The sequence below is a fragment of the Engystomops pustulosus genome, chromosome 6 (assembly GCF_040894005.1).
Source record: "Engystomops pustulosus chromosome 6, aEngPut4.maternal, whole genome shotgun sequence".
Lineage (NCBI taxonomy): Eukaryota > Metazoa > Chordata > Amphibia > Anura > Leptodactylidae > Engystomops > Engystomops pustulosus.
The window spans coordinates 71,562,987-71,617,835 of record NC_092416.1 but is presented as its reverse complement, the minus strand read 5'-3'; the positions used below and the strand labels follow the sequence as shown (position 1 = coordinate 71,617,835).

At 42.6% G+C, this 54,849-nt stretch overlaps 1 protein-coding gene across 2 annotated transcripts; it reads left to right on the top strand.

Annotated features, from left to right (window-relative positions):
* Window positions 1–821: 821 nt before the first annotated feature.
* On the top strand, window positions 822–54,512 carry UBE4B (ubiquitination factor E4B). 2 transcript variants are annotated; one of them, XM_072156493.1, is made up of 29 exons: window positions 822–1,205; window positions 9,046–9,232; window positions 19,653–19,788; window positions 21,021–21,108; window positions 21,472–21,616; window positions 21,713–21,938; window positions 22,961–23,311; window positions 25,665–25,778; window positions 29,011–29,137; window positions 29,280–29,380; window positions 30,325–30,439; window positions 30,524–30,607; window positions 30,884–30,940; window positions 32,250–32,366; window positions 32,498–32,596; window positions 33,633–33,746; window positions 33,818–34,016; window positions 34,146–34,284; window positions 35,641–35,740; window positions 35,926–36,053; window positions 44,522–44,620; window positions 44,731–44,966; window positions 46,226–46,352; window positions 49,131–49,275; window positions 49,415–49,549; window positions 49,641–49,832; window positions 50,767–50,941; window positions 51,269–51,415; window positions 53,337–54,512. In XM_072156493.1, exons 1-29 carry the CDS (start codon window positions 1,182–1,184, stop codon window positions 53,396–53,398), a joined length of 3,969 nt encoding a protein of 1,322 aa, XP_072012594.1. In that variant the 5' UTR covers window positions 822–1,181; the 3' UTR covers window positions 53,399–54,512. The 2 variants fall into 2 exon arrangements, with proteins under 2 accessions (XP_072012594.1, XP_072012595.1); XM_072156494.1 differs by lacking the exons at window positions 22,961–23,311; window positions 25,665–25,778 and having other exon boundaries at window positions 825–1,205.
* Window positions 54,513–54,849: the final 337 nt, after the last annotated feature.

Sequence of the window (54,849 nt, the reverse complement as noted above, 5' to 3'; positions counted from 1 at the left end):
TGGATCGTCTGGCGATGGGCCCCCAGTTTTGTCGCATGGAAGCCAGAATCCAATTGCGTGCGCCAAAATCCCAGCGCAAACCCCTGTTAAATACGAGTCAAAGCTCTACAAATCCTGAAAACAGTCCACACAAATCCGTGAACAGTCTGACGAAAGTGCGACCCACGACCCTTAGTAAATAAGCCCCACTCAGCGGTGTAGTTTCTATAATTTACAGGGTTTAACTACTACATAGGCCTCTCTAAGTCACTTAGTGTATAACCTCCTATGACACAGGGCAGATGTAAAAAAAATCAGGCTTGGTCCTAAAGTGGCTTAGACCAGAAGGGGTTAAAATGTAAATAATCTCCCCTCCCCCATTATGTAAATAAAAACAAAGAAACCTAAACATGGCCGGGATGTCCTCCCCCCAAAAGGCGAAACTATCACCACATCAAAGGACTGTCCTACACTGCAAGGACACAATGGAAAATACACCACATGTCCAAATAGTACACAATGTTGTACAGTCCCCAACACAAGCTCCAGCAGAAAAATCATCTACCCCTTACTTCACGGCTACATTACACCCCATAAGGAAGATGTACATACACCAGGCCTGCGCATGAGCAATGTAATATAACTGGCCCGATGACTAGTCTATAGAAGAACATGGCTGCTGTCCTCCATTACTGCACAGAGGCCTTGCACAGGGGGACTAGGCCTGGTCGCCATGGTCACCAGACTCTCCCCCTGTTACCAGGCGGCCCCCCTTTCTCTGCCCTATCTGCTGCCTTTCAGTAGCCCCGCCCCAAGCATCAGGTTCCCCGCCTGCCTAGCGCGCTAATTGGCCTAGTCTCTCGTTCAGTAGGTGGTCCCTTCCTGATGTCACATGAGCACTCTCGCAAGATGGCCGCCCGGTTGTTTTGATGAATAATCCTGTGTGAAGCGGTGGCAGCCCCCGGTGTCCAGGCCTTCCTCCTCCGTGTCCCCGCTCCCCCCGTCTCGTTACTTTACAGCGTCCTAGCTGAAGCCGTGGGCTGTGCGGCGGAGCAGAGCTTTCTCGTCCTCCACTACCAAAATTCTCTCCGGGCTCTACCGTAGACAATGCAGCCCTGAAGCCGGAGGCCCCCGGCTCTTCCTCCCCCTCCTCCTGCCCCTCACACGGACCCCGAGCTTCTGTCACCATTAAAAGAAAAATCATGGAGGAGCTGAGCGCTGACGAGGTGAGAGGACTGATACTATAGTGTAACGTCATTATACACTGGGATCATTTCTTATAAGGAGCCCCATTACACATGGTCTATCTATCTATCTACCCCTCCGGCTTTCTAGCTCAATCATATCTTTCTGCATTGTGTGGATCTTGCTTCCTGTGGCTTTTATACTTGGTGCCTCTCATGACGTCATCAGTTACTCTCTATATTAGTTCTGTATAAGTGTTATTATTATAGGGGGTTCTATAAGTTCTAGGTGTTGTTTCACTGTGACCCGCTGGTTTTCTAACAAATCACAGAGCTTCAAGGTAACCTGTCCAGGGCCCAAAACTTGTTGTAGCTGTGCCCAGGAGATCCCTCATTTTCAGACATTATTGGGCCCCTTTCCCAAAATGTAACCCTTTATTATTAATATCCATCATGGGAAAACCCTTGGAAGTAATTATTGAAATCCCTGTGGAATGTTGGGGTTTTTAGTGGCATTCGGCAACTATAATTTACATGCTACAGGTTTTTAATCCCTCAAATACTACCCACAATACTGTATATGTACATTTTTGTAAATTACCTTTTGTCCTGGGTCCAGTTATCAGCATTGTGTAGTTCATCACTTTCCGTGATTACTGCACCTACCAAGGTTGTGTGCCAATGCCTTTAAAGCATACGATATATGCACTGGCGCTGTGAGAGGCCTTTATAAAATGGACTGTAATTTTATATTCAAAAGTGTATGTTATGGATGGGTGAGCGTATGGGAATGAACAGAAGATCTCATGGTTCCCATGGACGATAGGGGTTATTATTGTTATGCCTCCCTAATTCAGAAAAAAAATAAATGTAAGGTTCTATGGAACCTGCAAAGTTGGATAAATTGTTTTTTTGTGCAGCTTTTCTAGAAACTGAAATGGCATAATACAATTTAGAAGTATGTGATAGGATAACAGGTCATCTGTTCAGTAGACTTAAAGGGAACCTGTCATCAGAAATTGACCTAATAGTTTGTTATTCAGAAGATTTACACCTTCCAAATCATGCTTCTTTCATGGCCTAGCTAGTTTCCATTATCTAGAAAATCAGCTTTGAAGTGGTAAATTGGTTGTATAAAGTCAAGGAGGCAGAGAGTTTAAAGAGGACCTGTCACCCAAATGTTCGGCACTAGGAGCTGCTTACTAGAATAAGCAGCTCCTGGTGCTTGAACAATTGCCGCAGTGTTAGAGTGATAGCGTTACCGGAAACCTCCGGTAACGCTAGCAAACACTGCGGTGGGGTACAGTGTAATCATCGGTCCGCTCGCAAAGTGGGGGGTGGTCTGAGGCACTGCCTCTTCCCTGTACCACCTCACTCACTCCATAGGGCAGCAGTCACCGCCTCAAGCCACGCCCCAACCCCCCCTCCATGAATACGCCGGCTAGCTTTGCGAGCTGTCCGACAATTACACTGTACCCCGCCGCGGTGTTAGGTATCGTTTCTGGTAACGCTATCAGTCTAACACTGCGACATTTGCTCAAGCACTAGGCCACAAAAAGATCCTGCTGTATCTTTCAGCGTGTGTGTGGCCCTGAGCCGCTGTTTTCTATGGAGGGTGGAGGGGTCACCACCTCCTCCTCCTTTCCAGCACACGGCGGTTTGCCCACACGGCGGGCATACCGCGTGTATATGTACCCGAAGCCTGTAGGAAAGGTGAAAGCCACCTTCACACATTTAAATGGTTGTCTCTTGACTCTCGCAGGGCAGAAGACATCAGGAAAAAGAATAAATGTAATAGAATTTGGATAAGTAGATGCCCAATACAATGGGGCCTAAATCCAATATGGATTTAGGCCGGCGGCACACGTGCCGTTTTGAACCCGTTTTTAAGCAGTCCATTAAAAACCGCATGCGTTTTTTTAAAACGCATCTGTTTTTGACAGTTTTAATTAAGATAATTGGTAAAACCTGTTAAACAAATGCGTTTTCAAAACGGACTGCATAAAAACGGGTTCAAAACGCCTTGTGTGCCACCGCCCTATCTGAATAGAACACAATCCATTGCCACAGGCTACATCCCTGCATTATTTTGTGTTCTTTCAGGTTATACAATGATTTTGCTATTTTTTTCTTGAGTGAATTGCTGTACTGCTCAGAATAACCATTGGTGTAAATGGCCAATTGGTCTCTTACATGTATGATGACCAATAATCAAAGTCATTGGCAGGCGAGGGTTGTATTAGAACCTGTAAAAATGTGAATTGGCAGAAAATAAGACCATTCTAGCATATACTATTTATAGTCTATAAATATTGTTGAAAGGGAAATCCATGTAGGCTATTTTCATATCACATTCTTAGCCCTCTGTAAGAATATGTTAGGATTACAACACAGGGCTACAATGTATCCTTTGTTCATACTATGGGATATATCATTTGGTTTGGCTTACACCCTCTGAATGTGGGGTGTCTCCCGAGTGACGTAGCCCTCATGTTACATTATTGGGGAAACACAAAGACTGTTCACTCAGTGGAGGCTGGGGATGGATGCCATACAGTTTCATTCATCTCCTGTGGCCTCTGCTGAGCGTATACTGCTCCTTGCAGCAGAAAGCAGGATGTTTACCAGATTATTTCAGTCTGCTGCCAGTGTTTGCTGATTGTACCATATACTGTACACTTTAAGGGTGCATTCACAAGTGACGTTAACGCATGCGTTTTGAAACCATGTTAATCAATGTGTTAACACACACGTGCATAAATTTTACGTGGACGCATATGTTTTGTAAATGCAATGTTGACAGCAATGTAACTGCAAATCTCCTCTCAGCTATTGTGATGAGTTTCCTAACGCATGATTTACTGCTACGTGTGAATGCACCCTCAGTGTATGGACATGTTTACCGTGTACATTTTGAGCTTTCCTGGCTTACAAGCTATGTGTGTCCAAAAATGTGATATAATATTTTTTAAAATTAGTTGAACTGTTTACAACAATGTAAGAAAAAGTGAGAAAATCCATATACTTTTAACCTATTTTTGCCTCACACCTGAGCCCTTAATTTTCTTATCTTCATTAATGTGTACCTATGATGGTATGGCTATTGGGTCTGAACAGCTGGCATCATTGGCATACGTCTCATCTGGCATTAAAGGAGTTGTCCGAGTTTTCAAAAAAAAAACTATATGTGGCCGGGAGCGGGCTGACTAAAACAATAAAGATGTACTTACCTCCCGGTGTCCTCCCGTATCCAGCGCTGCTGTCGCTCCAGTCCGGGCGCCATGTAAACAAACATGGCCGCCGGAGCAGCGCTGGACTCAGTTCCGGCCGGACCCGACAACCTTCTGGCCCCCATACACAATGCTGTGTATAGGGACGGATAGGCGTACCCGGCCACGGCCGGCCGGAAGCTGAGTCCAGCGCTGGATACCGGAGGTAAGTACATCTTTATTATTTTAGGCAGCCTGCTCCCGGCCACATATATATATTTTTTTTTTTAAACTCGGACAACCCCTTTAAGGACTTATGGCATCAAGCCTCCTACCATAAGAATGTATATTGCAGACATTGCATGCATCATGCGTGTGATGCGGATGTTATAATGGGTATTACTGGGATGAGGGAACTTGTCGGTCAGTATATGTTTACTTGTCTACAAGGATAGATTGCAGTAAGATGCTGTTCAGTACATTGATTTGCTGTAAAGTTAAGGGATTTAGGTTCCTTGGCTGCTGAGGCTGGCTTTTCCAACAGCACTAAAAAGAACATGAATTCTTTATTTATGGATGGATCTTGTGCCGTTAATGTGATTAAATGACTTTTATGTTTCAGTAGTAACCAGCTGCTTTGTCATTAGATGGGTGTCTCGTGCTTGTTTCCAGGTGCAGTGTGTTTTCCCATCGTTGTATGTGTCACACAGGAGAACTATTGTATCGGTGCTGACTCTATATAGTAGACTGTGAGTCACTCCATTGAATGGGCTCATACTGTTAATTACCGTGAATTCCAGGGCCAGCAGGTAAAGCACGAGTCTCCCTGTTTCCTGAGGATTCTAAAACATGACCTACTTTTGAGTCTTACCTGTCACCTACACACAGACTAGGAAATATTTATTTCACTTTATAATTCTGGCGCAGTGTTACGGATGTTTAGAAACCACACTTAAACGCAAGAATTAACAGGTTTGGAATTTTGCTTTCAATAGGTTATGAGCCCTGATTGTCTGACGCTACAGGAAAAAAGCTAATTATTGGTCTATCTGTGATGTCAAGACAGTTGTCACAGTCCTTATGGAAAATAAATTCAATAACTATAGCAAAAGAGTTTGTTAGGGATCAGAGGTTTTGCAGAGATGCAATGTTGACAGCCATGCATCTGCTACTGCAGGAGTTAAGGGTAATGGCACACGTGGCGTTTTGAATGTTTTTGGGCCGTTTTTAAGCAGTCCATCAAAAACCGCATCCGTTTTTGACCAGTCTGAATTGGTCAAACCTGTCAAAAATGGACACTTTTTCAAAAAACGCATGTGTTTTTTTTTTTACAGACTGCTTAAAACGGGCCAAAAATCGCGTTAAAAATGCCACCTGTGCCATCACCCTAAAGGCTGTAACATGGCATCACCACATCATAGCATGACATATTATTGCTATCCCTGTAGGAATATATGGTATGTTTGTTGCAGAAATTACTTTTTTTTTCTCTTCCAACTATTGCAGGCGGGTTTGTAATTTTACATTTTGCAGAAGGGAATGTATATAAAAAAACTACAGTACACGGGTGGAAATAAATACTTGATATTTCTTACCAGGAAGTTTCCAGGAAGAAATCTGGTCTATAAAACAGCCCTGTTCCTTTTCCCACCTTGTCATCTGCCCTCTGATTTTCATATCTGTTCATCTCTAGCTGTGACCCACATGCTGTGATTCTGTGAATCCTCAGTCACATGTCTTCTGCAGAACTCTGAAACCCTATATCAGATGGGAGTGTTGTGCAATGCAGAGGTCATGCTGCTGGTCGCATGCGCTCTGACCCCCAGAATGGTCAGCAATGTGGCAAGTGACAGTGTAGTCTGCTTATAGATGGCTTGGGTCATGCACAAATCATTAACTCCCTGACCTCTTGTGTAGTTTAGTTGGTTCATTTAGCAAATATTGAAGCTCTCACACTGGACTAGTGTTGTAGTCTTCCACTGTGAATTACTCTGCTATATGGTGAGTGGCAAGGCTGAAGAATCCACATGAACGGCGCGTCATCACTTGGAAGGCTCTTTATTGTTATTATTGGTAAAAGGAACTACGCGTTTCGGCGCTGTACTAGCGCCTTCATCAGGTTCAAAACAATAAAAACATAGAGTGACATAGTATAGAACATTTATGATGTTATATAGAGGATTAGGGAGACTCGTTCCCGGCTAGGGGAAGTGCGTGAAAGCAGTATACCGACTTGATAGGACATTACTGCTGCCTGTCAGGCTGCAGCACGGTCTATCAGTCTGCTCCCTGAGTTCCAATAATTACATTAAAAAATAAATAAAACATTGCTAAAAATAAGTTATTCACATGCAGGTATTCTTCTTTTTAGCAATGTTTTATTTATTTATCTAGCCGGGAACGAGTCTCCCTAATCCTCTATATAACATCATAAATGTTCTATACTATGTCACTCTATGTTTTTATTGTTTTGAACCTGACGAAGGCACTAGTACAGCGCCGAAACGCGCAGTTCCTTTTACCAACAATAACAGTAAAGAGCCTTCCAAGTGATGACGCGCCGTTGATGTGGATTCTTCAGCCTTGCCACTCACCTGTTTCAGCCGCGGGATAGAACATCGGACGCCTAATCCTCGTGGACCCACAGGCAGCGCATCACATCAATATACTATATGCTAGGCTACAAGGTAGCCGCAAGGTGCGCACCACATAACAGTCTTTTATACCACTGTTATTCTAATACTACACCTGAGTCGCGCACTTTGGTTCTCTCCTTCTTTTCTCTGATTCAGTGAATCGGTCCACCCTCTGTCTGCTATATGGTGTCTTTATGCAATGCCTTGAATATTACAGTACAAAACTATATGCGTTTTAGGCCATCTTCAGTGTTTTAGACTCCAGCCTTGCTTTGCTCCATATGCTGTTCGTTATCGGGCTAGTCATGAACGGGACATTTGGGTTTTCTTCTCATCGTTGTTCCATATTTTCCTACCAATAATCAGGAATATGAACAATAGGGGACAGGATTGCCTTTGGTGGAATACATTTTCCGTTATCCATACTGAAGCTTTCAGGTTATGCTCACACATAATTGTTTTGGTAGTCACAACAATATTATTACAATTGTACATTTTGCAGCTTTATTTTAGCCAATAGAACCTTGACCATCCATGTGTGAGTTGTGAATGTTTCCATTATAAACTATGTAAACATGACCACCTTACCAAATAAAAAATAATACATGCAGTCCCTGAGTTACAAACAAGATTGTAAGGTGTTTCTAAGGAGGACATTTATTAGGTCGTATTTCAATTCAAACACAATGGGGAGGAGGCTAGACCTGATCTAATAAGTATTTCCACTGAAGTCTGTGCTTTTATAGTAAGCACCACATGTTTTTCATTGTTTACATGCAAAAAAAGTGATCCCTGTATTTGATCAGGCCAAGTCCCTTCCTTTAGCATTTGAATTGTGTTTAATGCGCAATTGACACGCAATGTGTGAATGCAGCCTCAGTAAGCAAACATCCTGCAACATTTTATCAACTGTTGTAGGAGCTTGGCTGCCCATCAGATTTATCATAGTGGATTGGGCTTTTGATCTGTATTGGCCTGTTGTGTGCTTGAAACTTTTAAAGAAAAAGTTTCAGTTTAACCACTTCCTTTCTTCTGTATGCCTATGTATGTCATGCAGCACTAAGGGCTGTATGGAGAGGTCTCGCAGACCCTGCCAATATCTTCCATAGTCAGTGCTGGCATTGATCGCAACAGTTAACCTTTTGGGTGCTACAGTCTGTTTCCACCGCGGCTCCTTTCAAGTCTGCTTTTGGGTGCCACCATGTTTTCATGCTGGTTGCCACCCACCATGACGACATTGGAGGGTGCTGATCCGTTTCAAGATGGCGACCCCATAATCATGGATAATAAGTCACAAAGAAAATATGATGGCATATTCCCTTAGAAATTTGTGAAGCAGCAGATTTGTTTTCACGTTTTATAAAATGCAATTTGATTGGTCTGTTGTAATGAAAACAATCAAAACTGTGGAATTGAAGTTTGTTAAATGTAATGGAGGATTTACATTCTTGGAGGTAGGTATCACCCCTTCAGATCATATTCACAGTGACACTGTATACACTTTTTAAAGATGGGGTTGTTCTGTGTTGTTCATTTAAACTCAAAAATAAATATGGGAGGAATTTGGCAAAAAATAAAAAATGAAACCACTCTGCCCAGCAGAGACTGAACTATAATAGGTGACTTCCTACCAAGCATCGGATACCCTGCAATATGTAGGTACTTACTGTGATGGCTCCGTTATTGCATCATGTTTTTGGCTCACAATAACTAATGTAAAATACTGATGATAAAATTACTACTGATTAGACAATCTTTAAAATGCGTTAACTTATGCTTTTTAGAAAAAAATAATTTTTTGGTGTAAATTATGACGTAAACAGTTGATAAACATGCCCTCTTTCTAAACATTTACATGGACAAGCTGTTCAAACAGAAACCTAGCACTAATGGTAATGACTAGGTAGTCATGGGAAAGCCCACCCTACTTTTCCTCAAAGTTCCTGTCCTGATGTCCTTTGTAATTTGGTATTGGTTTGATGTATTCTATATTTTGTGTACCAATGTATTAACTTTTTTTATTTTAATTTTCTACAGATTAGACGTAGGCGCCTGGCTCGGCTTGCTGGTGGGCCTTCTTCACAGCCCACAACTCCACTCACTTCTCCTCAAAGAGAGAACCCACCTGGACCACCAGTAGCAGGACCAGCCCCAAGTGTGTCCCATCAGCTTGGCCTAAATGTTCAGGGTATAACCCCAGCTACCTCACCCATAGGAGCATCAGGTACATGCTATGTGCAAATGGCTAAACTGCTTGTATTAATTGTGATTTGTGATAGCTGCAACCACATTTGCAAAATCTCATTTGGTTCAAAAGATCTAAAAAACAAAAGATGTGCACAGAGATTCTCTATAGATTCTAATGTGGGCTCATAATGATTGGGTTCAGCAGAGGGAACATTCCACATTTGTTGCAACTTTTTATGATTACCTTTAACCCCTTAACGCTCTGCGCCGTAGCTCTACGGCGCAGAGGTATAAGGGAAGTATGAAGAGGGCTCACGGGCTGAGTCCTCTTCATACAGAGGTGGGGGTTTTTGCATTTTGCACAAAACCCCCACCGCTAATAACCGCGGTCGGTGCTTGCACCGATCGCGGCTATTAACCCTCTAAACGCCGCCCGCAAAGTCGCGGGCGGCGTTTAAAAGACGGCGGCGCGCGGGCGCCGCCATCTTTTTTTCGATCGCCACGCCCCCGAACGTCATCGGGGGGCGGCGATCGGTTACCATGGTAGCCTCGGGTCTTCTCTTGACACGAGGCTACATGGTTTATGCAGGTTCCTTACAATGAGCCAGTGGCTCATTGTAATGTAAGACCTGCAAAAACGCCATATATTGCAATACTGTAGTATTGCAGTATATGGTAGGAGCGATCTGATCATCTAGGGTTATTGTACCCTAGATGGTCTAAAAAATAGTGAAAAAAAAAAAGAAAAAAAAAAAGTTTAAAAAATAAAAAAAATTAATAAAATATTAAAAGTTCAAATCACCCCCCTTTCCCTAGAACGGATATAAAACATAACAAACAGTAAAAATCACAGACATATTAGGTATCACCGCGTCCCAAAATGCCCGATCTATCAAAATATAAAAACGGTTACGGCCGGCGGTGACCTCCGAGGCGGGAAATGGCGCCCAAATGTCCGAAATGCGACTTTTACACCTTTTTACATAACATAAAAAATGAAATAAAAAATGATCAAAATGTCGCACAGACCTCAAAATGGTAGCAATGAAAACGTCGCCTCATTTCGCAAAAAATGACCCCTCACACATTTCCGTGCGCCAAAGTATGAAAAAGTTATTAGCGTCAGAAGATGGCAAAAAAATTTTTTTCTTTTTTGTACACATTCGTTTAATTTTTGAAAATGTATTAAAACACAATAAAACCTATATAAATTTGGTATCACCGCGATCGCACCGAACCAAAGAATAAAGTAGGTGTGTTATTTGGAGCGAAGAGTGAAAGTCGTAAAAACTGAGCCCACAAGAACGTGACGCACGTGCGGTTTTTTTTCAATTTTTCCACATTTGGAATTTTTTTTCAGCTTCGCAGTACACGGCATGTTAAAATAAATAACATTACGGGAAAGTAAAATTTGTTACGCACAAAATAAGCCCTCACACAGGTCTGTACACGGAAAAATGAAAAAGTTATGGATTTTTGAAGTTGGAGAGCGAGAAATGAGCCGGAAAACCCTCCGTCCTTAAGGGGTTAAACAACAATCTTTCATATCTAGAGCCTTTATGTACAGGGTGCTCCATGCACTTGTACCAGTTCAATGTACTTTTGTGTCTGTTGCTGTACAATTAATTTTTTTTAAGTCTTTAAAGTTCATACTAATGGGTGTGAGTGAGAACTAGATGAAGCAAGAAATCCCTTAATATGGTAAAAGGTACAAATGCAACCTCAGAAGTATGAAATTGTGCTGACAGTTTTGTGTCTTATACTCTTTCTCTTGGTAAGCTATGTGAACATTTTATATAATGGACCATACACTATAAATAAATAACAAGAGATATTGAATATTTTACTCATCGATTTCAACGACAATTCTGGTCGTATTTGAAATGCTACATAACTACCTTCTCATTGGAAAACTTGCTCTTGATCCAATGTGATGGTTTTCAAGATGGCAGCCATGTACTTGACAGCCTCCTTCACCTGCTCTTCAGATATTTCATTTTCTATTTTGCTTCTATTTTGTTTTTGTTTTTTTTGATCAGAACATTTTTTTTATTAATGCAGAGAAAAGCAGAGACTTAAATTTTTTCATTTTAGAATAAACGCAGTAAAAACAAAAAAGAAATGAAGAATAATGAGAGCAGGAATATTCAATATATCAGCAATTTCCTGGACTTCAAGCCTTCCTCTTTATACTGTATTTTTTGGACTATAAGGCGCACAAAAAATCTTTAGATTTTCTCAAAAATCAAAGGTGCGCCTTATAGTCCAGTGTGCCTTATATATGACCATACTTACAGACAACAGCTGCCTTGAACTGTGCACAGGTCTGCCACCTGCTGGTCATTCATCCTCATAATCAGGTGCGCCTTATAATCCGGTGCGCCTTATATATGAACCTAGACATTTTAGCAGGCATTTATTGATGGTGCACCTTATAGTCCGAAAAATACAGTAAGTTCTTTCTGTCTATTTTGTTTCTTAAATAAAAGGCTGTCCTAGGATTTTTAACTTGCCCTGTAGAAAAGCATAACGTATAAAATACTAAAGGTGAACAGACAGTCTTCTCCCTCTCTTAATCTCCAGTGCCCCATAGAATTTTTTAAACTGAACAGTAGCCCACATTATATTTGCTGTCAAGTATGATTCAAAGGCATGGAAGGGAAAATACTGATGTGATCTGGACCTTCTTGATAGATCAATAGGTTATATTGATAATGTCTCTGTGGGAGATTGGCGACATGATGAAAGCCTGCCCATCCAGTGTCGCCAGATGGAGCCCTCTGAAGTATTGGGCGAACAGCTGCGCTGGTGTAGGAATGTGACATTCAGACTTTGTCACTCCGCCACTGGCTGTGCCCTCATCATGTCCCTAAATGCCAGCTTGAAGTGGTGCAAAGAGTAAAATAATCACAAGCAGAGGTCGCTTTAACATTTTTCCAGAAGGGTAATAATACTCCTCTCACCATTTTTGAGTATTTTTATCCGAGGAAGAGTATGGAATTTTCAGTAATACAAATATATAACTCCTAGTCTTATACATTGTTAATAGCCAGCCCCAAACCCCCTACCTCCCCACACTGAGCAGGCTGGGGCTGCGCCACTAAATTTATTTAATATTTATTTTTGGGGTGTTGAGTTTATTTTTTACTAAAGTGTATCGGGCAATAGTCCTTCCCAAAAACATAAGCCTTCTGAACAATGCACTTGCGTTCAATAACTAGCAAGATGTATTTGGCCGCAATAAAGTTGCTACTTACTGAGCACAAGTGTTTTGGTTCGGGGAGGATTTTGTTCAATGGAATGAGTTTCAATACAAAGTGAACACAGCCTTAGGGTCTTTCGGGGTATTTATTTTATACCTTACTTGAAACGCCTGATTCATTGTAGAAGCACTGTCATCTCCTGTGTCCCCTCCTCCTTCTCATAGACTGTAAGCTCTGGGGACCATTGTACAAGCACTGTCCCCTTCTGTGTCCCCCTCCTCATAGATTGTAAGCTCCTGTAACCATTGTACAAGCACTGTCCCCTCCTGTGTCCCATGCAGTCCACCCATGCATTGAACCTCAATCATAACTATTTTGTACTTTATTGAATACATCTTATGTCAGGCTTAGGTAACCACTATTAATTAATTGAACTCCCTGGGAATACAATAGGTCAGTCACACAAACCTGTGGGACCACCACAGCAGGCACAGGACCACCACAGCAGGCACAGGACCCCCACAGATGATAACAAACACCTTTGGAATCAAACACTTTTCCACTCTCCTTCTTTCTCGCTCTGGTAAGTCTGCTAGTGCGCATGTGCAGCTGTATCTATTAGAACTAGAGACGGGTCAGGAGGGGAGGAGGAGCAGAGACCCCAGTAGTGGTCACATGTCCTGTCCTCCTGCCTGTGCCTTGCCCTCAGTGTAATGTGATTCCCCTGCTGCTCCCTATATGCTAGTGACACTGGACACAGAGCAGCAGGGAGAAGACAGTGACTGCTCCGTGCTGAGGGGGGCGTGGCCTGAGCTCCTCTTCTGCGGGGGAGGAGCAGATACATCTGCAGTGTAGTGGGACAGTGTGCAGTGCACGTGACTGCTCTCTCTCTGTGAGCTCCGCTGTCCGCTCTGTCCCTTACACACTAGCAGGCGGGAGCTGCACATCACTACTGCTGACAGCCAGACAGCGACTACACAATTACACTCACCGGCCACTTTATTAGGTAACCTCTCCAACTGCTCGTTAACACTTAGTTTCTAATCAGCCAATCACATGGCGGCAACTCGGTGCATTTAGGCATGTAGACATGGTCAAGACAATCTCCTTCAGTTCAAACCGAGCATCAGTATGGGGAAGAAAGGTGATTTGAGGGCCTTTGAACGTGGCATGGTTGTTGGTGCCGGAAGGGCTGGTCTGAGTATTTCAGAAACTGCTGATCTACTGGGATTTTCACGCACAACCATCTCTAGGGTTTACAAAGAATGGTCCGAAAAAGAAAAAACATCCAGTGAGCGGCAGTTCTGTGGGTGGAAATGCCTTGTTGATGCCAGAGGTCAGAAGAGAATGGGCAGACTGGATTGAGCTGATAGAAAGGCAACAGTGTCTCAAATCGCCACCCGTTACAACGAAGGTAGGCAGAAGAGCATCTCTGAACGTCGAACTTTGAGGCAGTTCAGGCTACAGCAGCAGAAGACCACACCGGGTGCCACTCCTTTCAGCTAAGAACAGGAAACTGAGGCTACAATTTGCACAAGCTCATCGAAATTGGACAGTAGAAGATTGGAAAAACGTTGCCTGGTCTGATGAGTCTCGATTTCTGCTGCGACATTCGGATGGTAGGGTCAGAATTTGGCGTCAACAACATGAAAGCATGGATCCATCCTGCCTTGTATCAACGGTTCAGGCTGGTGGTTGTGGTGTCATGGTGTGGGGAATATTTTCTTGGCACTCTTTGGGCCCCTTGGTACCAATTGAGCATCGTTGCAACGCCACAGCCTACCTGAGTATTGTTGCTGACCATGTCCATCCCTTTATGACTACAATGTACCCAACATCTGATGGCTACTTTCAGCAGGATAATGCGCCATGTCATAAAGCTGGAATCATCTCAGACTGGTTTCTTGAACATGACAACGAGTTCACTGTACTCAAATGGCCTCCACAGTCACCAGATCTCAATCCAATAGAGCATCTTTGGGATGTGGTGGAACGGGAGATTCGCATCATGGATGTGCAGCCGACAAATCTGCGGCAACTGTGTGATGCCATCATGTCAATATGGACCCAAATCTCTGAGGAATGCTTCCAGCACCTTGTTGAATCTATGCCATGAAGAATTGTGGCAGTTCTGAAGGCAAAAGGGGGTCCAACCCGTTACTAGCATGGTGTACCTAATAAAGTGGCCGGTGAGTGTACATCACCAAGCGTATTTATACGCTTGGTGGTTTTTTTGGAGAGTAAATCAGCCTCTGCATGCGTCATAGACGCTTGTAGAGGCGTTATTGCGATCTCTGATCACAAGATTTTCACATCACTTGCAAATCGGTGAGCTTAATACCTTCTATTTTTCATCATTCCATTGAAACCTATGTTTGAAACCCTAACCACTAAGTGCTTCCATTTTTTCAAATGACCATTGCCTTTAATGAAGGAGTTTCACACATGACTGTGTGAAACTGTGATATTTAGGTTGCTGCAACTTTTATTTTACCTCTTGTGTGCTGAGAGAGTAAGAAGAAAGGAGCTCCGTATGGTGCCTGACAAATGGAGAAAGTGTGTAGTGGATGGAGTCATGAGTGGTGACTTGGTTTTACCATCAACAAGGATCCTGTTCTATATTTTAAAAAAAAAAAAAAAATGTTTATATATGGCCCAAAAATTCCAGGTAAGGAAATCTGTTGCTCCCTAAATTCCACTGAGGTTACCTCTGAGAAGCGTTCCATTTCTTTGTTCAGTGTGTACGGGGCTTTGTTCTACCAGTTTTCTCTGCTTGTGTTTATTCACTAGACTAGAGTATCTTGCCTCTATTAAATGGAAACTAAATACAATAAGCATTTTGACCAAACTTCATATGGTGGAATGAAGTTGTCTTGTAATTGCTTTGTGCATGAGTAATGACATTACAAACTGTTTGGCACCGGTGAAGATTTATCACCAGTCTTGATTCCCCTGTATGTGAGTGTTGACATGATGCTCTGTGGCAGCATAAGAGCTAAAGTTCCTGGAATCGGGCAGGCGCTTTGCCTTGTAGTATATGAAATATAAAGGAACAGACAGCCCACCTTTGTCGCCGGTTTTATTTTTTAACCAATGATAACATGCAAGTACCTTGGTTACATAAATGTGATGTGTGCAGCTTCTAGAGAAAGACCAAGTATAGTAATGGATGTTCCTGAGTCGTGTAAACAGAACATCTTGTCTCCAGCGGAGAGGCCTGCTGTGTATTATACAGACTCGTGGTCTGGGGCCTTCTCTAGCACACAAAACGCTATAAAAGCAAAAACACAGGTCTGGAAATGTTAACTCCGGTCATCTTACTGCAGCTTGTTTTCCACACTTCAGAAGGCATTTCAGCCATGGTAGATTTGTGTGCTTGACTAGTGACTCTGTTTACACGTTAGAACTGAATGATGAGTATATCTGCATTATTGCACCCACACAAAGCTGCCAAAACAAAGTAACTGGATTTCAGCTGTCTTTAATTTTCTTGGTCACAGGACAGGTAGGTAGGTAGGTAGGTTCATTGATTAAATTCAGGACAGACTGGGACTATAATTCACACAGCATGTAAGTGTGCTTAGTTTACAATCCTTCATCCTGGTGGTAGGTTTCCTTTTAAAGATGTTCATGCTCCTTTAACACTGACTAGTGACTGAGTGGTCACAGGGATGCAGATTCCGCATTGGCTTTATAAATAGGCCATCAATCTGGTTTTATATAAATCCTCCTGCTATTCAGAGAATGCGGCTCTAATATCTAGGAGCCCCCTTTTGTATGAGTTCTATATATCACTAATGTTTTTCCTTAGATTTTTTTTTTTTCTGCAACAAGATCATTTCATGGATTTGTACGTAAAAAGAAAAAACTAGTGAAACAACTTAAGAGGTTGCTTATTTTATGTTTGTAAAAGCTTATTCAGTGGTCTGATTCAGACTGGACATTGTGATTTACATGCCTGCTCTTTCTAACTTGCTCTATTTCTAACATGCCTGCTCTATTGCCCTTTAAGGCCTAAAATAAACTGATAAATATAGTGTTTTGATTGTGTTTTTCTCAGTCATGGATTGGAACTTAAAAAAATAAAATTTATAATCCTTTTTTTAGCCAAAAGTTATACCTATGACACTTTGATACAAGGCATCCTCTTGTCGGTGAATAACTGCCTTCCACTTGTAATTGTTTGTTTAAATCCTCCGATGAAGGAGCAGGATCGGTCAGATGACACCCACCCCCCCTCTTTCTTGTACGGCTGTCAGCTCTGTGTATGTCTTTGCTGATTTATTGCTGGTCACAGGCATCACCACTGTAGTAACTAGATTGCAGCAGAAGAAATCTCAATTAGCTTGTGTCTACTTCAATAGATGTTCATGGTACTGCAGCTGAGTTATCCTGAAGTGACCTGTGACGTTTTTTTAGACATGTTAGCGTTTGCATAGCAGTATTTCAGTAAATAAAGTAACTTTCTTTCCACTAATACGAGGAGATCTCTTCACATTTGCTAGAGCAGTGGTGGCAAACCTTTTATAGAGCAAGTGCCCAAACTACAACAAAAACCCACTTATTTATTTAAGCAATAACTTATTGCTTACTTAATCTCATTGGTGTCCCGAGGACATCAATACAGTAGAAAGAGGATAAATTCAGATTATTGTTGAAGTTTCCCTCCAGGGTCCCTGTACAGGAAGAATTGCAGGGCCCATGGCAGGAGCTCAAATTTAATCCAGCTCTGTCCACATCTTCTTACTCCTGCAGTCCCAGGCAGCCAAGGATGTACTAAGTGCACAATGTCCTGTGTGGCCTGGGACTACAGGAGGAGGCCATGGGTCCTGTCTAATTAACTCTATGCTGAGGACCTTGGTGCCCACAGAAAGGGCTCTGAGTGCCACCTGTGGCACCCGTGCCATAGGTTCGCCACCACTGTGCTAGAGCATCCTCTGGTGTGTCCAAGCTATATGTGGAATTATGAGCCTTCTCTATCCAGCAGAAGACAACGCCTTTTGAAGGTGACTAAAGCAATCACTTCACACTAGGGACGGTACTTTTGAAGATCTTTATGTTAATGAATCTACATGGAAATACACAGGCCCATTATGGACAGGCAGTAGACCTTCTGTATTACTTTTGTTGGACCCATGGTACCTCATTCAGACACTGGACGCTTTGTATCACACACACACCACACACACGGTATGGAAAGTATTCGGACCACTTTAATTTTTTAATCTGTTTTTTTGCAGCTAATTGGTTCTTATTTTGCTCCTTAATGTCCACTCTACACCCCATCTTGACAGAAAAAAACAGTAATGTAGATATCTTTGATCATTTATTAAACAAGAAAACAGAAATATTGCATTATAATAACTATTTAGACTCTTTGCTCAGTATAAGCACCTTTTGAGCAACTTTTTTCACGTCTGGATTTGGGGATCCTTTGCCATTACTCCTTGCAGATCCTCTCTACTTTCCTTGGTTGAATGGTGAATGCTGGTGGAAGCCATTTTTAAGTCTCCAGAGATGCTCAATTGCGTTTAGGCACTAATATAGAGAAAAAAGAAAAAACGGGGACAAAAACAAGAGGACGGCGCCTCGAGGCGTAGAGGATGAAAATAACCATGTATCAGCGAGATACGTATGCTGGGGAAGGGTATAGGTTAAAAACTTGCTCACCTTGGGTAAGTAAAATCAGGCGTATATCTCCTACCAAGCTGCCCTTCAGCTTACTGGTGTTGTCCCTCGGAAAGGTCTCAACAAGTTTTTGAAAATGTGCAAGAAGGTTTCAGGAAACCGAGAAAAAGTAGCTGGCACGGCGCTGATTAAGGGGGAGGGTCGTCAAGTCGATTTTGACTTTTATTATTCCAAACTGGTAAACGTGTTTTGGGCGAAAACGCCCTTCTTCAAGTACAATTGGAACAGTCTTTATATGGCCCAGGCGGGATACATTCACACAATCGCTTTGCGGGCGATGCCACCGATAATGTATGAGTTGCTGGGCGGTAGTGATGTCACACGTCACGTGACACGAGCGCGCGAAATTGTAGCGCTCGTTCCAATTGTACTTGAAGAAGGGCGTTTTTGTCCGAAACTCGTTTACCAGTTTGGAATAATAAAAATCCAAATCGACTTGACGACCCTCTCCCTTAATCAGCGCCATGTCGGCTACTTTTTCTCAGTTTCCTGAAACCTTTTTGCACAATTGCGTTTAGGTCAGGGCTCCGGCTGGGCCAGTCAGGAACGGTCTGAGTTGCTCTAACTGTGAGCTTGGGGTCATTGTCTTGTTGGAAGGTGAACCTTTGGCCTAGTGTGATGTCCAGAGCACTCTGGAAGAGGTTTTCATCCAGGATATCTCTGTACTTTGGTTGCAATTAAAGGAAAGATGAATGCGGCAGTCGGCCTGTTGTTGCCACTACCATGTTTTACTGTTGTGCTTGTATTTGGTAGGTGATGAGCAGTGCCTGGTTTTTTCCACACATCCTTTTGGTGATTATTATTTTTTATTATTATTATTTTTTTTTTTTTATCTGTATGCAGGCTAAGTAGAGGCTTCTGTTGGCACACTCTGCCATAAAGTCGTGGAGGCTGCAGTAATAGTTTATTTACCTCTTACCAAGGCTCTCCTCCCACAATTGCTTAGTTTGGCTGGATGGCCAGGTCGAGGAGTGGTGGTCATCTCCAACTTCTTCCATTTAAGCATTATGGAGGCCACTGTGCTCTTAGGAACGTTGAGTTATTTAGAAATTCTTTTGTAACTTTAGCCAGATGTGAGCCTCGCTAGTTAAATTGTTTAATAAATTAGCAAAGATATCTACATTTTTTTTTCTCTGTCAGGATGGGGTGCAGAGTTTTGCATGCATGAGCAAAGAACTTTTTTAATCTTGCAATTAAACAATGAGTGAAAAATGTAAAGGGGTTTCAATACATTCTGTTCCCACTGTGACTCTTTTGTGATTTTAGATTTATTGTCCCAGTATAAAGAACCTTAAAAAAACACAGGTGGTGACTATGAATAACACATTTTATTTTGGTTTCATGAAGGCAAGTTCTTGAATGTTGTATCAAGGTGTAAACTATTTCTATTGCTTCTTTGTCTTGCTCTAATGGTATTTTTTTGACAACTCATTTACATAGGATATGACAGACACTTCAAGCAGTATGTCTTTTTTATAAATATCTTGCATATAACCAGTTCATGTGTCTTCTTTGCTGAAATAATGAGGTATTTATTGAAATTAATATTCGCCTGTTCTGTTCCAGGGGTGGCCCATCGGAGTCAGAGCAGTGAAGGCGTCAGTTCGCTCAGCAGTTCTCCTTCAAATAGCCTCGAAACACAGTCCCAGTCCTTGTCTCGTTCTCAGAGCATGGACATTGACAGCGTTGCCTGTGAAAAAAGGTAAAATACAGAAGATGTCATTCTAGAGAAACTTGGCTTCAATTTTCTATACATTCAAGTTATCCAAAATAAATTTAAAACCCCAGAAGCCAATTAGACATTGTACAGATATTGATGATACGCAACATAAATACAGAAATTTCACAGCGGTGACCAACTCTGTAGATGTTCCCCAAGTAGCTTTGATCAATAATAAAAACTTGATGAGTCTTACCACTTTGTTAAAGTAAGGAGCTATAATCCCGCAGAAGGCAACACTCTTATGGGCCCAGGCCAAATTCTCAGTCAGGAACAGCCTGTCCCGAATTCAACATATCCCGTTGCATTACAGCAGCAACACAGGTTTTATCGATGTGCAGATATAACCTACAGCATATGTTGAAGATTGGCTGGTTGCCAATGCTACTGCACTTGTTCAAGTGCCCACCCATGTTACACCTCCTCCATATGCCCTGGTAACTGTGCTTTATGCACTAGAAACGTGTCAGGATTTTCCCATGAGTTACAGCCATGAAAAATCTTTGGTACCAACCTACGGTACTTAGGACTGGAGTCTTTTCAAGTCAGGATTTGTGGACCAGCTACATCTGAATGTGCCTCATTGACATACTCTAATACAGAACTTGCCACTTTTTTGTCAATTTGAAACACACAAAGGTTTAAAATAAAATAAAAAGTGATCAAAAGGTTGTACAGTCCCCAAAATGTCAGCATATGGCATATTTTGGATGAAATATGGCAAAACTAAGATTTTTTTTTTCTCAAACTTTTTTTTTTTTTGTATTAAATTTTAATAAAACCTATATAAATTTGATATTGCTGTGATCTTACTGACCCAATGAATATAGGTGAGGGGTTATTTGGACTGCACAGGAAAAGATGTTAAAAATAAAAAATCCTGTAGGAATATGCTGCACCTGTGTTTTTTTTGGCAACTCTACCACATTTGGAATTTTTTTTCCAGTTTCCCTATACAATGAACAAAATAAAAAATCATGGCAATAGAAAATACAATTTGTCCCTCAGCTACCAAGCCCTCCTATGTCTCTGTAAATGGGAAAATAAACATAAAATATAACTTGCGGAAAGAGGGAAGTAAAAAACAGAAATGCAAACTGGAAAATTGTCTGGTAATGAAATGGTTGAAGAAACCCATCAAACACTTTGGTTAACCAGTTATCATTATCTTACAAAATGGACTTCTGACTTGTATTACCTGTCTTCTTTACCAGCATGTCCCAGGTGGATGTGGACTCAGGGATTGAGAACATGGAAGTGGACGAGAGTGATCGCAGGGAGAAGAGAAGCCTTACTGATAAGGTATTATAGACATAAAGGACACCTCTGTAGGGTGTCAATGGGCCCCTTACTTTAGAGTGCTATCAGGTGACCAGTAGTTTAGGTGCATTCACAAAGTGGATTTTATGCAGATTCTCACAGTAGAGATTATTGCAAGTTGATGAGCTTTTAGGTCCCATGTACATCCTGCAGTAAAGCAAACATGTTCTGCATTTTCAGTAGCACATCAATGGCATTTCTGTAGCAAGAAGTAGCACATGCTAAACACTGCATGTTTCACCACATTAGTGTAACAGTAGTGAAGCCCATGGAAAATCCACATGTTATGTTTTGGATTTTCGGTTGGTTTGGTCCCCTCCTTATACCTTGCCCCTCTCATTACAGGAATCCTCTTCAGGGTCGGAGGTGTCTGAAGAACAGTCACTGCAGCTGGTCTGCAAGATCTTCAGAGTATCTTGGAAAGACCGAGACAGAGATGTGATTTTCCTGAGGTCTCTGTCTGAACAGTTCAGGCAAAACCCAAAAGAAGGTATTTTTTTGTTTTAAACCACACTTAATAAAATGAATAACGTCAATGAGTGTGTTTAAACTAGTACTAAACAGATTTCTGTCCTTTCCCTCAAAGTGTACTCCAATTTTAAAGACTTGATTGGGCAGATTTTAATGGAAGTCTTGATGATGTCCACACAGTCTAAAGATGACAACCCATTTGCTAGCTTGACTGCAACATCACAGCCAATTGCTACTACACGTATTCCAGAAAAGACTTTATTGCTAAACTCTGGGTCAACACCTGGCACTAGTCCTATGTTCTGTAACTCTGGATCCTTTGGTGCCAGCTCCTTATCAAGGTAAGTGAAGGTTACTGTTCAAAGTGGCCTTAGCCATTTTGGTTTATATTTGATTTTGCCATCCCACTAACTAATTTGGCCTAAAATTAAAGCAAATACTGCATAGATTAAAAGTTGTAAAAAGAGAGAATTCTCTCTTGAATATACAGTTATTAAAGGGGTGGTCACCTCATGTTACCTCATGTTTTTGTAATGTGTACGTAAATGTAAGAGGCAGGATATTTGTTAATTTACCAATATACATCTATTCTGCACCGCTTTCTTGATTTGTAAATTGTAGCCTCCAGTCTTTTTTTACCTCATAAGCCAGACGTTCCTGTCCATAAAATGTCTGCAGATGGCGGGTAATGTGATCCTGACTGTCCATGAACAATCTCCCTGCCTGGGCCTTATAAAGGTATGAATATAACATTAAGGTCCTGGCAGGGTGATTGTTCATGGAGAGTTAGAAATCATATGATGCTCCATCTGTGGCCATTTTATGGACAGGAATGTCTGGCTGATTAGGTAAAAGACAGGAGACTTCACTTTACATATCAAAGAAAGCGTAGCAGAACTTTTAATAGATTTATGTTGGTAAATTGCCTAATATCATGTCCCCTATTATCTGCCTTAATATCAGCAGATATTAGCACAGAAAACCAGTATCTTGGCATCTTAGAATGGTGAATACAGTCCATACATACATACATACATTTTGAAGCATCTTTTCTGTCATTCTCCTTATTACTGTCTGGTGTGTTATGCCATCAGCATCACTTGGAACCTCTCATTAGAAATGGACATTGTTATATCTAATTTCCAATATATTTATACTTTTTCCTGAGCAAATTAATGCCAAATGTAAGCGTTATGAGATAAGATGCTCAAAAATGTTTAGAGTTCTCTTCTGTTTACTAAAGGCAGATACGTAATTCCTCTTCATATCTTGGAGGTCTTATTGTCTAGTTTTGCTTTAATTTTCCTGTTTTCATTTTTCTTGTTTTAATGTTTTCATTTCATATTTTTCTTTCTCTATCCAGTCTTTATGGTGCTAGTCCCATTCGTACTACAGCTATGTCGGCGTCCAGTCTACCCTTGCCCCCCGTTTCTACTTCCCAGCCTTGCACCATGGGGCAGTCTTTGACTGTACCAACAAGCCCATCACTAGGCCATGCATCTTCCCCACGTTACCGACCTTACACGATTACCCATTCAGGACCCCTGCCCATTCCGTCCAGTCCAAGGACTTCTAGCCTTTCCCCTGTGTTACACATATCTCCTAGCCCTCGCACCTCGTCCAGCAGTCCTCAAGCAGTGCCCGCAAGCTCACCTAGACGGAGGTCTTTGGTATCTCCCAGAATGTCCCCCAGGCAAAACCGGATACCTCCTAGGTATTTCTTTGCAGGTTGTGGATGTGTGCATGACATGTGAATGTTGTCAGTGTGGTGCCATTATGTTACTGACTGGTTCCTTTGCATGTGTATTGACATCTTATACTGTCCTGTTTTAGAAATAGTTTACAATGGTTAAGGGCATGTGTCTGTAAGAAAGGGTTGTCTAGTCTAGTTTCACCAATTTTCAAGAGGTGTCCTCTTGTCTAACATAGGTTATTGTATGTCAAAATCCATGAAAAAAAAGATCTCCCGAATATAGCGGAGATCTGGGAATATTTTGACTACTTTTTCTACAGCTTCTGTTGTCCGCAAACTGTTCTTTTCTCTGTAGTGATCTACGCTGTTGGCGGTATTCATTTAAAACGCAACCCTGCTTTCCCCTCTCTCCTCCTGTGTCACAGACCCCTTTGCAGCAACCCTCCCCACAACCCCTTCCTCTGCTCTCTGGATTCTTTTTACACAGCAGTGAAGCTGTTAACCCTTAGTTCTCACACAGACTACACACCTCATGTAACTGTTTTTTACTACTTATTACTTATGTTCCAACTCTTCCATGTGAAGAAACTGCCAGTTTATACATTATATATTCCTGTATGTACACACTGTATATTGCTCAGTGGATTTACTTGTAGGAGTCTCACTGGTTTTACTGCTAAATTACTTTGAGAGCACACAAGGCCTCATGGTAACTGTGAGCAACCCAAATTAAACTTTGCGTCTAGGCAAAGCCATGAAGAGGTTAGTCTCTGCCCTTTTCACTGTTGCTAAGTAGGATTTCTGACAACTAGACTCAGAGCAGATAATGCCATAGCTGTGTGTGTGTGTTGGGGGGGGGGGGGGAGTGGTGGCCAGCCGTACAATATGGCCTCAGTCTGTTAGTTTTTAAAGGGGAATCACAAATTGATAACATGATTATAATATGAAATAGAATTTACACTTTAAAGAAGTTTTCCACTTCTGACAGTCTCTTTCTACAGAAGGGTCCATTGACCTTACATTGAAACCATCTGGTTGCAATGTTTGGACCCCAGCTTACCACCTGCTGCTGAAGGTCTCTCCGGTCTCCTAGGTATTTAGTTGCAGGTTGTGTAGAGGAAACTAAGCCTTGTAGAAATTACCCTAATTCAGTATAATGGAAAGTGCAGACTGGATAACCCCTTACTTTTTGTATCTATATTCAACAATCATGTCTCCAATGACTTGTTACTTAAAGGGGTATTCCAGGAATAAATATAATTCATATTCAAATGGGTTCTTAACCAATAATAAAATATTAGCTTATAGTTTATTTAAAATTTTGCTCCCCTTAGTAGATAAATGCTGTTGACATACACTGAAAATGCTACTGGCCCTGTTGATTTCCTCTGTGTGGAGCAGATTCAAAACAGAAGATGGCTGCTGGTCACATGTCCACATCAGATCAGGTCATGTAGTCACCACTATGTTTGGCTGTAGGTGGTTGGTTGCAGTGCATCCAGTACGGCCAACGTTGTAGTGAGATGTCATCTCAGTGAGGAAATGTCCAGTGATGACAGTTAAACATCATTGCTATGGTAACAGTGCAGGACAGTTACATCATCACTGGAAGCAAAATATAAGGAGGAGGAGTTACTTAAAACTAAAGGATCATGGGACTTGTAGTTTCCAGTGGCGGCCATCTTAGTGATAACTCCACCTACTTTACAAAGCCCATAATATTTTGTGAATCATAAAATCAAACTATTTAAGCTCCATTTTGTCAACAATGACATTGAGTTTTGATACATTCATTTATTTATAGCATTATGGGTTTTTGTATCAGACGTTCATATTCCCGGAAAACCCCTTTTAATTTGTCGAGTATGTGAGTTTATGGATTTTGTTGTTTAAAAACTATTCAGGCCTTTCCTGGGTGTTTTGTAGAAAGTTTACCCCTTTTGCAGCTGGAAAACATCATTCCTACAAATCCCCTTGTGTGTAGCTGTACAGGACAGGCTGCGGTCCTCTATTGTGTAGTGCTCACAATTTCTCTTCTTGCTGGGGTTTGCAGTTCAGTGAATGCTGCATGCCCTGTGACTGAATTGTATAGTCAATGTATTGATGTTCTCCTGACTTCTGCTTTATACCAGGTTATAATGCTGGTGCCTCAAGTTAAATGTTCATCATATTTAGAGTTAAACCCTTGGGAAGCTGGTTAACAAGTGAAATGGCTCCTATAGTTGCTGGCAGCTTTCTCAGAAGGGGCTGTTGTGACGACCCCCTACAATGCATGTAGAGAAAGAGAATGATGTAACTTAATGGCACCTTATTTTTGGTGCAATACGCTTTCCTGTCTCCCTGCTTATTTTTATGTATTTCCATGTTGTGCCAGTGTGTATGACAACCCTTTGTCTCTCCTCTTCCTCACCCACGTCAACGAGGCTGAGGGCAGCAGTGACGAAGAGAGCGATGAAGAGGATTTCCCTAGTGTGCACTTTGGGTCCAGGTACTGGCCATGTGGCATGACCACTTGCCCGAGCGCTCACTAACTTGCACATGTGCCAGTTGCTGTGCCTTTTCAATGCCTATTCGTTTCAGCTCGAGCAGAGTTTGTTTGGTTTTTAGCGTTGAATAACTCTGACTGCTTGCTTCTCCCAGGTGCCAAGGAATTTGTTGTAACTGTTGTCAATATGAGAGAACATATGGGGACAGTTTAGTTAAATCTATAGCGTTTGGATGAAAATAAGGCAACTTCTGACTAACGGTGGGGGATGTGGGTAATCCTGACCAGTTCGCTTTTAGGAGCAAAAGTGAAACACTTAAAGGGGTATTCTCTTCTGGGTACTTACATTCTCTTTCATTAATCTGCCATATGTAAACATTTCTCCAATTAGATGTTATTAAAAAAAATTTACCTGGGTGAAGATAATTTCTCATAAATGTTGCCATGTTGTCCCTTAGAAACGAAATAGCTTCCTTTGATACAGCCACCACAACATGTCGCAAAGGCACCCTGTGGTAATGATTCCTGAATCCTGGTGGTCCAGCAGGACTCTATAGCACAAGTCTGGCCACCGCTGCCAGAGTGTGACATGCTCCGAGGAAGCTATTTGGTTTCTAAGGGACAACAGGACTACATTTATGAGAATTTAAAAAATGTTACGGTGTGAAGATAATTTAACATCCAATTGAAGAAATGTTAATATAAGGCAAATGAATTTAATTAAATGTAAATGCCCAGATGGGAATACCCCTTTAAATCGTATAAGCTATAGTGTATAGTTTGTAGTCACTTGAGCCATTTATGTTTGGTGAAAAGGTAGTGACAAATGAAAGCTCAGTGATTACTCCTGTCTGTGCTGCAAAGTGTCACATCCACGGAAATATCTGCACGTGATGACCCAGCCTTAGTAAGGCTATGTGTGCATGACGCGCTTGGGTTATGTTTTGGAGTTTTTTGGAGCATAAGCATTCAGATTTTAACGCTTACGTTCATTAAGTAGCAACACATGTTTTGCCTTCTAAAAAAAACGCTGTCCAAGCCGCAAGCTCGGGAAATTGTCTCGTACACTGCGCTGAGCCCATAGCAATATGGGTGCTAGCTGTCTGAACGTCATTTGTGTGCATGTAGCCTAACTCTTTTCTTCGAACTTTTTATTTTATTTTTTTTTTTGTCTTGCGGTGAAGTAATATTCACAGTGAGGTCTTGTGATATTGATATGGTGATGTTTTCTGTTCTGCACTAAAACACTTTTTATATATTTATATTTTTGCTTGATATAAAGTTGGCACCCACTTTATGCAATCTATTGTAAATAAAAATTATTTGAGTCTTACTTGACAACTGTCATCAAGTTGCTTGCAATGAATCTTCCAGTCTAGTTGTTCCTTATTGATTACCTTATCTTTTCCTTTTTAAATATTATGCAGATGAACGTTAGGGGCTCCAGGCTCCATTGACATCTATAGAGTCTGGAGCCCCTGAGGCTCATGTGCATAATTTGTGAAACTTTATTATTGTAAAAACAAGTTCCTAAGAAGCTAAAAGAAAAGCAGAACCTGCCAGAGGGGGGGCACAGCAATACATCGGTGTTCTTGGTGTACAATTCTTTATCCAGGTGGTTTATTTCCTTTAAAGAGATTTTTCTTGTGGTTCCTGATGCCAGTAATACAGCATAAAACTTTGTGTCACATGCTGCCCACATGTATACAAAAACTGGGGAGGTGTGGGGGGGCACAGGAGAGTAGCAATGGATAAGCAGGGCACTAAAAGAAGATTGATGTATTGTTTGTTTGGAGCATATGCAGCAGTATTTAGTACAGGCAGTCCCCGGGTGACGTACAAGATAGGTTCTGTAGGTTTGTTCTTAAGTTGAATTTGTATGTAAGTCAGAACTGTATATTTTATAATTGTAACTCCAGACAAATTTTTTTTGGTCTCTGTTAAAAATGTTGGATTGTCACAAGAACCAGAATTAACAATAAAGCTTAATATCAGACACCTTTACTAACTGTTATAGCTGTTTATTGTAGCTTAGGGTTAAAGTACAGTAAATTACCAATATCCAGAGGTCAGTTTGTAACTAGGGGTCCTCTGTAAGCCGGGTGTTCTTAAAGAGGACCTGTCACCCAATTTATCGGCACTAGGAGCTGCTTGATCAAACGCTGCAGTGTTATAGTGATAGCGTTACCGCAAACCTCCGGTAACGCTATCAAACACTGCGGCGGGGTACAGTGTAATCATCGGACAGCTTGCAAAGCTATTTATGAAGGGGTGGGGCGTGGCTAGGGGCGGGGACTGTCGCCTAGCTCGTGGCAGTCACTGCCGGCCTATGGAGCGAGCGGGGCGGTCCGGGGAAGAGGCAGCGCCTCGGACCGCCCACTCATGAATACATCGGACAGCTTTGCAAGCGGTCCGATGATTACACTGTACCCCGCCGCAGTGTTTGATAGCGTTACCGGAGGTTTCTGGTAACGCTATCACTCTAACACTGCGGCGTTTGATTAAGCACTAGGAGCTGCTTACTTTAGTAAGCAACTCCTAGTGCTGAAAATTTAGGTGACAGGTCCTCTTTAAGTAGGGGACCGCCTGTAGTAGTTTTAGTAGTAGGGTTGGAGCATTTCTGATGCCTCCAATAGGTGGGACCCTCTGCATATGCAGGAATTGATTGTCTAACTAGTGTTTCTTGTAGGAAACTATTGGGGTGATTGTAGCGGGTGATAAAATTGCTGACAACAGAAAGGATTTCCTTTGCTGAAACTACTAAAAGATAGAAAGTGTCCCATGTAAACACAGTGTCTGAGGTCCCTTCACACAGCCCTAGTCATTCAATGAAAATCTGAAGCCTAGGATTCCATGGCTTTAGAAGTTGGCACTTCACTGTGGTTTTTTTTTAAACCTTTTTGATACCTGCATTTTCATTTGCTACATTTGTTGGTTTCCCTCCTCGTTTGTGATAAGCTAGTATCCCAATCCTTATATTACACTGGAATGAATCAACTAAACTTCTGTTTCTTATCCTAATACTAAACACTAACAGACCTGGTTTTTTCATAGTCGGTGCCTGATGTTTTTGGTGCTTAATCATTAACTTTTTTCCCCCTTTTTAATATGCTGGTTGTCTTTTAAATAGCAGAGCCTATTTTCAGTGGTTAGGTTCTGGATTACTGGTGGATGCAGGTTTTGAAAATGTTTTAAATTGTGAAGCTTTAAATAGTTTTTCTGCTTTCTTCTTCAGTGGAACTAGTAGTACGGAGTCCTGTGGTGATCACTTCACTATAGAAACCTGCAAAGAAACAGAGATGCTCAACTACCTCATTGAGTGCTTTGATAGAGTGGGAATTGAAGAGAGGAAAGCACCAAAGGTAAAATATTGTTGTATGGAAATATGTGGAAGCTGCATAACTCAACCAGTGGATGGCAGCATTGCTCTTTGCAAGTTGTATCTAGATATTGGCATGACAAATACCTGGTATATAAAAATGTCCCTTTTCTTCCGTTCTATAGATGTGCAGTCAGCCAGATGTGAGCCAGCTCCTGAGCAACATTCGATCACAATGTATCTGCCATGCTGCTCTGGTGTTACAGGGAGCACTCACCCAGCCAAGGTAAGTATCATTCTTTCCAATGTATTAAAGTAATAAAATTGACAAAAAAAGCTGTTGCAGGATTTTCTTGTGGGCTTTATTTTAACGGATTTCACTGTGCAGTCCAATTAATACATAATCTTTGGGTTAGTACTGCATTCATACGACCGTCGGATGGGGGGTTGGGCGGGCATGGGGGGGTATGTATGTACAACCGCAAACTTGTCCCCCCATAGACGGCAATGGCCGCACAGAGTGATATGGAGCAGCATCCTACCTCTCCATACGCAGGGAAAAGAGGTGCGTCATGCATCACTATGGAGAGGGTAGGGGTCACCCCTCCTCTCCATTGCAGCGAACAGGCATATGTTTGTGTGAATGCAGCCTAATAGGTGTTTTTCTGTGTCACCTAACGGGTTAATGGCCAAGAACCGTGTTGAATTTCTGCTATATAATAAAGCAGACCCTTGCTGTATATAGCAAAAGCTCTGCACCAGGCACCATGTTGTAAACCAAGATGAGCTGAGTGGATTGATGTATAGAACAAGTACACACTCTGTATTGATACTCATTTATTCATTTATGTTTATCTTTCATTTCTATCATAGTCCTGGGCTGAAACATCTCCTATATGGCACTCTATATGTTGTGTGTGTTATACTTAAACCATGCAGCATGTTGAGTTTGTGTAGTGTTACATATTGTATTGTGTCTGTACTTGTAATGTTTACTTTATTGTGTTGAAAAATCAGAAAACTAGGAGGATAGCTGAGGCAGGACCTAATAGGTTGTCTTATGGTATAACCAACCATGTATAATGCACTGCACTAGAATACTGATATGTGTTTTATAAGCGATCTCATGTTCACATGTACAAATCCCCATGTGGACTAGTGAAAACTGTGAAAAAATATGATTTATTAATTTGAACCCCCTTTTTTTTGTTTGTTTTTTTTTTCCCCTAGGTCTGTACAGCAACAATCTCTCCTGGTGCCATATATGCTCTGTAGGAACCTGCCATTTGGCTTTATTCAAGAACTTGTAAGGACGACATATCAGGATGAGGAGTTGTTCAAACAGGTAAAATAGGTACATGGATTGGATTGAAGAAGCACTTAAGAAACAAAGAATTAATAACTACCTTTTTATTTCTTGTGTACACAGATCTTCATTCCTATTCTGCAAGGATTGGCAATGGCAGCTAAAGATTGTTCTTTGGATAGTGACAACTTCAAATATCCTTTAGTGGTGAGGGCAATTTTCTTAGTAAGATTCCTATTTTACCATTGGCCTTGATGCTGTGCTTTTTGCTGTCCCATCACTCAAGGAAGATAGATGAAAGTTTATCTAATAATAGATCAAATTGTGCTGCACAGTTTTCAGTGACCATAGTGGCATGTTTCCTATGCAAGTAGGACACAAACATAGATATTATTACATGGGGGACCTAGTAACTAGAAAAGATTTACTTTGAACTTTTGGTAATCGTAATTCTCTGTGCTCACTGATTTGTCTTCACCGCAGGCTTTAGTTGAACTGTGTGAGATCAAGTTTGGAAGGACTCACCCTGTTTGTTGCTTGGTAAGTGCCTATTGTAATATTAATTTTACTTCGTTCCTTTTCTGTAGTATACTTTTGTTGACTCTAATGCATAAAAAAATGCGTGTTATTCTGTGTGTGTGTATATATACTATTTGTATGTATTAGCTTTTTTGTAATTGTTTTATTGACACATGAATGAAACCGAACAGCATCATAAATCAAGTAACATTAGTTGAGCTCAGAAATAACTTGCATCATTCGCCATTCGTGAAGAATTCTGCACAAAAGTAACAACCTTAAAACTCCCCTCCGTCGAGTGGTATCAGGCGAGCAATACACTTAAAGTAACAACTAGGGTTAGGTACTCACCCATCTTTCTCCTGAAAATTTGAGAAATCCCTCCTGTCAACAATGTTGCAAGTAGTACAGTTACCATTATATTGTATAAGTCTAAGGAGAGGTATAGAGTCTCCGCACAGCTCAAAACCTGGTGCATGCCCACGCAGGTGCGTCTTATAGGTGAGGCAAATGGCTAGGAGCAGATAGGTAGTTTACCGATGCTGTAGGGTTCCGTCGCGGTGTTGCTCAGCCCGAGCTCAACAAGTCCACAATGTGCATATAGAAAGAAAGGGGGAACACTGGAGCCATCGCGCGAAACGGCCCGTCGCCGCATGGCTCCAGTGTTCCCCCTGTACCACACCGTTTGCTGAATAAAAAAGAAGTAGTTCCACAGGCCCGGTGAGTGCCGCCTCTTTCTTTCTATATGCACTATTATATTGTATCAAGTTAAAGGAATCGTTGTACAGCAAGTATTGCACTCTCATTGAAGAATAATAATAATATAATAAATAATTACTTTTATATAGCACACACAGAGCTTGCCAAATCGGTCTCATATCGTAGAGTCAAGTTAACTTTTTTCTTCTACTGAGAGACAGCGGCCATCCAGGGTATAGCAATGGTCTTGCTGGCCAAAAACAGAGCTTCCTTCGGAAAAATTGTTTCATGATAGGACCAGTCATTCTCCCAGGTAATTCCCAATAGGCTTGGGGCTGGTGAGGCAGGAATCGGTTTGTTCAGGATATCGGATAGCAGAGAAACTACTTCTCTCCAGAATCGCAAGCCCATATATGGTGGATGAAATCAGCTCGGTCCGCCTGAAAACTGTGGCATCTAGTGTTGGCCAATCTATGCATACCGAACAATCGGACAGGAGTTGTATAACATTGTTGGATGATAAACTGAATTAACTTATTATTGGCTGCTGGTGATACCGAGGTGTGAGACTCATGGACCTGTATGTAATAGCTTAAATGCTACTGTTACAATACACTTCTTTACATTTCAGATGGCCTCTTTGCCACTTTGGTTACCCAAGTCACTGAGCCCAGCAAGTGGCCGTGAACTGCAGTGCCTGTCTTACCTTGGTTCTTTCTTCAGCCTCTCTGTCTTTGCTGAAGATGATGTAAGTTTCTTTTTGGTTGTTGTGAAATTTATATTTTCACATCTACTGAAGTCCCTAAACTGTATATGTAGGTGACTGCTCAGTAATGATGCTCTCTCTTGTGAATAAAATAAATATTCATCTCCTTACAGAACAAAGTAGTTGAGAAGCACTTCTCTGGTCCTACGATTACTCTTGAAAACACCCGAGTTGTCAGTCAGTCACTTCAGCATTACTTGGAGTCTGCACGGGTGAGTATTGTGCAACCTTGTAATAAGTTAGTTGCAGCCAACTAACAAATGGTGGGCATGTGAATAGTGCTTCACCAGACTAAGTATGGTAGAGTGGTAAAGCAAACACTTGGAGAGGTTCCTTATACTGGAATACTGACAAAAAAGGAAAAAACCCCTCAATTTCAACTTGCCGTATTTAATCAAGGCTGGGGGGGAGGGGGCTGGCAGGCTTTAGACTACAGGGGGGGGGGGGGGGGGGCTGGCAGGCTTTAGACTACAGGGGGGGGGGACTGGCAGGCTCTAGACCACAGGGGGGGCTGGCAGGCTGACCAATGCATTTCCCACCCTAGGCTTATACTTGAGTCAATAGGTTTTCCAGTTTTTGGTGGTAAAATTAGGTGCCTCTGCTTATACTCAGGTCGGCCTATATTCAATTATGTATGGCAGTTAAAAAATATATTTTAACGCATTTACTTTATTGCAGTGTTCTGGTTGAATAAATTAAGATTGTAGGCATGAGGCTGTCATCAACAACCAAAAGAAGAAAAAAGAGCCTCATTCGATATTATATGAAAACAACTCTCAACCAAATATAATCAACAACCCAAAAGAGAGTCGGAAAGATCATCAAAGATAAAATTAATGATATCTTTTATTATAAATACAATGCACAATATGCAAAAAGTGAATAACATAGGGAAGTACCACGAAAACCATAAGCGTCCTGCAAGCACCCCAGACCTATAAGTAAATGATAATGTAAAGACCAAAGGGTCTAATATATGATGAATAATGCAGACGGGAACATAAATAAAAGGATAATTCCTTGGTAGGATCCTATGTGAAGTGGGGGACCGGAGGTACCATCCGGCTCCCGCAGTACACAAAATCAATTTCGGTCCTTACCCGTAAGCATGGTGCTAGGTACAATGGGGGTCCCCAGGAGACCAGTAGGCCTTCGTCAGGAGGTCATGAGGCTGTCATCACTCTAGTTTGGTGGAATTGGTAACATTTAAAAATGTAATTGTATTTCTGTTTTTCTATCTTTTTCTAGCAAGAACTATTCAAAATTCTACACAGTGTGTTACTGAATGGTGAGACCAGAGAATTTGCCCTGAATTACATGGCTGCCATCGTCAATGGCAATATAAAAAAGGCTCAAATGCAGGTACAGTCCTTTCCGCAGTTCCTATCCCTGTAGCACAGAGCAGTGTTTTTATTCAGTTTTTTATTTATCAGACAGATGATAGGCTGGTGTCTACTGATGGATTTATGCTGAACTTCCTATGGGTGCTGCAGCAGCTCAGCACCAAGATTAAGCTGGAGACTGTGGATCCTATGTATATATTTCATCCAAAATGTCGCATAGCACTGCCCAGTGATGAGACTCGGATCAAAGCTACAATGGAAGAGGTCACCAGCTGGATGGAAGAGCTAAGTAGGTGTCATATCCTATTAAGTGGCTACGTGTGTGTGTTTGTGTGTAATATCATTGTAGGCATGTAAATTGTGTATTATATATTCTTACCTTTTTTTTTTTTTTTTTCCCTTTTTAATTATATTACAGGTCAAGATCCTTCTTCTGTTTCAGAACCTAGGTTTCCTACAGAGTGTTTCTTTTTGACTTTGCATGCTCATCACCTTGCAATCCTGCCTAGCTGCCGCCGTTACATTCGGCGATTAAGGGCTATCCGGGAGCTAAACAGGTTAGCAACTCTCTAGTATGAATGTAATCTTGCTCATTTGGACCAGGGAACTAGCTATTTAAAGTAAAACCTACAAATACTCACACCCCAACTTCTTCAGACCTCTGCATAGTTGCAAAAATGCACCTAAAAAGTCCCAAAAAACTAAAAAAAAAAAATCCTGCAAAGAGCAGCAATGGTTACTGTCCACTAACAATATTTTTAGATTTGCCACTGCATCTGATCCTTACACTGCTCACTGACAGTCTACGCACCCAGTGCCTCTAAGTAACTATCTGAAATGGGCTCCTCACTCTGAGGTCTGATCTCTGCGATCTGCTCAATTCTCTTGAATTCCTCCACTGACATCATGATTCTTCATGCACACATGGTGAAGTGGGGAGACTGCCTTGAACATGTCTATAACTTGGTCCACATGGCAGCTTATTTGGCGACTTTTGGCTATAAGTTCTGTGTGTGGTTATTGAAGAAAACCAATGTGGACTTGCATTGGTACCACACACCCAGCTCCTTGTACACTTAAGACGCTGCTTTTCCTGAAATTTTCGGCGCCAATATATTTTTTTTGGTTTTGCCTGCAAATACAGCCTTTCTTGACTGAGGGACGGACACTGTCCTTAATCCTCACCATCGACTCTACTTGTTCAATCTCCAGTCTGCCAATCCAGAAAGAAGAGACTCAAAATTATGTTGCATATTCTCACTGCAGCTGGGTGTCCTATTGCATGTTTTATTGATGCAGCCCTCCTCACCTTCAGCAATAGGACCTCCACACTAGTGTTAAGGATGTGAGGAATGTGGAGTATTCAACGGTGATATGTAACAACCACCTAGGTCTTGTTAATGCTGTTTTGGACTTACGGGATAGCTACTGGATTACACATCCATAATGTTCAGATACCCTTATTCCTTCCCTCCAAGTTCTACAGTTCTTGTCTCTCCTGCCTTCCACCACCCTTCCTTCTTTTTTACCCCTCTGGGTTTATGTCTTGTCTACCCAGAAGTTGGCTTTATACTGTTAGTTATAGGTATGGGTTAAATGGGTTGTTGTATCAAATATTTCAGTCTGCTGTGGTTTCCCACATAGAGGCAAGCATTATGATAAATACATGGCAGATTGTATTGTATTAGGGATTCTCTGTTGTGGGAATGAATACCACTGTATAACTATTGCTTGACATCAAACTCATGTCCATTTCTGATGGCCCTGTATTGTGGAAGCATTCTTATGATCATTAAAGCAGCCTCTAGATACTACTATTCATGTTCCCGTTAATAAATTTGCAGCAAACCATGACATGTTTTGGCTTTTCTTCTTCTTCTTTTTTAAACTTTTTTATTTCCCTTTAACCCTAGGACGGTAGAAGAGCTGAAGAACAATGAGAATCAGTGGAAAGATTCCCCACTTGCTGCCAGACACAGAGAGATGTTGAAACGTTGTAAAACTCAGCTCAAGGTTTGTTCAACAGTGGTGGTCCTTTCAAGTAAGGGTTGTCCCGTTCTGGTTCTGTGTTATCCATGTTTTTTGTAACAAAACCAAGCCTCCTAAGTATTGAACTTTCTATTGCGCAGTATATGTCTGTCCCAACCAGTGCACTTAGAGCTAATAGATTTTGCATCTGTTTTCTATCTTTACTGCAGAAGCTGGTACGTTGTAAAGCCTGTGCTGATGCCGGCTTACTGGATGAAAACTTCCTCAGAAGATGCCTAAATTTCTATGGAATGGTTATACAGCTCTTGCTACGCATGGTGGATCCTGCTTACCCAAGGTTTTTTTTTTTTTTTTTACATAAGTAGAGATTGTCCATTCAGGGACATAACTAGAGATGAGCGAACACTAAAATGCTCGGGTACTCGTTATTCGAGACGAACTTTTCCCGATGCTCGAGTGCTCGTCTCGAATAACGAACCCCATTGAAGTCAATGGGAGACTCGAGCATTTTTCAAGGGGACCAAGGCTCTGCACAGGGAAGCTTGGCCAAACACCTGGGAACCTCAGAAAAGGATGGAAACACCACGGAAATGGACAGGAAACAGCAGGGGCAGCATGCATGGATGCCTCTGAGGCTGCCTAATCGCACCATTATGCCAAAATTATGGGCAACAGCATGGCCATGACAGAGTGACAGAATGAAGCTAGATAGCATCTAAAACATCCAATAATTGACCCTGACACTATAGGGGACGGCATGCAGAGGCAGCGGCAGCAGGCTAGAGAGTGTCATGGCGACATACCCTAAATGGACTCAGGCTTCAAACCAATGGGTGGCAGAGAGGAACCAAAGGAGGTGAGCAAGAAGCGCTCAAATAATATCGGTACATGATAAAAGTTTGCCAGTATATTTTGTGGATTACACAGCAGGGTGGCGACAAAGTTAACATGGAAGCCATGAAAACAACCCAAAATTCTGCCTGACACAGCTCGTTTGATAAGGGGACCATGTATGGAGGCAGTCAACTAGTAGTAGATTAAAGGTGCTGCAGTTAAAACTATGTTAGTTGGATCTTGGCATGGAGCTGGCGCTCCGCTGCCAGGCGAGCTTTCGCCAATCCAAGCCCCTGTCTATAGGCTACTCCCCAAACAGCACTTCTAAGAACCTTTTGTATAAGATCAAGTGTAGTAGCGTTCTTATAAGTTTAGGATATGGCGGGTGAGGGGAATGTAAACAGATGCGCAAGAAGCGCTGAAATAATATCCCTAAATGGTAAAAGTTTGCAAGTATATTTTGTGGATTACACAGCAGGGTGGCGACAAAGTTAACAACTTTGATGTGGAATGCCCTGTAATAGCTCTTGGGCGGTGTGCCTTTTATCGCCTAGGCTCAGCAGTTTCAGCACCGCCTGCTGTCGCTTAGCGACGGCACTGCTGCTGTGCCTAGAGCTACCGACTGATGGCGCCATGCCCACGGATGGTAATTCGGAGGAGGAGGAGGTGGAGGAGGGGTGGGAGGAGGTATAGTAGGCCTTTGAGACCTGGACCGAGGTAGGCCCCGCAATTCTCTGCGTCGGCAGTATATGACCAGCCCCAGGGTCAGACTCGGTCCCAGCCTGCACCAAGTTAAGTGTAGTAGCGTTCTTATAAGTTTGGGATATGGCGGGTGAGGGGAATGTAAACAGATGCGCAAGAAGCGCATGATGCGCATGGAGCTGGCGTTCCGCTGCCAGGCGAGCTTTCGCCAATCCAAGCCCCTGTCTCTAGGCTACTCCCCAAACAGCACTTCTAAGAACCTTTTGTATAAGATCAAGTGTAGTAGCGTTCTTATAAGTTTAGGATATGCCGGGTGAGGGGAATGTAAACAGATGCGCAAGAAGCGCTGAAATAATATCCCTAAATGGTAAAAGTTTGCCAGTATATTTTGTGGATAACACAGCAGGGTGGCGACAAAGTTAACAACTTTGATGTGGAATCCATGAAAACAACCCAAATTTCTGCCTGACACACCTCGTTTGATAAAGGGACGATGTATGGAGGCAGCTATATGGACGACTTTTGGAGGTAGCAATGGAGACAACGTGTGGAGGCTGCTATGGAGACAATTTAATTTGGATAGTGCCTGTATGTGGCAGTCCCAAAAATGTTTCAAACCAGAGGAGCAGGTAGGTGGCCCTCCAGTAAAATGGAATAGATTGAGTGCCTGTATGTGGCAGTCCCAAAAATTCTTCAAACCAGAGGAGCAGGTAGGTGGCCCTGCAGTAAAATGGAATAGATTGAGTGCCTGTATGTGGCAGTCCCAAAAATTGTTCAAACCAGAGGAGCAGGTAGGTGGCCCTGCAGTAAAATGGAATAGATTGAGTGCCTGTATGTGGCAGTCCCAAAAATTGTTCAAACCAGAGGAGCAGGTAGGTGGCCCTGCAGTAAAATGGAATAGATTGAGTGCCTGTATGTGGCAGTCCCAAAAATGTTTCAAACCAGAGGAGCAGGTAGGTGGCCCTCCAGTAAAATGGAATAGATTGAGTGCCTGTATGTGGCAGTCCCAAAAATTGTTCAAACCAGAGGAGCAGGTAGGTGGCCCTGCAGTAAAATGGAATAGATTGAGTGCCTGTATGTGGCAGTCCCAAAAATGTTTCAAACCAGAGGAGCAGGTAGGTGGCCCTCCAGTAAAATGGGATAGATTGAGTGCCTGTATGTGGCAGTCCCAAAAATGTTTCAAACCAGAGGAGCAGGTAGGTGGCCCTCCAGTAAAATGGAATAGATTGAGTGCCTGTATGTGGCAGTCCCAAAAATTCTTCAAACCAGAGGAGCAGGTAGGTGGCCCTCCAGTAAAATGGAATAGATTGAGTGCCTGTATGTGGCAGTCCCAAAAATTGTTCAAACCAGAGGAGCAGGTAGGTGGCCCTGCAGTAAAATGGAATAGATTGAGTGCCTGTATGTGGCAGTCCCAAAAATTGTTCAAACCAGAGGAGCAGGTAGGTGGCCCTGCAGTAAAATGGAATAGATTGAGTGCCTGTATGTGGCAGTCCCAAAAATGTTTCAAACCAGAGGAGCAGGTAGGTGGCCCTCCAGTAAAATGGAATAGATTGAGTGCCTGTATGTGGCAGTCCCAAAAATTGTTCAAACCAGAGGAGCAGGTAGGTGGCCCTGCAGTAAAATGGAATAGATTGAGTGCCTGTATGTGGCAGTCCCAAAAATTGTTCAAACCAGAGGAGCAGGTAGGTGGCCCTGCAGTAAAATGGAATAGATTGAGTGCCTGTATGTGGCAGTCCCAAAAATGTTTCAAACCAGAGGAGCAGGTAGGTGGCCCTCCAGTAAAATGGAATAGATTGAGTGCCTGTATGTGGCAGTCCCAAAAATGTTTCAAACCAGAGGAGCAGGTAGGTGGCCCTCCAGTAAAATGGAATAGATTGAGTGCCTGTATGTGGCAGTCCCAAAAATTTTTTAAAACAGAGGACCGGGTAGGTGGCCCTCCAGAAAAATGGAATAGATTGAGTGCCTGTATGTGGCACTCACAAAAATTGTTTCAAACAGAGGACCGGGTAGGTGGCCCTCCAGAAAAATTAAATGCATGAAGTACTATAGCAAGAGCCAGTGGGCCCTGTCAAAAAATAGCCATTTTCCTCTGCTTTACTGTACAAAGAGGAGGAGAAGGAGGAAAATGAGGAGGAGGAGGAGGAGTGGATCAATTATTCAGGTTGAGCTTCCTTCACCTGGTGGAGATTGGAAATTCTGAGAAATCCAGCCTTTATTCATTTTAATAAGCGTCAGCCTGTCAGCGCTGTCAGTCGACAGGCGTGTACGCTTATCGGTGATGATGCCACCAGCTGCACTGAAAACCCGCTCGGACAAGACGCTAGCGGCAGGGCAGGCAAGAACCTCCAAGGCGTACAGCGCCAGTTCGTGCCACATGTCCAGCTTTGAAACCCAGTAGTTGTAGGGAGCTGTGTGATCATTTAGGACGATGGTATGGTAAGCTACGTACTCCCTCACCATCTTTCTGTAAAGATCAGCCCTACTCTGCCGAGACTGGGGACAGGTGACAGTGTCTTGCTGGGGTGACATAAAGCTGGCAAAAGCCTTGTAAAGCGTACCCTTGCCAGTGCTGGACAAGCTGCCTGCTCGCCTACTCTCCCTCGCTACTTGTCCCGCAGAACTACGCACTCTGCCGCTAGCGCTGTCAGAAGGGAAATACTGTTTCAGCTTGTGCACCAGGGCCTGCTGGTATTCATGCATTCTCACACTCCTTTCCTCTCCAGGGATGAGAGTGGGAAGATTTTGCTTGTACCGTGGGTCCAGGAGAGTGAACACCCAGTAATCGGTGCTGGAATAAATTCTTTGAACGCGAGGGTCACGGGATAGGCAGCCTAGCATGAAATCGCGTAAGAATTCACTCCCCTCACTGGCCTGACTGTCCATTTCCTCCTCCTCCAACTCCTCCAACTCCTCTTCTTCTGCCCATACACGCTGAACAGTGAAGGACTCAACAATGGTCCCCTCTTGTGTCTCGCCAACATTCTCCTCCTCTTCCTCCTCATCCTCCTCCACCTCCACCTCCTCCGATATGCGCTGAGAAACAGACCTAAGGGTGCTTTGGCTATCAACAAGGGAATATTCTTCCCCCGTCTCTTGTGACGAGCGCAAAGCTTCCGACTTCATGCTGACCAGAGAGTTTTTCAACAGGCCAAGCAGCGGGATGGTGAGGCTGATGATGGCGGCATCGCCACTGACCATCTGTGTTGACTCCTCAAAGTTACTCAGCACCTGACAGATATCAGACATCCACGTCCACTCCTCATTGTAGACTTGAGGAAGCTGACTGACCTGACTACCAGTTCTGGTGGAAGTTGACATCTGGCAGTCTACAATCGCTCTGCGCTGCTGGTAAACTCTGGATAACATGGTCAGTGTTGAATTCCACCTCGTGGGCACGTCGCACAACAGTCGGTGAGCGGGCAGTTGGAGGCGGCGCTGCGCTGCCCTGAGAGTGGCAGCATCTGGGCTGGACTTCCTGAAATGCGCACAGATGCGGCGCACCACCGTGAGCAAATCAGACAGATTGGGGTATGTCTTGAGGAAACGCTGCACTATCAGATTTAACACATGGGCCAGGCATGGCACATGTGTCAGTCTGCCGAGTTGCAGAGCCGCCACCAGGTTACGGCCGTTGTCACACACAACCATTCCCGGCTTGAGGTTCAGCGGTGCCAGCCACAGATCAGTCTGCGCCGTGATGCCCTGTAATAGCTCTTGGGCGGTGTGCCTTTTGTCGCCTAGGCTCAGCAGTTTGAGCACCGCCTGCTGTCGCTTAGCGACGGCACTGCTGCTGTGCCTAGAGCTACCGACTGATGGCGCCGTGCCCACGGATGGTAGTTCGGAGGAGGAGGTGGAGGAGGGGTGGGAGGAGGAGGAGGCATAGTAGGCCTGAAACACCTGGACCGAGGTAGGCCCCGCAATCCTCGGCGTCGGCAGTATATGAGCAGCCCCAGGGTCAGACTCGGTCCCAGCCTCCACCAAGTTAACCCAATGTGCCGTCAGCGATATATAGTGGCCCTGCCCGGCAGCACTCGTCCACGTGTCCGTGGTCAGGTGGACCTTGTCAGAAACGGCGTTGGTCAGGGCACGGATGATGTTGTCTGACACGTGCTGGTGCAGGGCTGGGACGGCACATCGGGAAAAGTAGTGGCGGCTGGGGACCGAATACCGAGGGGCGGCCGCCGCCATGAGGTTGCGAAAGGCCTCGGTCTCTACTAGCCTATAGGGCAGCATCTCCAGGCTAAGCAATCTGGAGATGTGCACATTAAGGGCTTGGGCGTGCGGGTGGGTTGCACTATATTTGCGTTTCCGCTCCAGCGTCTGGGGTATGGAGAGCTGAACGCTGGTGGATGCTGTGGAGGATCGTGGAGGCGACGATGGGGTTTTTGTGCCAGGGTCCTGGGCAGGGGGCTGACTAGCAGCTGACACAGGGGAAGGAGCAGTGGTGTGCACGGCCGGAGGTGAACGGGCTTGTTGCCACTGAGTGGGGTGCTTAGCATTCATATGCCTGCGCATACTGGTGGTAGTTAAGCTAGTAGTGGTGGAACCCCTGCTGAGCCTGGTTTGGCAAATGTTGCACACCACAGTCCGTCGGTCATCCGGTGTTTCCTTAAAGAACCTCCACACTTCTGAAGATCTAGCCCTCGCCGCAAGAGCCCTCACCACGGGAGCTTCACTAGTTGACAGTGGCGCTGATGCACCAGCTCTGGCCCTGCCTCTCCGTCTGGCCCCACCACTGCCTCTTCCAACCTGTTCAGGTCGAGGACTCTCCTCCGTCTCAGAAGCACTGTGTTCACCCGGCCTCTCAACCCAGCTTGGGTCTGTCACCTCATCATCCTCCGATCCCTCAGTCTGCTCCCCCCTCGGACTTCCTGCCCTGACAACAACTTCCCCACTGTCTGACAACCGTGTCTCCTCATCGTCGGACACCTCTTTACACACTTCCACTACGTCAAGAAGGTCATCATCACCCACAGACTGTGACTGGTGGAAAACCTGGGCATCGGAAAATTGCTCAGCAGCAACCGGACAAGTGGTTTGTGACTGTGGGAAGGGTCCAGAAAACAGTTCCTCAGAGTATGCCGGTTCAAATGCCAAATTTTCCTGGGAGGGGGCAGACTGGGGGGGAGGAGGCTGAGGTGCAGGAGCTGGAGGAGTGGGGATTTCGGTGACATGGGTGGACTGCGTGGAAGACTGACTGGTGGTGGACAAATTGCTCGAAGCATTGTCAGCAATCCACGACATCACCTGTTCGCACTGTTCTGGCCTCAACAGTGCTCTACCACGAGTCCCAGTAACTTCAGACATGAACCTAGGGAGTGTAGCTCTGCGGCGTTCCCCTGCTCCCTCATCAGCAGGTGGTGTCTCACCCCGCCCAGGACCACGGCCTCTGACCCCTGCAGTAGTTGGACGCCCACGTCCCCGCCCTCGTCCTCTACCCCTAGCCCTCGGGTTAAACATTTTTAAAATGAGAGTTATAACTTTTTTTTTTTTTTACTTCTTTTTTTTTTTTTTTGTGTTTTTTTGTGTTTTTTTTTTTTTTTTTGTGTTTTTTGTTTTTTTTTTAGTTTTTAAAACCAAACAATCCTATCCTATTGCTATGGCTATTTTCTAGCCAAGTATCAAAGGAAGCACACTACTATGCCAGATGAGATGACACTGAGTTATTGCCTAATAGAAATCCAACCCCTACTGAATTTTGCCACTTCGGCCTTTGCTATGGATATGTGCGCCACTAAGCGCAGAACACAGCGGTCGCAAGTCTCACTACAAATTGCTCAGAATTGGCAAGTACATGCACTGCAGAAACTACAGCCACCAGCAGATCAACCAGAAATCAAATATATAGAACGCTACTGTAGGCTTCAAGAAGCTGTTTGTATTCTCCTATGGCTATTTTCTAGCCAAGTATCAAAGGAAGCACACTACTATGCCAGATGAGATGACACTGAGTTATTGCCTAATAGAAATCCAACCCCTACTGAATTTTCCCACTTCGGTCTTTGCTATGGATATGTGTGCCACTAAGAGCTAAACACAACGGTAGCAAGTCCCCCTGCTAATTCCTCACAAAATGGTAAAAGATGCAAATTAAAATAAAAAAAGTATAACGTTATTGTAGCCCTAAGAAGGGCTGTTGGGTTCTTTGAGAATCACTCCTGCCTAACAGTAAGCTAATAGAACACCCTAACGCTTTCCCTGACCAGCAGCAGCTCTCTCCCTAGCGGCATCCAGAGACAGAATGATCCGAGCAGCGCGGCCAGCGGCTAGTCTATCCCAGGGTCACCTGATCTGGCCAGCCAACCACTGCTATCGACGTGTAAGGGTACCACGTCATGCTGGGTGGAGTGCAGAGTCTCCTGGCTTGTGATTGGCTCTGTTTCTGGCCGCCAAAAAGCAAAACGGCGGGAGCTGCCATTTTCTCGAGCGGGCGAAGTATTCGTCCGAGTAACGAGCAGTTTCGAGTACCCTAATGCTCGACCGAGCATCAAGCTCGGACGAGCATGTTCGCTCATCTCTAGACATAACATATGCCGACAACCAACATGCATGTTCTATTCTCGTTGGAACTCCCACCTTAGCAACACAACTGCCAACAGCCATATACATCCTATTTGCACATGCCCCTTCCAGAAAAGACGTTTATTAACGTCATGACAGTGGTCAACTTCGGCTGTATCTCATGAACCCTGGCACATAGAAACACAATTCTGGTGTCATATTAAACAGGACAATCTCCATGGATTGTGTATGGATGCTTCCCAGAACCAGCAATCTACACTCTCAAAGAGTGAATCCTATTAAGGATAATGTCACATGTCATGTAAAAAACAAAGTAAAAAATATTTTGAGATGTAAAGCTTTTCCAAAGATATCATCATTTAAAGAAGCGCATAACGACGGCAAACATTGACCTGGACATTCAGGCATCAATGACCCTCAGTCATGAAGAGGTTAAGCTTATCTGAACCTGTAACTTTGTATGACCTATTCATATTTTCCTTGTTCCCTGCGGGCCATAACTATTTTATTTTACTGACCATTTATGTAGCTTGGCCTATGTTCCCTTTACTTAGCTCCACTTACATCATTGAAATGGAAAAATAATATTAAATGTAGCATAACCGCATAGATTCCTGGACATCCAGATTCACACTTGATGTTCTGCTTGATTTTCAATTACTTTTAAAATGTGATCATTTATATTGTTAATATATGAAACTACATTATATAATATGTTATTTATGACCATTTTAAATTTCTTTTTAGTATAACGCTGCCTTTAAGCCCAGACATTCCCAAGATATTTGCTGCACTGCCAGAGTTTTATGTTGAAGATGTAGCTGAATTTTTGTTTTTTATTGTGCAGTAAGTAAATTATGTATTATTGGTCTAAATGTTTACATGGGATTCTTTTTTTTATTTTACATTTTCTGCTTGGTGGCCTTGCTCATTTGAGTTTTTTGGATTTCCTCCAGATACGCTCCTCAGGTTCTTTTTGAGTCCTGTACACAGGATGTTGCGACGTTCCTGGTGGTGCTTCTATGCAACCAGAATTATATCCGAAACCCGTACCTTGTGGCCAAGTTGGTGGAGGTTATGTTTGTAACAAATCCAGCTATCCAGCATCGGACTCAGAAATTTTTTGAGATGATCGAAGGTCACCCTTTGTCAACTAAACTTCTTGTTCCCTCTCTGATGAAGTTTTATACAGGTAAGACCAATATTGCTGTAAGCCATGGTCATAGTCTCTGCTGGTTTTGAGGCTACACTAATTTAATAGGAATAACATCTAGTCTACATTAGTCTAGTTGTAATGTGACTATGCAGTGCTAGGGAAGCACACTGATTGGATGAGATTACTTTAGGAATTTGATTTTCCACAAGCTACAAGCCTTTGCCCACTGCTTTCTAACTATTGACACTGCCATACAGCAGAAATCTATGTTCTCTTCCTAATAATAATTACAATGTGAGATATTTATGTAAACAAGGGACTGTGGGTGCACCTGGGATGTTGCTTTCACTGCAAAACACCCCTCTGGAATGTCGCACCCATCCCATCTGTGTGCACAGAGGGAGAGGATCAGGGACTCAGGCACACAGAGGAAATGATGCAACATACTGGATTAGTGTTGGTGAAGGCATACATCTTTTTAAGGCTCATTTCACACTATTGTTCATTCCTTCCGTTCCTTAAAGTGAACCTGTCGCCAGGGACCTCATTTTCACTAAAGACAGGTAAAGAAGCCCATCACACCTGCAGTGCAAAAATGCCTCACTGCCTTTTCTAAGCATTTGCATTACAATATAATTCTGTGTTTTAACTTGCCTTGCATCCTGACAGAATCTTCTGTGTAGTCACAGGGGTTGGGCTTTGGTTTGGATGCATTTTAAAAAACAAAATGTGCGATGGGCTTCTACCACATGCCTTTAGTGAAAATGAGGTCCCTGGTTCTCTTTAAATCTTTTACAAAAGTAAATAGGTTTAACTAACGTATAGCTTAAAAATCCAGTTGACATCCATGTATATTTTATGTCATCCATTATGTTCTGTTTAGGCAGGGATCCATGTGTTTTTTGGATGGAAAGAACGACATAGACTGCAGTACCTTTCCTCAGTTTGTAAAAAAAAGCATGGTTAATGGATCCATGACTAAACGGATAACGTAAAATTTACATTGATGTTAATGAGATTTTCAACTAATATGTTAAACCTCAATTCTTCACTTTAACGGAGAGAAAAAATGGTAGTGGGAATTTAGCCTAAGCTATCTCCATCAAAACTGATGTATTAATTAAGTTTTACTGTTATCTGTTGTCAGTGACATGATGAATAAGGATGCTGGTTTGCAGAATCAGATTTTCTCTGGTTCAGCCATGACCTCCAACACATCCGCCGCTTTAGGGCACTGCCATGTTTTTCTGATGTGACTCTGTTTTTTGATTGAAAATGTATGGTTCTCTTTCCAGATGTTGAACACACTGGCGCAACCAGCGAGTTCTATGATAAATTTACCATACGCTACCACATAAGCACCATCTTTAAAAGTCTCTGGCAGAATCCGGCCCATCACGGCACATTTATGGAGGAATTCAAGTAAGTGGCTTGTATACAGGGAGCTGTCATCCGCTGGTAAAGCTTATCTAGTACTTATTAGCCGGGAGGCATCTGTCCCAAAACAGGCTTTCTATAATGGGTTAAAGCGCTCTGATCAATAAAAAGCAGTCTGAGTGTTTTTCACTGATCCATATCCATAGAAAAGATTGATCACATTTTTTTTTTTCACATGCATGAAAAACTCCATACAAAGTGATCTAAAACATGCAAAAACATAACACAATGCACAAAATCTGACAGAAAACTACTGGAAATCTCAGGCAAATTGTCAGGTATTCCTTGACCAACTTTTTTTGTTTGTAAAGACTTTTTGTTCATGCCAATTTTCCTTTGACAACAAAAACATAACACTACGTACAACATATGCAATACAAAAACTTCAAAATCACTTCAATTGGCACGTAATCTTATGTAATGTTAATCATATGATCAATCCAAGAATAAAAAAAATCCAAGAATATTACTTAGAGGAAATTAGTGACATTTACCAGTAATATATAAACATTCACATACACCACCTCCATAGAAATCTGTGGATCTGCAAAACAAAAAAATAAAACAGACCGCATACAAGTGAAATCTGTATGCTGTTTGTTTTACCTATTTTAAATGTTGTTAGGCAAACAACTAGGCAGGGCAAGTAGATTAGAAACCCATCCATTTTTTTTTTTTCCTTTTTGCGTATATGAAAAAAAAAAACGTATCACTTACGGACATGAAAAAAAAAACAGACTGAACATGGATATCACACGTCCAAATTTTTTGTACATGCATAGCCGACATGCCCATGAGTTTTGCATCTGAGATCAAATATTTTCATAGCATCTTTGGTGCATGTAAAGGATCTGAAACATACATATTTGTATATCAGTTGTATCCATCTGGATAAGAGGGGTACCTTCACATCCTTCCAAGTCATAATAATAATAATTGTCTGAGCACAGAAAACGGCAAGTCCGTAGAAAGCATTAACATAATACAGTTTCATTGATAATGCCAAGCAAGCTGATTTTTGGGGACAGAATTCTAGGAAAATTCAAGCTAATTGCTAAAAACTCAGATACTGCCGACACAATGACCAAACTTTCATGAAACTCTGCAATGCTCCTGTTAAAAGGAGCTTTCACTTTGCTGCTTTCACTTTTTGAGGATTGCCATATGAATATATCTTTTTCGGACTATAAGACGCACTGGACCATAAGACGCACCTCGGTTTTAGAGGAAAGAAAAATAAGAAATTTTTTTTTTCCCCAAATAGTATGCCAAAATATTTAATAAAGTAACAGTAAATTAACTTGGCAGTGCAGCCTAGTTTCTCTGTAGAGAGGGGCAGGGGCAAGCAGCGCTCACCCCCTCCTCCTCTCCTGGGCACCGCCATCTATCTTTAGATAGAATTATGCTGGCACGTAGTCAGGGGGTCTCAAGAGTTACCAGGGCTGTATAGGTATGCGTATATGTGACAATGGTCACAAGAGCTTACAATCAATGAGGACACAGAAGGTGACAGCACTTGTACAATGGTCACAAGAGCTTACAATCTATGAGGGGGAGGACACAGGAGGTGACAGTGCTTGTACAATGGCCACAAGAGCTTACAGTCTACCAGGGGGACAGCAGTCACTACAAACCAGGCAACAAGTGGTTAAGAGCGTGAGAGCAGAGACCCGGGGGAAGGGAGCACTTATTACTTATCTGATCCTGTGCTGTGAGAGAATTTACAGGTCAGACACAGCACTGTACAGAATCCTCTTCACACTGCCAGCAGTTTTCATCTTCTGTCTTCACTCTGAGCCTCCCAGGCTATTTACAAGCCGAGCGGGGATTGGCCAGAGTCAGTGATTTTCTCCTCACCTTCTCTCTCTCCACTGCTGCTGCGCTCCTGCTGCTGCTCTGCCATAATTATCATTTATATCGGTGCCCTGAGGGCTGCAGAGCTGGCGGTGCGCAGGGGTGCTGCCATCCATTCCCTCCAGCAGTGGAGGGCTGAGAAGAGGAGAGAAGCGCAGCGGCACTCAGCACAGCCGCTGTGCTTCACTGTGAAGGGCTGCTCTTCCTGCCAGTGTTAGGCTGGCAGAGCGCAGCCAGGTGCCCGCCATTCCCTCCTGCAGCTACATCCGGACTATATGACGCACCACTGTTTTTTCCCCATTTTCTGGGGAAAAAAAGTGCGTCTTACAGTCCAGAAGATACGGTACTTTAAAGGGAATCTCTCCAGTTACCCTTCCCCCAAAAACCCCACACCGTATTAGCTGAAGAGAATTCCTGAAGAAGTGGTAAATGAGGGCACCGATTTTCATTCGGCATCACACACAGCCAGTGTGTCTCTCAACCCCTTCATTCACTCATCCCTCAGGAATTCTCTTTAAATAAAAGTTCTCTGTGTGACGATGTAAACTCCCCCGATTCCTACGGGGGCGGGGTATGCTTGATCCGCATCGGTGAGGAGGGTGGGGTAGATTGACTTATGGTGGAACTCCCCTGCCTCCATGAATGCATCTTTAGAAGAATGATGGCTCTAATCCACGGATAGAGCCATCAGTGGAACATTTTATAAAGACATCTAAAAGGTGTGTGTGTGGGGGCACTTTATTAGACCTCCCTATTAGAGGCTCCCTTTAATAGTAGGTACTTCTTTTTAATTATATTGATTGAATTTCTTTTGGTTTTTAAAAATTGTAATGTCATGAAGCTGTGGGTTTGCTTTTTTTGTTTTGCTTTTGTGGCATAATTAATGTAGGAACATTCTTCCTTTTTTAGTTCTGGGAAGCAGTTTGTGCGTTACATAAATATGCTGATCAATGACACCACCTTCCTGCTGGATGAGAGCTTGGAATCCTTGAAGCGAATCCATGAAATGCAAGAGGAGATGAGGAACAAGGAGCACTGGGATCAGTTGCCTCGGGTGAGTCTAAGAATGCATTTCCCTAGTATCATGCTTTCTAACCTGTCATGTCAGGATAGAGCTGTGGTTTATGAAACTGTCATTTTACATTTGCATTTTGTATTCCTATTTTTTTTATTTTTTTATTTGTATTTTCCAGGATCAACAGCAGACACGTCAATCCCAGCTAGCTCAAGACGAGCGTGTCTCCCGTTCCTATCTCGCTTTAGCCACAGAGACTGTAGACATGTTTCACATTCTTACCAAACAAGTGCAGAAGCCGTTCCTTAGACCTGTGAGTGTTCAGCTGCCTGTTTTTTGTACATGGTTCTTGCTTATTTTTCCTCCAGCCGGGACCATGTATTTACTGCTTTCTTTCCCTGTAGGAGCTTGGACCCAGATTAGCAGCCATGTTAAATTTTAACCTGCAGCAGTTATGTGGTCCGAAGTGTCGAGACTTGAAGGTGGAGAACCCAGAGAAGTATGGGTTTGAACCAAAGAAACTTCTTGATCAACTTACGGATATCTACCTGCATTTAGATTGTCCCAGATTTGCAAAAGCTATAGCAGACGACCAGGTTTGTATGACTTCTTTGGTTATTCTGTGGTTATTACAGTTTTTATTCCTATTTATTAATTAGGGATGGGTTCTAATCATAAACATTCAGTATTTCAACTTGCATATTTTTCATACTATAATGAAACTCAGGTTTGGACTTCCAAAAAAAGAAAAATGTATTTTATGCCAATTGAAATATCCCTGTTTGTCGCACAACATCACACAAATCTCTGCTACATCCATACATTTACACAAATGGCTCTGCTACATCTATACATTTACACACACAGCTCTGCTACATGCATTCCTTCATTCACACACAGCTCTGCTATACACATGTACAGAAATAGGAACACACTGTCCACTGCTATACACACTGGGTCCTGCTACAAACATTAGTCTCTGCTATACACACTTAAACACTATATACAGAAACACACACACAGTTCTGCTATACACACAACGAACACACTGGGCACTCCTCTGTACAGAAATGCACACAGCTCTGCCATACACACAGTGGGCACTACTATACACAGAAAAACACGCAAGGAACACACTGGGCACTTCTAGTCACACACACACACATGCCCACTCCCTTCTTAACCAGTACTAGTTCTCTGCCCCGTCCCTGCAACCTTAGGACCTTGGTTCCTGTAGGAAGCATGTGTTCAGTCGCACATCACTACAGGTCCTGTAGGCAGTGACCATTTTGGGAGTCCCGGGAGAGAGCAGTGTGGAGTCTCTCCTCTCTAGGAGATCGGGAGAAGAGCACATCACCTGATCTCCATTACAGCGGTCAGTAGGGTCTGCCAGTGCTGGATCCTCATGACTATAAGATGCAGGCACTTTTTGAATAAGCTGTTTACAGCTGTTATTATACAAATGTCATGTGCAAGTTAGAATTTCAGAAGCAAAATGTGGTGACAGTTGTTTGTACGTCTCGTCCTCAGAGATCCTACAGCAAAGAACTTTTTGAAGAGGTCATATCTAAAATGAAAAAGGCTGGAATTAAATCTACAATTGCCATTGAGAAGTTCAAGCTCTTGGCTGAGAAGGTGGAGGAGATTGTGGCACGTAACGCTCGGGCAGAGATAGATTATAGTGATGCACCAGATGAGTTCAGAGGTATGTTAATACTGTGTCCTATAACAATTATTTTACCTCATGCGCCTTTATGTATTCTATTACAAACCTGAACTTTTAGTAGCATTTAATGCTTACAGATGTAACTTAAGAATGTCATTGGTTCAAAGGTGATCCTAGCAATCTATAAACACATGAAATAAGTTTTTGAAGATTTGGCAGAGTTATTTGTGTTTGGATTGCATTTTTTACTGCTTTATAACTCCCATCACATTGCAGATGTCACTTGTTTTGAGATTCATCAGGGTAAAAACTTTTAGTATTTCAAGATTTGTGTTTACAAACCTGATTTGTCTTCATCTCATTCAGATCCACTGATGGACACTTTGATGTCTGAGCCAGTGAGACTACCATCAGGAACCATCATGGACCGGTCAATCATTTTGAGGCACCTCCTAAACTCTTCTACTGATCCTTTCAACAGACAAACACTCACTGAAAGCATGCTTGAACCAGGTAAAATTCACCCTGCACCCTACACTACCGGGTTGCTTACCTGCTATTTCTGAAGAATACTAGGACATGTTGACGTCCGCATTATTGAAGAGCTTCAATGTATCATGTGTATCACATCCATGTCCCTTTTAAATGAATGATGAAAAAGAATTATTAGTTATGGCACGCCTGTTATGCAGCCATTTTTATTTGACCTGATTTTTTTTTTTTTTTTTTTTAATACAGTCAGACTCTAGGTGGAGTGTCTTCACTTTTGCTATTAAATATCTATCTTTATGGGCAGTTAAAGGTATCCTTGCCAGTTAGATCCACAATGTATATAGGCCTTCCACACCCTTGTGACTATGGAAGTGTAACGTACGTGTAAATATCAATTCTACAGGTGCCTCTTACTAAATGAGGGTTCCTTTCCTTCGTTCAGCTTCTGGTACTGGAGAAAGAGGGATCCACATGTTGCCTTCACAATCCTATCCTGTAAGGGCATTACTCAGTTAGTAGTGCCTGATTGTCCACTCTTTAGGGCAGTGATGGCGAACCTTTTAGAGACCGAGTGCCCAAACTACAACCAGGACCCACTTGTTTATTGCAGAGTGCCAACACAGAAATTTGATTTCTGATTTATACTCCCTGCTCTGTCACAGCTTTGATTCATATCAGCACCCTAAGGACACCAATAAAGCAGAAAATAGAAGAAATTTGGATGATCATTGTAGCTTCCCTTAGGGTCCCATAAACAGGAAGAATTGTCAGGACTGGAGCGGGAGCTACAATGATAATCCAGATCTATCCACACCTTCCAACTCCTCCAGTAGTCCCAGATAGCACTGTCACTTTAATATAGCTCTGCACAGCAAGTCCTGGGATGTCTGGGACTGCAGGAAGATACCTGGAGTCCTCTCTGGTGTTGGCCTGAGTGCCATCTCTGGCACCCGTGCCATAGGTTCGCCACCACTGCTTTAGGGTAATTGAAGGGTAGCTCCCTGCACAGCTAGGTGGATGGTGTTTTGCTCTGCTGGGAAAACTTTGAAGGTGCACAGAACTAAATAATAGTTGCAGTCTTTTTCTTCTCATAGTCAGTTGTGAGCTTTGTTACACGACAAACATAAAATCTTTATTGTATTGATGAGCTATAATTTTATTACATGAACAAAAGGCTGGGCGATAAATAATCTCATTTAATTTGCCATTTTATTTACAAGAAATTTAGAATTTTATCAGCATCCTCCCTGACAGGTCACTTGGAAATGATCTCTAGTGGTAAGATGGAGCCGTTTAAACCTGGCAATCAAACATTGTGTTTCGTCATAGGGAAAAAGAGAGCGTGGGATGGAAGAGGGCAATGCTGATGGTTATTTATTATGGAGAGTAGGGACATAATCCCTGTGTCACCCTGTACTGTGGTAGTTTGAGGGAGTAAGGCAAAGTATATGCGCTAGGCTGGTGCACTATATGAACTGTATTTGGAGTGCTATGTATTGAGCTCCCACTGGCTGCTGGTTCTGTGAGGGAGTCAGACTGACAGGTTTATGATATGTCTGACTCCCTCACAGACCAGCCTCCCGTGTTATGTCTGTACACAAGCTTCTGGCTCTGTGTGGGAGATATATACGAGTAGTAAAGATCTGCTGCTTTATATGTGAGGGATTGGGTTAAGACTGTTGGGTTCCTACCAGCTATGCGGTAAGTCTTAGAGTACCATTACAGTATAACACTATTGCCACAGCAGTGTAAAGCTTCCTGCACACGAGCATAATAATTTTAGGAAAAATCTTCCAGCTGTACATGAAAATATTCCTTTTAAGCATGGATCATATCTGATTAGTGATGGGAAGTGCATGACCGTTCCAGACATTTTTAGAAACTACTTGGGAAGTACATTATTACTCCAGGAAATAAGACTTTTCTGATTACTTTATTTCAGTGCCAGAGCTTAAGGAGAGGATCCATGCGTGGATGAGAGAGAAACAGAGCACCGACCAATGACGTGACAATGATTTGTGAAGAGGTTTGTCATTGCGGAGGCCACCACACCACAGCAGATGCAACCCTGTACATATATTTAAATAATATCACACACATTGACAAGATAACCCAATGAGGAATTAACAAAGGGGGATTATATTTTCTTAACAAAGGCTGGCAATTACAGTCCAGAAGGCAGAGACCTTCAGCTCATCTGTGTTGGAGAGCTGGTGTACAGAAACATCAAGGTTTCACCATAATCTGGCTATAAGCTGAGTGCAACAATGTTAAAATCCTTTTTATTTAATTTTTTTCTGCTGCTACAACACCTTCCCTCTCCTCTGTTTTCACCCTCTCTCGGTTCTCCTTGCCAGGATACCAGTTTAATTTTTATTGGAAATATCCAATAATCCATCTTCAACGGAGGCTGTAATCCCAACCCTTTCCATTGTGATGCGCAGTTCTAATTCTGGGACCCGAAACAAAGTCTGATTTGTGGAGTGCTCTTTTATCATCTATATCTGTATAATATATGATATATATTACCAAATATATATTTATATATTATGAGTTTATTTGTTTTAAGCTTGGCGACTGCAAATGTTTTATCACTGGCTTTAGATGCTTTATTTTCTTCTTTTCCTGTATGCATTTATGTGTAAACAAGGTTTTTGTTTTTCTTTTTGAAAGTTTAGCACTACATAGCTGGCTTTCTTGAGATTTATGGGAGGCTATGATCTGCCAGGTTACACCCCAACCCTGCTTTGCACCCTGCCTACTCCCTCTTAAGTGAGGATAATTCCCTGTTTGTGAAATCTCAGTTTGCACCTATTGTTTAGCCTTACCAAAGTGATTGGTGCCAGAGGAACTGGCATGTGCAAAGTTTTTTTTTTTTCTCTTTTTTTTATGAAAACTTTTTGTATTACTGCCCTCCACACCATACTTGAATTCCTGTACTCTCCTTATGTGGCAAGGCAGGAAACTTTTAAAATGAAAACTGTAAAAAGAAAAAAAAGACATGTGTTTTCCCTCTTATATTTTCATTTTTCTTGCAGAATTAACTCCCTCCTTCCTAATGAGTTATGGAGTCTAGGAAGGGGAAAAAAAACAATAAATGATGACAACATTGCAGAAACTGTGTACTGAGTGTTCATTTCTTTTACATCCTGTTTCTCACATGGTGGACTACATGTTACATGAATCATCCAGAGCCTGGATGGCTTGTGACCTGCTACACTGTGCTTTGTTGACAAAGCAGCAAATAAAATCAGAGGTCTATAGTATAATTGTATAGTATAATTGTAGTAATATCCTTTAAGGCGCCGATGTAATTTATAGGCAGTGCAGCAGAGCTCTGCAGGACAAAGACTGGTGTGCGTGATAATGTCATTTGTGAGTGTTCCTACTTCTGGGGCATGTGTAGAGGGGCCACTATATACTGCTGGTGCCTGTGTGGGGGCCACTGTATGTAC

Coding starts and splice junctions, on each gene's coding strand:
- UBE4B (XM_072156493.1), top strand. CDS start 1,182: ATGGAGGAGCTGAGCGCTGACGAG. Junction 25,779..29,010: donor AGTGTGCACTTTGGGTCCAG/GTACTGGCCATG, acceptor TTTCTTCTTCAG/TGGAACTAGTAGTACGGAGT. Junction 29,138..29,279: donor AAGAGAGGAAAGCACCAAAG/GTAAAATATTGT, acceptor TCCGTTCTATAG/ATGTGCAGTCAGCCAGATGT.